This window comes from Oncorhynchus kisutch, linkage group LG29 (assembly GCF_002021735.2).
Source record: "Oncorhynchus kisutch isolate 150728-3 linkage group LG29, Okis_V2, whole genome shotgun sequence".
Classification (NCBI taxonomy): domain Eukaryota; kingdom Metazoa; phylum Chordata; class Actinopteri; order Salmoniformes; family Salmonidae; genus Oncorhynchus; species Oncorhynchus kisutch.
In genome coordinates, this window is record NC_034202.2 from 35,228,519 (window position 1) to 35,299,622 (window position 71,104).

Consider the following 71,104-nt stretch of genomic DNA (forward strand, 5'->3'; position numbering starts at 1 on the left):
AATAATCTGTCTGTAAACAATTTTTTGAAAAATTACTTGTGTCATGCACAAAGTAGATGTCCTAACCGACTTGCCAAAACTATAGTTTGTTAACAAGACATTTTTGGAGTTGTTGAAAAACAAGTTTAATTGACTCCCACCTAAATGTATGTAAACTTCCGACTTCAACTGTATATTCACAAACACAAAATGTGTAGCTATGGATCTTCTCACCCATAATGGAGTGTTTTTTTGTGATGCATGTGCTTGGCATGTTAGTCACCACACGCAGGTACGCACCAATAAACACATGCAATGATTTATATGATGTGAAGGTAAACCTTCAAGGTGCTTATTAAGTTAGCCTTAGTGAAGTCAACATAAAACACCATGGCCTTTTCTCAATTAGATTTACTCAACTCCTGCATCCTCTTCTCCTCCGCCCTCTCTAGCCTCCTTTTGAAAAAAGTCCAAGTTAATCGAGGAGAGGCAGCGAGGAGAAGGAACGTGGACGAAATTGTGCTTTTATTAAATGAGAACTCCATCTATATGTCTGGACCCTGGCGAAACAGTCCCGGGCAATCCGAGATCCTTGGGACGTCCCTATCCTAACCCCAAACTCAACCTCTACCCTTAACCCTAACCATTACGTAACCCTAACCTTAACCCAGGGTTTCCCAAACTCAATCCTCAGGACCCCAAGGGGAGCATGTTTTTCCCCCTAGCACTAACAATCAACACTAATAATCAAGGACCGAGTTTGGGAAACACTGCCTTAACCCTTATCTTTACCATTTCAAATTTAAATTTGTAGCTGGAGAATTTAAAATCTGAAAACAATGCTCCCTAAATTTGATCAGCATATCAAATGCGCGACCCGGGCTGGCAAAACCCTGGATCATTGTTATTCTAACTTCCGTGACACATACAAAGTCCTCCCCCGCCCTCCTTTCAGAAAATTTGACCACGACTCCATTTTGTAGCTCCTAGCCTATAGATAGAAACTAAAACAGGGAAGCGCCCGTGCTCAGGTCTGTTCAACGCTGGTTCGACCAATCGGATTCCATGCTTCAAGATTGCTTCGATCACTTGGACTGGGATATGTTCCACATAGCGTCGGACAATAACATTGATGAATGCGCTGATTTGGTTAGTGAGTTTATTAGCAAGTGCATCGGTGATGTTGTACCCACAGAGTCTATTAAAACCTTCCCCAACCAGAAACCATGGATTGATGGCAGCATTCGCACAAAACTGAAAGCACGAACCACTGCTTTTAATCAGGTCAAGGTGACCGGAAACATGACCGAATACCCACCATTGTTCCTGTTCCCAAGAACGCTACGGTAACTGAGCTAAATGACTATCTAAATGCCCCGTAACACTCACTTCCGTCATCATGAAGTGCTTTGAGAAACTAGTCAAGGACCATATCACCTCCACCCTACCTGACACCCTAGAACCACTCCAATTTGCTTCCCACCCCAATAGGTCCACAGACGACGCAATCGCAATCACACTGCACACTGCCCTAACCCATCTGGACAAGAGGAATACCTATGTAAGAATGCTGTTCATCGACTTCAGCTCAGCATTTAACACCATAGAACCCTCCAAACTCGTCAATTAAGCTCGAGACCCTGGGTCTCGACCCCGCCCTGTGCAACTGGGTACTGGACTTCCTGACGGGCCGCCCCCAGGTGGTGAGGGTAGGAAACAACATCTCCACCTCGCTGATCCTCACCACTGGGGCCCCACAAGGGTGCGTTCTCAGCCCTCTCCTGTACTCCCTGTTCACCCATGACTACGTGGCCATGCACGCCTCCAACTCAATCATCAAGTTTGCAGACGACACTAAAGTGGTAGGCTTGATTACCAACAACGACGAGACGGCCTACAGGGAGGAGGTGAGGGCCCTCGGAGTGTGGTGTCAGGAAAATAACCTCACACTCAATGTCAACAAAACAAAGGAGATGATCGTGGACTTCAGGAAACAGTAGAGGGAGCAGCCCCCTATCCACATCGACTGGACAGTAGTACAGACGGTGTGGTGAAGAAGGCGCAGCAGCGCCTCTTCAACCTCAGGAGGCTGAAGATATTTGGCATGTCACCAAAAACACTCACAAACTTTTACAAATGCACAATCGAGAGCATCCTGTCGGGCAGTATCACCGCCTGGTACGGCAACTGCTCCGCCCACAACCGTAAGGCTCTCCAGAGGGTAGTGAGGTCTGCACAACGCATCACCGGGGGCAAACTACCTACCCTCCAGGACACCTACACCACCCGATCTCACAGGAAGGCCAAAAAGATCATCAAGGACAACAACCACCCGAGCCACTTCCTGTTCACCCTGCTATCATCCAGAAGGCGAGGTCAGTACAGGTGCATCAAAGCGGGGACCGAGAGACTGAAAAACAGCTTCTATCTCAAGGCCATCAGACTGTTAAACAGCCATCACTAACATTGAGTGGCTGCTGCCAACACACTGACTCATCTGTAGCCCCATTAATAATGAAAAATGTCATATGTAATGTAATAAATGTATCACTAGCCACTTTATATAATGTTTACATACCCTACATTACTCATCTCATATGTATATACTGTACTCTATACCATCTACTGCATCTTGCCTATGCCGTTCGACCATCGCTCATTCATATATTTTTATGTACATATTCTTATTCATTCCTTTACACTTGTGTGTATAAGATAGTTGTTAAATTGTTAGATATTACTGCATGGTCGGAACTAGAAGCACAAGCATTTCGCTACACTCGCATTAACATCTGCTAACCATGTGTATGTGACAAATAAGATTTGATTTGATAAACATTTTAAATTTCTATTTAAATGGGGGGGTAGGGACGTCCCAAGGATCCCGTATAGCAAGGCCGTTTCGCCACGGGCCCAGACACAGGGGGACATCTGCTCGGGCTGACGCACAACGTGTCCCAACTACGTATTTTTTTGTTTTGTTGTTGTTGCCTGTTTGAGATTCCTTCTTGGATGGCCTGTAACAAAGATTGTATCTGTACTGGGTTGAGTCTATCAAATAAACAAGAACAACGTGGGGCTAAGTGAGAAAACAGCGTATAAATACGCATGTATATATTTTTTACGGCTCATACTAGTGCACCCACTTCGCAAACACACCACTGCAGCAAGCAAGCGAAACTCAGGTAACGTAACTAGCTAACGTTAGCTACACAGGGATAAAAGGTGCAGGATCGATAACTTGCTGAAAACAACCATCCTGAGACGTCCTTGTTGCACAGAGATAGTTAGTCGGTGGGCCATTCCCATATCGTACTCGAGGAACAGACGAGGTTCATCGGTGTCTACTTATTCTCAAGAGGCCATGGCGGGGAGCAAATGGAACCTAGCGTAGCTAGCTAGCTAACGTCAAAGGTTATAGTAGAGGTTTCTTATGTTTGTTTACAATATAGGCTAACTAGGTCCTTGATAAAGAGTAAATGGGGAAGTGAAGTTGTAAGACGTTACACGTGTACGTTCAAGTTTCAGTTGCTGGTAGAAAAGTGACAGGTGTTGTTGTCGGTCCCTGTTCAGAGTTGAAGCTGGACTTGCCAGCTAACAGATTGCCAACTAGCTAACGTTAGCTAGCTGCTATGATGATGATACTAAAGTTAGTGTCGTGTGAGCTGTTTACCAAAAACGTGATTAGCTGATCTAGCTAGGTCGAGATAGAAGCGGCTATCCAACATTCAGACCGTTTGTGCCTTGCCATTTCAATTTAACCCTATCTATTTAAGTGAATTTAATTTGTTATTCTTATTTTAGCTTGCTACAGTCAGATGCACCATCGTCGATCCATTACACATCGATTGTCAACAAAATAGCAGTTATTGATTAGTCATTGCGCTCCAGATATCTGTATGTGTATATATAACGTCATATATATATATATATATATAATATCACGTTTCAGCCTGTCCTGAGTAGCTAGCTAGCTCTCAAGCGAAACAGGTTTTAGTTAGCTATAGTTTTGACAGCTGATTTGCGTGTCTGCCAGGCGCCTACCTAGCTGGCCAAATCGATGTCGTTTGCGCCCCTGGACACCCGTTTCATTGCAACACTTGATCCCGCTGTGCTGGTGTGCTTGCTGGTACCCACTGGCACGTTTCTCTGATCCATTGGTGCTTTCAAGACAACTGGGAACTCGGAAAAATACGAGATCAAGTCATGAAGTCATTGATCTTCAGGTCGGAATGTCAGAGCTATAGAAAGAGGCCCTAGTTCCCGAGTTGGCATTCCGAGTTGGATCACCGTTAGAAAAATATGTTTTCCCAGTCGGGGTTCGTTTTTCCGAGTTCCCTGTTGTCGTGAATGCACTGAAGTCGGAAATTAATGAGTTCCCAGTTGTCTTGAACGCACTGAGGTCGGGGATTAACGAGTTCCCAGTTGTTTTTAAAGGAGAATGTGTTCTTGCAGCACAAGTCTTGCCCAGTGGTATAGTGCTTAGTGCTTTTTTTTAGGTGAGGGAGCGCGTTTAAAACATTTACGTCATATTGTCCTCTATCAGAGTTTGTACCGACAGATGTAAACAATTGAATAGCCTATCATTATAAACAATGCATCCTTCAATTGCAACGTCTGCCTATGCCCACATACATTGTCTCATAAACATTTTAGTTTTTTAATATCCTCAAACACCAAGTTAGGCATAGGCCTCAAATATGCCATCATCACTGTCAATCATGAATTATAATTATTCACGTTTTACCGGTGAAACGTTCAAACGTAATCTCCATGCCAATCATTTCATTGATCTCCATCAGTTTCTCGGGATATGCATTTAGATATTCTTGAATGACTGTTTCGAGTGAGAATTAGAGCAGATGGTTTTAACAAACTATTAGCCTTTCTTGTATTTTGTTTCAATCAATGCATATATCCTGCCTAGTGGTGGGTTCTGCTTTGGCCCATACTATTTTTTTTGTTAACTATTCAGCTTCAACTAACCATCCTAAAAGCTCGTTATAAATTACAGTAGGTGTTTTTGGTGTAACGGTAACTTTATAGGCCTTCTGTGCTATGGTTTTATATTTGGTTCTGTTATGTACAATGCAAATTAAAAATTGTGATCTTGCAAGACATTGCTTCAGCTTTGATCTAACTTTACTAAATGAGCAGCATTTTGAGAAGTACATTTTGTATTTGTAATAATAATAAGTGATGAGTATGACTATTAGCCATAGGCAACCGATCTTGATGAGATGAGCGCCCTGCAATGGTGCTGAAAGGACAGTGCCTGGATCGTTCAATGATGTTAAAGAAGTTGAACCAACTTGTGATGCTGAAGGACAGCTCTGCCATCCGGCCAGTTCAGGAATGATCATTTGCAGTAGGCTTATAGTCTAATAGGCCTACGACTAAGTGGTATAGCTATTTGTAGGCTATATCCTAATGTAAATACATATTGCTTGATATCATTGCATATCATTGCAAGTAGGCATTTCATTGTATTGTGTAGCTTTGTATCGGAAACACTTTGATTTGACTAGCTTAAACACATGGTTACAGTATACCCTATTACAGAATAAAAGAAAACAGAGGTGAACTATCAAAAAACGTAGGGGAGTGGATCAGAACCTGTCAGTATCTGGTGTGACCACCATTTTCCTCAGGCAGTGCAACACATCTCCTTCGCGTAGAGTTGATCAGGCTGTTGATTGTGGCCTGTGGCATGTTGTCCCACTCCTCTTCAATAACTGTGGGAAGTTATGGGATATTGGTGGGAACTGGAACACGCTTTCGTGCGTGTTGATCCAGAGCATCCTAAACATGCTCAATGGGTGACATTTCTGGTGACTATGCAGGCCATGTAAGAAATGGTAAATTTTCTGCTTCCAGGAATTGTGTACAGATCCTTGCGACATGGGGCCGTGCATTATCATGCTGAAACATGAGGTGGTGGCAGTGGATGAATAGTACAACAATGGGCCTCAGTATCCGTCACAGTATCTCTGTGCATTCAACTTGCCATCGATAAAATGCAATTGTGTTCGTTGTCCGTAGCTTATGCCTGCCCATACCATAACCCCACCGCCCCAGAGTGGGGCACTCTGTTCACAACGCTGACATCAGCTCATTCACATGATGCCATACACGCTGTCTGCCATCTGCCCGGTACAGTTGAAACCTGGATTAATCCGTGAAGAGCACAGCATGCCAGTGGCCATCGAGGGTGAGCATTTGCCCACTGAAGTTGGTTACGATGCTGAACTGCAGTCAGGTCAAGACCCGTGTGAGGACGACGAGCACGCAGATGAGCTTACCTGAGATTGTTTCTGACAGTTTGTGCAGAAATTCTTCAGTTGTGCAAACCCACAGTTTCATCTCCTGTCCGGGTGGCTCGTCTCAGAGGATCCCGCAGGTGAAGAAGCCAGATGTGGAGGTTCTGGTCTGGCGTGGTTACACGTGGTTTGCGGTTGTGAGGCCGGTTGGACATACTGCCTAATTCTCTAAAACGAAGTTGGAGGAGAATTATTGTAGAGAAATTAACATTAAATTGTCTGGCAACAGCTCTACTGGACATTACTGAATTCAGCATGCCAATTGCATGCTCCCTCGACTTGAGACATCTGTGGCATTGTGTTGTGTGAAAAAACTGCACATTTTAGTGGCCTTTTATTGTCCCCAGCACAAGGTGCACCTGTGTAATGATCATGTTGTTTAATCAGCTTCTTGATATGCCACAGCTGACAGGTGGATGGATTATCTTGGCAAAGAAGAAATGCTCACTAACATGGATGTAAACAAATTTGTGCAAAATATTTGAGATACATACGCTTTTTGTGCGTATGTTACATTACTGGGATCTTTTATTTCAGCTCATGAAACATGGGACCAACACTTTACATTCTGCGTTTCTATTCTTGTTCAGTGTAGAACGGGACCTGCGTCTCAACCAATATCCAATGTAGGCTAGATATCCCAAACAGGGCTACAGCAACTTCCAGAGAGGGCTTTGCGGTGGCCACCTGGTTGGATGTCCTCAGCAGAACGGTGTCACCATAACCAAGTGGTCACAAATCGTTCTGGGTTCCACTGCGCAAGAGGTGGTCCGTGGAGTTTTATGAGCATCAAGGCAGACCCACTGTGAATTAGGATTTATTTTTCTTAGTTTTGATTGGCCAAAGTGGTCAAGCATCCGACGGGCCTCCGCATCGCGCATATGTAGCCTATAGTTCTTCATCATTGTCGCCACCTCAGTGAGAGCACAGGGAAGATGCCAACATTATTGTTTGTCATGGAATTTTTGTGGTAGTATAATTTATCAGAATACATTTTCCGGAAATAGTTTTACCAGCTCCGTGTATTCTCCAATAGAAAACAGTGAAGGCACGCCACTCCTCCACGCCCCGGCAGAACTACACCCCTAGTTTTGCCCCATTGTCAAATACAAGCTATGTTTCATAAAAGTTTTCGTTTTTTGTCATTTAGCCAGACAGGTTAGGTGCCAGTAATATTTTTTTGCCGGGAAAATCATCTTGGATGTAAAACACTGTCAATCTCTGCTCATCTCTTCATACTCTGTGTAGGCTATGTCTTGCAAACACATCTAGGTTAGCTGTCATTTAATATTCTCTCATGTTGTTTTATTTTTTGTCTAGGTGGTGGGGCAATGTTTACACTGACATCCTCCTGACCAGTCCAACAGTTACCCAGGCCCCCCTCCCATTCCCCACCTCTACCCCCTTCCACAACCTTTCCACCCTTCACTATGAATGAGGCCAGCGTAGTCAGGGAAGGATGGCTCCACAAGAGAGGTGAGGACCCTCCGTTTCTTATTATTCACAGCAAATGTAATATAATCACTTTCAAACACAAGTTCAATAACATTGTCTGCCAAAGCCATACATGTCTCGACACATTCTAATCCGAACTATGTAGCTGCCATAAGAATGTGCATTGTGCCTAACCTCAGAGACTAGGCTGAGGGTTTTCGGGTGCTGTGGACTCAAGCCCACTTGTTTCTCTATGCAGGTGAGTACATCAAGACTTGGAGGCCGCGCTACTTCATCCTGAAGAGTGACGGCTCCTTCATCGGCTACAAAGAGAAGCCTGAGCTGTCCGACCAGAGCTTGCCCCCTCTCAACAATTTCTCAGTGGGAGGTGAGGGTCCCTCAAAGTGAAAACTATTGTTGATGATGTCACAGGGGACTCTGTGCAGTGCTGGTTCTGTAGCAGGGTTTACAGAGCAGGACCAGCAGGACCTGCTGTCCTCTCATCACCTCTCTACAGAACACTTAAATGGAGTGTTTTGGTGTTTGCAGGCCTGGATGTTGCTTTGGGGATCTTCATAGTTCACACTTTGTAAATGAAACAACAGAGTAAAAACAATGGATTGAGACATTAAAACATTTGTAACGCTTGATCCCTCTTCTCTGTCTCCTCTTTCGTCCCAGAATGCCAGCTGATGAAAACGGAGCGGCCCAAGCCGAACACCTTCGTTATCCGCTGCCTGCAGTGGACCACTGTCATCGAGAGGACCTTCCACGTAGAAAGCAATGCTGAGAGGTGAGGAGGGGATATGGGTAATTATGAGGTGTGAGAAGGGGCCAAAAGAAAGGGTAGGTAGACAGTGGGGAGGAGGAATAACAGTAGTCAACAGAGGTGGAGGGAGGGATATGTTTCTGTCTGTCACGGACAAACTCTTCGTGGTTCAAAGGAATCCTACAAGCTCACTATGGTGTAGTAATTGCACATTGTGTGTGTGTGTGTGTGTCAGAGAGGGGTGGATGCGTGCCATCCAGGCAGTGGCCAATGGGTTGAAGGTACGAGAGGAGGAGGAGCCCATGGATCTGTTTGGTTCTCCCAGCGACAGCGGCAGCATTGAGGAGATGGAGGTGGCCATGTCCAAGACCAACTCTAAAGTGGTGAGTGTGTTTGTGTGTGTGTGTGTGTGTAGCCATGTCTAAGACCAGCTCTAAAGTGAGTGTGTGTGCAGTAACATATACTGTGCATATGACCGATACAAATGCTTACAAGGTAAAGGTAAGAGTCACACAAATACATGCTAATTGTTCTTCCACAATGGTTGAATCCTGTTTTTTTCCTGCGCAGGTGTGTGATTGATCTGTTTTGTAAAGTATCACACTTCGTCATCACTACCACTGTCCATCCTTCCCATTGTGAATGTGTTTGGCTGGGCTGGGTCACCCAAGATAAGAGAGTTGATTGTCCAACTCTGTCTCTGTGTTGTCAGACGATGAGTGACTTTGACTACCTGAAGCTGCTGGGGAAGGGCACGTTTGGCAAGGTGATCCTGGTCAAGGAGAAAGCCACGGGGATGCACTACGCCATGAAGATCCTGCGCAAGGAGGTCATCATCGCTAAGGTAACAAAATAGGCCTAACCTATACCACTTTACAGTGGTAACTACTGGCCATCGGCTGGTTATTGGGGAATGACGATCCGTATCCATTAGGCCTGATCTGTAGTCTTAATAGTTCTTTATTGTGCATAGTATGTGGTATATTTTGTTTTATAAACTGGGTGGTTGGAGCACTGAATTCTGATTGGCTGACAGCCGTGGTATATTTATGTTATAAGCAAAGGATATTTAAATTGTTTCTATTATGTTGTGTTTCTTAATGTTGTCTTAACACTTGCATCGCCGGGCTTCATCTCATACAAGGAGCCGCCAATGCGCAAATTTGGAATGTCCTGTGTTCTCTCGTGTTTCCAGTAATACCTTCTGAACATACCCTGGCTTCGGTGATTTGTGAAGGAGGGAATCTATTTGACAATGACTGAGCCGTGATTCTTATGTATGTGTTGCTGTAAAAGGCTGACCCTCTGATCTGTGTGTCCAGGACGAGGTAGCGCACACGGTTACGGAGAGCAGAGTGTTACAGAACACCCGGCATCCCTTCCTCACGGTGAGTGCTCCGTGTTCCTCTCACCTCATTACATGTGCTGGTCCAGACCGGAACCCCCACACGTGTTGTATAGTCAGGGGGAGCAGTGGTTCCCAACTCCAGTCCTCCAGTAGCCCCAACGGCACACTTTGTCGTTGTAGCCCCGGACAAACTCCCCTGATTCATCTCATTGATGATTAGTTGACAAGTTAAATCAGGCGTGCTTATCTGGGTTTACTACAGAAATGTGTACTATTGGTGGGACTGGAGGACTGGAGATGGGTTGTTGGGACCAGAGGACTGGAGATGGGTTGTTGGGACTGGAGATGGGTTGTTGGGGGGACCAGAGGACTGGAGATGGGCTGTTGGGGGGACTGGAGATGGGCTGTTGGGGGGACTGGAGATGGGCTGTTGGGGGGACTGGAGATGGACTGGAGATGGGCTGTCGGGGGGACTGGAGATGGGCTGTCGGGGGGACTGGAGGACTGGAGATGGGCTGTTGGGGGGACCGGAGGACTGGAGATGGGCTGTTGGGGGGACTGGAGATGGGCTGTCGGGGGGCCTGGAGGACTGGAGATGGGCTGTTGGGGGGACCGGAGGACTGGAGATGGGCTGTTGGGGGGACTGGAGATGGGCTGTTGGGGGGACTGGAGATGGGTTGTTGGGGGGACTGGAGATGGGTTGTTGGGGGAACCGGAGGACTGGAGATGGGCTGTTGGGGGGACCGGAGGACTGGAGATGGGGTGTTGGGGGGACCGAAGGACTGGAGATGGGGTGTTGGGGGGACCGGAGGACTGGAGATGGGGTGTTGGGGGGACCGGAGGACTGGAGATGGGGTGTTGGGGGAACCGGAGGACTGGAGATGGGCTGTTGGGGGGACCGGAGGACTGGAGATGGGGTGTTGGGGGGGACTGGAGATGGGGTGTTGGGGGGGACTGGAGATGGGGTGTTGGGGGGGACTGGAGATGGGGTGTTGGGGGGACTGGAGATGGGCTGTTGGGGGGACTGGAGATGGGCTGTTGGGGGGACTGGAGATGGGCTGTTGGGGGAACTGGAGATGGGCTGTTGGGGGGACTGGAGATGGGCTGTTGGGGGAACTGGAGATGGGCTGTTGGGGGGACTGGAGATGGGCTGTCGGGGGGACTGGAGATGGGCTGTCGGGGGGACTGGAGGACTGGAGATGGGCTGTTGGGGGGACCGGAGGACTGGAGATGGGCTGTTGGGGGGACCGGAGGACTGGAGATGGGCTGTTGATAGTAAAAGCTGTCATTTTTGTCTTGCCTTTTGTCATGAATTTGTATTTGTCATGCCTAGCCTATGACATGTCTCTATATTTTTGTTGTTAATCTTTTCTTATCACAGCGCATTTTCTGGTACTTAAAGCAAATACCTGTGAACATCAGACGATAAAGAAACATCTGATCTAATTGGAGGACATTGATCAATTGTCTTCTTCCACCCTTCCAGACACTGAAATACGCTTTCCAGACTCATGACCGATTATGTTTTGTGATGGAATACGCCAACGGAGGAGAGGTGGGTGTCCTAATGTACACACAAATACACATGAGCACACACACACAATTTTTCGATTGCTTGAACACTGGGATCCACGTGGCCAAAACAATAATTAACAGATTGTAATTTCACATTGTTTTCACACTAAATGCAAATGAATAAACACTTTTTTTTGCAAAACAGGAGACACAAATTTCTATTACAGGACACTTTTTGCAAAACAGTGCTATGGCAAAACCCAAAATGTGCACCCCTTTGTGTCACCAGGATTAAGATGAGGGTGAATCTTACTCTGCACTTGTCTTTTCTTACTAGCACTGACTTTGCTGGTAGTTACTATGAATGTGATATGTGGTTGTCTCATCTAGCTATCTTAAAGGGCCAATGCAGATGTTTGTATTTCAATATCAAATCATTTCTGGGTAACAATTTTAAGAATCTTACTGTGTTTTCAATTAAAATGGTCAAAAAGAAGCCATTTCTGAACCACAAATTTAGCTAGGACTGTCTGGGAGTGGTTGGAGTGGGGAGGGGAAAACTAGTTGTTATTGGCAGAGAAGTTTGGAACTCTCTTTCTAATTGGTCTATTGACTAATTTATTGCCCGGTGACGTCACCATGGAAGGCCAAAACTCCATCCCACCAAAACAGGCTGAAATGTCAGGAGTTTTTTTCAAACCGCTCTCACGCATAAAGGGCATTATCTTCTTTTTGACAATGTTACATTATTATTTCAACCTCAGTGTGGAAATGTATATAAAACACAGTAAAATAATGTTTTTTGCTACACTTGGCCTTTTAAGATGAACGCACTAACTGTAAGTCTCTCTGGATAAGAGCGTCTGCTAAATGACTAAAATCTAAATGGTGACATGAACCTTCTCATTCAATTAAATACTATACTGTTTGAATGGATTTGGCTAATTTTGTAAAAGGTATTTTTTAAATTGTGATGGTGTAAGTGTTATATCAAAACATCTCAAATCAATCCCTTTTTTTTTTAAACTCTCTTTTGCTCTCTTCTTCCCTCTAGCTCTTCTTCCACCTGTCTCGGGATCGTGTGTTCACGGAAGACCGGGCCCGTTTCTATGGCGCTGAGATCGTATCTGCGTTGGAGTACCTCCACTCTCGTGACGTGGTATACAGGGACCTGAAGGTAGGCACTGTGAAGATTCTGTCCTGCTTTCATAGTCACCCATCCTGCTTTCATATTCATCTAAGGACTTGGGTTTTCCTGACCCGAGTGACAAACACATTCTGCCTTCATACTTCAGTCATGTGATTTTCCTAAATGGTGATAATAATGGTGCCAAACGCCCAGCTTAGACACATTCCTCTCCCCACTGGAGACTGGGGTTAAATTCCCCGCTCCAACTATTCAAACTGGCTGTCGTTCTCTTTATAATGCTAGAACTGTCTCCATAATGTTTTGAAACTCTGTTCTAATATCTCATCCATCTCGCTGCATCTTCTCAGCTGGAGAATCTAATGCTGGACAATGATGGACATGTTAAAATCACAGACTTTGGGCTGTGTAAGGAGGGCATCACGGACGGTGCCACCATGAAGACCTTCTGCGGCACCCCGGAGTACCTGGCGCCGGAGGTGAGGGCCCGCTGCTGGGCATGGCTAGTGGCACAAGCACATGCTACACAGTTGTCATACAACCTTAGCTGTGTTCATTAAGCACCAAACGTAAGAAAACACAAACTAATAGGGAATAATTTTTTCAATTTCCCGTAGCAAAATGTATTTTTGTAGCAGTACAAATGCAGGAAGTAAGACAAGGAGAGAGACCATTTTAGACTGTGGTGTTTGAGGAAGAACCACTTGTTTTTATTGGGGCCATTTATTACTTTAAGATGAGTTGGCTTGATAATCTGATAATCCATTGTTTTTATGTTTTATGTTAATGCAGTGAGTATTTAGGTAGAAAGATGCCTCATACTGTATGTTAATTTTATCAATCGATTGCCTCTGGAACATTCCTTTTGAAGACCCCATAAAGTGGCAGTTTGAAGTGACTCAAATCCAATCTGGTCTATTGCAAATTGTTGTTTAGACAGACAAAAAAACGATCTGATTTTGAGCATTAAGGCCTGCACTGTGAACAAAGCTCCTTCCCTCCCTCCCCGCCCGTCCAGGTGCTGGAGGACAATGACTACGGCCGGGCGGTGGACTGGTGGGGCCTGGGCGTAGTCATGTACGAGATGATGTGCGGTCGGCTGCCCTTCTACAACCAAGACCACGAGCGGCTTTTTGAGCTCATCCTCATGGAGGAGATCCGATTCCCCAAGAACCTGGCCCCAGAGGGCAGGGCCCTGCTCAGCGGCCTGCTCAAAAAGGATCCCAAGCAAAGGTACGTGGTGCTTGGGGGGGGGTTTGACCGGCCTGCTCAGGGAGGACCCCATTTGTGTTTGGCTGGGTATTTGCTCAAGTCCTCACAAGGAAAAAGGCTATTTCTAGGAAGTTTTTAGACTTAAGGTTAGGGGTTAAAGGTCATGGTTTGGTTTTGGGGTTAGTGAACGGGTTAGGGAATCAATTATGTGTCCCCACAAGGTTAGTTAAAGGCTAGAAACAAGCCCTAGGTTTATGCTCAGTTTGGTTTCTTTTCCTCGGCACACTGGTGCTTCCAAATAAAAATGCCAGGTCTTACAGCAAAACATTCAGTAGCATATGCAACCAAAATGATTACTATTTGGAGCTCTCTGACAAAAAAAAACGGGAGATGCTTTTCTTCAGAAAAGCAGTGCACCGAACATGAGCGCACCATTTGAAGCAACCTCTGATTTTTGTTATTGACAGGTTAGGGGGAGGACCGGATGATGCCAAAGAAGTGATGTCCCACAAGTTCTTCACCTCCATCAACTGGCAGGACGTGGTAGATAGAAAGGTGAGTTACTGGAGGCTGATAGCTTAGCGCTACTGATAGTCAGTCAATAAATGGTGGCATTCCAGGTCTTAGATTTTTTTTTTTAAGTATCACCATTATTTAACTAGGCATGTCAGTTAAGAACAAATTCTTATTTACAATGACGGCCTACCGGGAGTTAACTGCTTTGTTCAGGGGCAGAACTTTTACCTTGTCAGCTCTGGGATTCGATCCAGCAACCTTTCGGTTACTGGCCCAACGCTCTAACCACTAGGCTACCTGCCGGCCCAACGCTCTAACCACTAGGCTACCTGCCGGCCCAACGCTCTAACCACTAGGCTACCTGCCGGCCCAACGCTCTAACCACTAGGCTACCTGCCGGCCCAACGCTCTAGCCACTAGGCTACCTCCCGGCCCAACGCTCTAACCACTAGGCTACCTGCCGGCCCAACGCTCTAACCACTAGGCTACCTGCCGGCCCAACGCTCTAACCACTAGGCTACCTGCCGGCCCAACGCTCTAGCCACTAGGCTACCTGCCGGCCCAACGCTCTAACCACTAGGCTACCTGCCTGTAGCGCGAGGCTGCTTGAAATACAAGTACGCCCCCTGGACAGGACACTAGTCTATCGCAGGGCCTTACACCCTAATCCCTCTTGATGCTGAGTGCCAAGCAGACCATTTGCCAATCAATCACTGCTTGCTCTCTCCCTCCTCAGCTGACTCCGCCCTTCAAGCCTCAGGTGACATCAGAGACTGATACACGTTACTTCGACGACGAGTTCACGGCACAGACCATCACCGTCACGCCTCCAGACAAGTGTGAGTTCATGTGTGTGCCTGTTGGTTTGTGTGTGACACAATATGCCACCAAGCATGCTTTTAGAGGTGATGTTGACTGAGTGTTTTCTTCGTGTTCTAGATACCAACCTGGACTGTGGCATCCCCAACCAGCCAGCACACTTCCCCCAGTTCTCTTACTCTGCCAGCATACGAGAGTGACCCCGTCTTTACCATACACACTGAAGATATGCATAGCGCATCAGTTCACACTCTCATCCACACACACACACACTTTCTTGTAAAAAAAAAGACTGCAAGCTTGAGACTCCACACAGGCCAATGGATCTCTGGTCACAGCGGGGATTTAAGTGCCTAGTCTTGCAGCCATCTTGTCTGCTCAAACCCCGCCTACACTACAGTCACGCACAACAGCAGCCTGTGAACTGCACAGGACCTCATTCAATACCTCACGTCGTCAACATCAGCAGCAGTAGCATATCATCCAGGACACTACTGCTCCTCACTGGAAGGTCTAGTACAGGGCTGCCCATCCCTCTTCCTGGAGATCTACCGTCCTGTGGGTTTTCAGTTCAACCCTCTTCCTGGAGATCTACAGTCCTGTGGGTTTTCAGTTCAACCCTCTTCCTGGAGATCTACCGTCCTGTGGGTTTTCAGTTCAACCCTCTTCCTGGAGATCTACCGTCCTGTGGGTTTTCAGTTCAACCCTCTTCCTGGAGATCTACCGTCCTGTGGGTTTTCAGTTCAACCCTCTTCCTGGAGGTCTACCGTCCTGTGGGTTTTCAGTTCAACCCTAATTTAACACACCTGATTCTACTAATTAGCTGCTCAACAAGACCTTAACTAGCTGAATCAGAACGGCTAAATTAGGGTTGGACTGAACCTGCAGGACAGTAGATCTCCAGGAAGAGGGTTGGGCAGCCCTGGTCTAGTACCTATAGGTGATCCTATAGGACACTACTGCTCCTCACAGGGAGGACTAGGACCTATAGGTGGTCCTATAGGACACTACTGCTCCTCACAGGGAGGACTAGGACCTATAGGTGGTCCTATAGGACACTACTGCTCCTCACAGGGAGGACTAGGACCTATAGGTGGTCCTATAGGACACTACTGCTCCTCACAGGGAGGACTAGGACCTATATGTGATCCTATAGGACACTACTGCTCCTCACAGGGAGGACTAGGACCTATAGGTGGTCCTATAGGACAGTACTGCTCCTCACAGGGAGGACTAGGACCTATAGGTGGTCCTATAGGACACTACTGCTCCTCACAGGGAGAACTAGGACCTATAGGTGGTCCTATAGGACACGACTGCTCCTCACAGGGAGGACTAGGACCTATAGGTGGTCCTATAGGACACGACTGCTCCTCACAGGGAGGACTAGGACCTATAGGTGGTTCCTATAGGACACTACTGCTCCTCACAGGGAGGACTAGGACCTATAGGTGGTCCTATAGGACACTACTGCTCCTCACAGGGAGGACTAGGACCTATAGGTGGTCCTATAGGACACGACTGCTCCTCACAGGGAGGACTAGGACCTATAGGTGGTCCTATAGGACACGACTGCTCCTCACAGGGAGGACTAGGACCTATACGTGGTCCTATAGGACACTACTGCTCCTCACGGGGAGGACTAGGACCTATAGGTGGTCCTATAGGACACTACTGCTCCTCACAGGGAGGACTAGGACCTATAGGTGGTCCTATAGGACACTACTGCTCCTCTGATTTGGATGGAATTGAGACACTGATCTCTTACACTCAGTTTTCTTTCTTGTTCTCGCTCTCTCATTTTCGTTCTGTGTCTGTCGCTCCCTCTTTTCCCCTCTCTGTACCCCCTCATCCTTCTCACGCTAACCCACTCACTCACACTGCTGGGTAGAAGAAAAAAAACACTGAAGTGATTCTTGTTTTCACAAATGAGAAAGAAAAGTTTTCTCTCAATCTCTCATTGTTACAGTTTATAAGGAGTCATATTTCTGTGATTTATCCAAGTGCTCTTTTCTGTAACTAGCTGTTACCAATAGTGTTGAAGTGGTCCTACTGGAGGGGGGCAGGGCGGTCGTGGTAAACTATGAAGCTGTTTCTCTGTCAATGTGTTTGTGTGCTTGGAGAAAAGGTGGGACAACCAAAACTGAATGTCAGCATTTTGTGTGTGTATGTGTGCGTATGTCAGTGAAGTTGTGTGAGCGCTCAAATGTAAGCGAGCTTGACGTGCATTGGTATCAGTAGAATAATTGGCGACATCACACAACAGAGTTTTTCCGACTCGGAGCTCAAAAACTTACTCTGGATTTCCAAAAAGCGATGCAGGAGGGAGTACTACTTTAACTGTAATTCAGTGAAATGAACTAGTATTGCGCTTTTTTTTTTGACTGGGATCGTTGTGAACAGAACTCAAAGTTGCTACAGAGAAAATGTATGAATGAATCACTGTACAAGGTGTGTAGGTACGGATTTTTAAACCCTGTTTTTAATTCAGGACTTGTCTCAACACATCTGGTCTTTGATCGAGACGCACCAGGCATGTGATTTACAACGGTCGACTAGCACTTAGTTACTTAAGCAGACCTCTTTTTACTCCAATTATGAGATTTGTATGTTTTATTCTTGTTATTTTGTTGCTTCGTTTCCTCTTTCAAATGTCATAAACGTCTGCTGTACTATCAAAAATGGCCGCACAGGTGGTGTAGAGTGGATCAGTGACGGGGCTCCGTTCTGGCCACAACATCAGGTGGTGTAGAGTGGATCAGTGACGGGGCTCCGTTCTGGCCACAACATCAGGTGGTGTAGAGTGGATCAGTGACGGGGCTCCGTTCTGGCCACAACATCAGGTGGTGTAGAGTGGATCAGTGATGGGGCTCCGTTCTGGCCACAACATCAGGTGGTGTAGAGTGGATCAGTGATGGGGCTCCGTTCTGGCCACAACATCAGGTGGTGTAGAGTGGATCAGTGATGGGGCTCCGTTCTGGCCACAACATCAGGTGGTGTTGAGTGGATCAGTGACGGGGCTCCGTTCTGGCCACAACATCAGGTGGTGTAGAGTGGATCAGTGATGGGGCTCCGTTCTGGCCACAACATCAGGTGGTGTAGAGTGGATCAGTGACGGGGCTCCGTTCTGGCCACAACATCAGGTGGTGTAGAGTGGATCAGTGATGGGGCTCCGTTCTGGCCACAACATCAGGTGGTGTAGAGTGGATCAGTGACGGGGCTCCGTTCTGGCCACAACATCAGGTGGTGTAGAGTGGATCAGTGACGGGGCTCCGTTCTGGCCACAACATCAGGTGGTGTAGAGTGGATCAGTGACTTCGTTCTGGCCACAAAATCAGGTGGTGTAGAGTGGATCAGTGACGGGCTCCGTTCTGGCCACAACATCAGGTGGTGTTGAGTGGATCAGTGACGGGGCTCCGTTCTGGCCACAACATCAGGTGTGTGTTGAATGTAGTGATCACGCCTGCTCCTCTTCGTATTCTGTCTGACTGCTGACAGTCACTGGTCAACGAGATCCAGGTTTTTCTCTGTCCTGATAGTCATGTGAGCCTTGTGTCCATTGTGTGGCGTTTGGAAATTGTTTCTGAGACTAACTATTATTGTTTTTTTGTTTTTGTCTAGTTCTGTTGTTTTCCACCTCACTGTTTCCCTGACCCCTTTTGAAGACATTGCTACTCATTTAACATTCATAAATGTATAATTCAATGAAATATTTCAATTTAAATTGTGTGTATTTGTGTTTTGTGAGACAGCTGTGTGCTTGTATGTCTGCGCATGCTTGCATTTGTACTGTATTGCCTATATACACATTCATGCTATAATGTAATCATGAAGTGCTTTAATAGGCTAGTCAAAGATTTTATCACCTCCATCTTAACTGACACCCTAATCCCAATACAATTTGCATACCACCCCAACAGATCCACGGACGACAGAATCGCCATTGCGATGCACGTTGCCCTATCCCACCTGGACAAGAGAAATACCTACAGTACCAGTCAAATGTTTGGACACACCTACTCATTCAAGGGTTTTTATTTATTTCACTACTTTTAGAAAAATAGTGAAGTCATCAAAACCTATGAAATAACACATGGAATCATGTAGTAACCATAAAAGTGTTAAATCGAAATATATTTGAGATTCTTCAAAGTAGCCACCCTTTGCCTTGATGACAGCTTTGCACGCTTGGCATTCTCTCAACCAGCTTCACCTGGAATGCTTTTCCAACAGTCTTGAAGGAGTTCCCACATATGCTGAGCACTTGTTGGCTGCTTTTCCTACACTCTGCGGTCCAACTCATCCCAAACCATCTCAATTGGGTTGAGGTTGGGTGATTGTGGAAGCCAGGTCATCTGATGCAGCCCTCCATCACTCTTCTTCGAGGTCAAATAGCCCTTACACAACCTGGAGGTGTGTTGGGTCATTGTCCTGTTGAAAAACAAATGATAGGATGGCATATCGCTGCAGAATGCTGTGGTAGCCATGCTGGTTAAGTGTGCCTTGAATTCTAAATAAATCACTGACAGTGTCACCAGCAAAGCACCCCCACAACATCACACCTCCTCCATGCTTCACGGTGGGAAACACACATGCAGAAATCATCTGTTCACATACTCTGTGGCTCACAAAGACATGGCGTTGGAACCAAAAATCTAAAATTTGGACTCATCAGACCATCATCTTATATCATCAGATATAATCGTCTAACGTCCATTGCTCGTGTTTCTTGGCCAAAGCAAGTCTTTTCTTCTTATTGGTGGCCTTTAGTCATGTTTTCATTGTAGCAAATCGACCATGAAGGTCTGATTCACGCAGTCTCCTCTGAACAGTTGATGTTGGGATATTTCTGTTACTTGAACTCTGTGGAGCATTTATATGTGCTGCAATTTCTGAGGCTGGTAACTCTCTAATGAACTTATTCTCTGCAGCAGAGGTAGCTCTGGGTCTTCCTTTCCTGTGGTGGTCCTCATGAGAGCCAGTTTCATCATAGCGCTTGATGGTTTTTGCAACTGCACTAGAAGAAATATCAAGAACTTTGAAAGTTTTCCGGGTTGACTGACCTTCGTGTCTTACAGTAATGATCGACTGTTTGCTTATTTGAGCTGTTCTTGCCATAATATGGACATGGTCTTTTACCAAATAGGGCTATTTTCTGTATACCCCCTACCTTGTCACAACACAACTGATTGGCTCATATGTATCAAGGAAAGAAATTCCACAAATTAACTTTTAACAAGGCACACCTGTTATTTCAAATGTATTCCAGGTGACTAACTCATGAAGCTGGTTGAGAGAATGCCAAGTGTGTGCAAAGCTGTAGTCAAGGCAAAGGGTGGCTACTTTGAAGAATCTCGTATTAAATATATTTAGATTTGTTTAGCACTTTTCTGGTTACTACATGATTCCATGTGTGTTATTTCATAGTTTTTATGTCTTCACTACTATTCTACAATGTAGAACCCTGGAATGAGTAGGTGCCCAAACTTTTGACTGGTACTGTATATAAGACTGTTGTTCATCGACTACAACTTAGCCTTCAACACCATAGTGCCCTCCAAGCTCATCACTAAGCTCTGGGTCCTGTGTCTGAATCCCTCCCTGTGCAACTGGGACCAGGGGCCTCGTTTTATCAGTCATGCGTAGCCACAAATCTGTGCGTAAATCATGAGTAGTTTCATTTCCACACAAAGTGTAAGATTTATCAATATGAATGTTTTCTTGAGAGTGTGCCATGTGGTGGAATAAGGCAACTGCTTGTCAAGCGTAGTCTGAATGGGAAAAATACAGTGCATTTGGAAAGTATTCAGACCCCTTGACTTTTTTTCACATTTTGTTACATTACAGCTGTATTCTAAAATAGATTAAATATCCCCCCCCCCCTCATTAATCTACACATAATACCCCATAATCACAAAGCAAAAACAGGTTTTTAGAAATATTTGCGAATTTATTCAACATAAAATAAAATAAACGTATTTACATAAGTATTCAGACCCTTTGCTATGAGACTCGAAATTGAATTCAAGTGCATCCTATTTCCATTTATCATCCTTGAGATGTTTCTACAACTTGATTGGAGTCCACCTGTGGCAAATTCAATTGATTTGGAAAGGCACACACCTGTCTATATAAAGTCTCACAGTTGACAGTGCATGTTAGAGCAAAAACCAAGCGATGATGTCAAGGTACAGTATGTAGAGTGCCAAGACAGGATTGTGCCGAGGTACAGATCTGGGGAAGGGTACCAAAACATTTCTGCAGCATTGAAGGTCCCCAAGAACACAGTGGCCTCCATCATTGTTAAATGAAAGAAGTTTGGAACCACCAAGACTCTTCCTAGAGCTGGCCGCCTGGCCAAACTGAGCAATTGGTGGAGAAGTGCCTTGGTCAGGGAGGTGACCACCAACCCGATTGTCATTCTGACAGAGCTCCAGAGTTCCTCTGTGGAGATGGGAGAAACTTCCAGAAGGACAACTATCTCTGCAGCACTCCACCAATCAGGTTTTTATGGTAGAGTGGCCAGACAGAAGCCACTCCTCGGTAAAAGGCACATGACCACCTGCTTGGAGTTTGCCAAAAGGCAACTAAAGACACTCAGACCATGAGAAACAAGATTCTCTGGTCTGATGAAACCAAGATTGAACTCTTTGGACTGAATGCCAAGTGTCACGTCTTAAGGAAACCTGGCATCATCTCTACAGTCAAGCGTGGTGGCAGCATCATGCTGTGGGCATGTTTTTCTGTGGCAGGGACTGTGAGACTAGTCAGGATTGGGGGAAGATGAACATGGAAAAGTACAGCGAGATCCTTGATGAAAACCTGCTCCAGAGCACTCAGGACCTCAGACTGGGGCGAAGGTTCACCTTACAACACGACAATGACCCTAAGCACACAGCCAAGACAACGCAGATGTAACTCTAGGACAAGTCTCTGAATGTCCTTGAGTGGCCAAGCCAGAGCCCCGACTTGAACCCAATCGAATATCTCTAGAGAGACCTGAAAATAGCTCCAGTTGCAGAGAAGATTGAGAGAAACTCCCCACATACAGGTGTGCCAAACTTGTAGCATCATACCCAAGAAGACTCGAGGCTGTAATCACTGCCAAAGGTGCTTCAACAAAGTACTGACCTAAAGGGTCTGAATACTTATGTAAATGTGATATTTCAGTTTTTATATTTAATGCATTTGCAAAACATAATCGAAAATCCTGTTTTTGCTTTGTTATTATAGGATATTGTGTGTAGATTGATGAGGGAAAACACAATTGAATCCATTTTAGAGTAAGGATGTAACATAACAAAATGTGAAAAAAATATTTCAATCATTTTTCGATTTCATTGTATTTCCATTGTGAATTCAAGCAACCTATCTTGACAGACTGACTATATCATATCATTTGACCACATTGGTGCATTCGTTACAATAATAATCCCCATAAAGTAGAGTAATCTGTTAAATTAGAGACCTGTAGGAAAGTGAAACCATTGTAGACATACTATAAAAAACTGAGATGATGGGAAATTGAATGAGAGACGGTTGATCTTGGTCTACTGGAAGATTTGGCATGCTTCATTTAGCAGAGAGCGCGGTTTTAGAGACAGGTTTGTTTTTTATAGGTGGGACTTTTTTTTTGCAGAAAGTACAGATTGGCTCCTCAGATATTGTTTCTCAAAACCAATCTCATAATATTTGCGAGGACTTAAAACCTACTTTAAGAAGGCAAACACATGCCATTTAGGTGCACATCCATGTGCTATCCACCCTGGGGTTTTTGTATGGTATTTGGTATATTATTAGGACCCCATTAGCTGTTGCAAAAGAGGCAGCTTCTCTTCCTGGAGAAAACCTGACATAATACAGAACAGTAATAGACAAGAACAGTTCAAGGACAGAGTTACATACATTTTAAAATGACCCACACAGCCTACATATCAACACATACTGTACACCCAAAATATCTAGGTCAAATAGGGGAGAGGCGTTGTGCCATGAGCTGTTGCTTTATCTGTTTTTTAAAACCAGATTTGCTGTTCATTTGAGCAATATGAGATGAGAAAGGAATTCCATGCAATAATGGTTCTATATAGTACTGTACTCTTTCTTGAATTTGTTCTGGATTTGGGGACTGAAAAGATTCCTGGTGGCATATCTGCTGGGGTAAGTGTGTGTGTGTCAGAGCTGTGTGTAAGTTGACTATGGAAACAATTTGGAATTTTCAACACAATGTTTCTTATAAAATGAAGAAGTGATGCAGTCAGTCTCTCCTCAACTCTTAGCCAAAAGAGACTGGCATGGATAGAATTTATATTAGGCTTCTGATTACAATGAAGAGCAAGACGTGCTGCTCTGATCTGGACCAGCTGCAGCTTAACTAGGTCTTTCTTTGCTGCACTGGACCACATGACCACAGGACAATAATCAAGATAATACCAAACTAGAGTCTGCAGCTTTTTGAAGTGTTGTATATTCCCCATGGGCTGTAAAGGGATGAATTTGACCCTATATGGTTTCAAATTAAAATAGCTAAGGTCATGCACGAGCACTAAGGCTGAGGACAATTAGTATGTATCAATGATCTCCTACCAGTGTGTGTATAATGATGGTAGGATTGTTTGATAAATAACACTTTTTCTATGCATAAGAGCATTCTAAATTCCGTTCGTAAATTATAGTTTTTACACAATATTGATAAATGAGGCCCCCTAGACTTCCTGGCAGGCCGACCCCAGGTGCTGAAGGTATGCAACAACACCTCTACCACACTGATCCTCAACATGGGGGCCCAACAGGGATACGTGCTTAGCCCCCTCCTGTACTCCCTGTTCACCCATGACTGTATGGTCACACACGTCTCCAACTCAATCACCAAGTTTACTGAAGACACTACAGTGGTAGGCCTGATTACCAACAATGACGAGACAGCCTACAGGGAGGAGGTGAGTGCCTTGGGAAAGTGGTGCCAGGAAAATAACCTCTCCCTCAACATCAATAAAACAAAGGAGCTGATCATGGACTACAGGAGACAGCAGAGAGTGCACACCCCCATCCACATCGACAGGGCCTTAGTGGACAGGGTCAAAAGCTTCAAGTTCGTCATCGGGCACATCACTGAGGACCTCAAATCAAAACTTATTGGTCACATACATGTGATTAGCAGATGTTACTGTGGGTGTAGCGAAATGCTTGTGCTTCTAGCTCCGACAGTGCAGTAATATCTAACAAGTAATATCTAACAAATTACACAACATATACCCAGTACACACAAATCTAAGCAGGAATGAATTGAGACTATATACATATGGACGAGCGATGTCAGAGTAGAACAGACTAAGGTGCAGTAGAATAGTATAGAACACAGTATATACATATGAGATGAGTAATGCCAGATATGTAAACATTAAGTGAATGAGATACCATAGAATAGTATATACAGTTGAAGTCGGAAGTTTACATACACTTAGGTTGGAGTCATTAAAACTAGCTTTTCAACCACTCCACACATTTCTTGTTAACAAACTATAGTTTTGGCAAGTCTGCATGACACAAGTCATTTTTCAAACAATTGTTTACAGACAGATTATTTAACTTGTAATTTTCCAGTGGGTCAGAAGTTTACATGCACTAAGTTGACTATGCCTTTAAACAGCTTGGAAAATTCCAGAAAATGATGTCATGGCTTCAGAAGCACTGATAGGCTAATTGACATCATTTGAGTCAATTGGAGGTGTTCCTGTGGATGTATTTCAAGGCCTACTTTCAAACTCAGTGCCTCTTTGCTTGACATCATGGGAAAATTTAAAGAAATCAGCCAAGACCACAGAAAAAAATTGTAGACCTCCACAAGTCTGGTTCATCCTTGGGGGCAATTTCAAAACGCCTGAAGGTAACACGTTCATCTGTACAAACAACTCTACGCAAGTATAAACACCATGGGCCCACACAGCCGTCATACCGCTCAGGAAGGAGATGCATTCTGTCTCCTAGAGAAGAACATACTTTGGTGCGAAAAGTGCAAATCAATCCCAGAACAACAGCAAAGGACCTTGGAAGATGCTGGAGGAAACAGGTACAAAAGTATCTATATCTACAGTAAAACGAGTCCTATATCGACATAACCTGAAAGGCCGCTCAGCAAGGAAGAAGCCATTGCTCCAAAACCGCCATAAAAAAGCCAGACTACGGTTTGCAACTGTACATGGGGGCAAAGATCGTACTTTTTGGAGAAATGTCCTCTGGTCTGATGATACAAAAATAGAACTGTTTGGCCATAATGACCATCATTATGTTTGGAAGAAAAAGTGGGAGGCTTGCAAGCTGAAGAACACCATCCCAACTGTGAAGCACGGGGTTGGCAGCATCATGTTGTGGGGGTGCTTTGCTGCAGGAGGGACTGGTGCACTTCACAAAATAGATGGCATCATGAGGGAGGGAAATGATGTGGATATATTGAAGCAGCATCTCAAGACATCAGTCTTGTTAAAGCTTGGTCGCAAATGGGTCTTCCAAATGGACAATGACCCCAAGCATACTTCCAAAGTTGTGGCAAAATGGCTTAAGGACAACAAAGTCAAGGTATGGGAGTGGCCATCACAAAGCCCTGACCTCAATCCCATAGAAAATTTGTGGGCAGAACTGAAAAAGCGTGTGCCTACAAACCTGACTCGGTTACACCAGCTCTGTCAGGAGAATGGGCCAAAATTCACCCAACTTATTGTGGGGAGCTTGTGGAACGCTTCCCGAAATGTTTATCCAAGTTAAACAATTTAAAGGAAATGCTACCAAATACTAATTGAGTGTATGTAAATTTCTGACCCACTGGGAATGTGGTGAAAGAAATAAAAGCTGAAATAAATCATTCTCTCTACTTTCAATTCCAATCAAGGGGCTCTATTGGCATGGAAAAAATGTGTTAACATTGCCAAAGCAAGTCAGGTAGATAATATACAAAAGTGATATTATCATTCTGACATTTCACATTCTTAAAATAAAGTGGTGATCCTAACTCATTCCTAAAACAGGGCATTTCTGATAGGATTAAATGTCAGGTGTTGTGAAAAACTGAGTTTAAATGTATTTGGCTAAGGTGTATGTAAACTTCTGACTTCAACCGTACATGTGAGGTGAGTCCCTTCACACCGACAGTGTGGTGAAGGAGGGGCAACAGCAGCTCTTCAACCTCTGAGGCTGAAGAAATTTGGATTGGCCACCCGAGCCATGGTCTGTTCACCCCACTACCATCTAGAAGACGGAGACAGTACAGGTGCATCAAAGCTGGGACAGACAGACTGATAAACAGCTTCTATCACCAGACCATCAGACTGTTCAACAGCCACCACTAGACTGCCTCTGCCTAGTGCCCTGCCATCTGCCCAGTACCCTACTCTGCCCCTGACACTGTCACCAGCCGGCTACCACCGGGTACTCTACCCTGCAACATAGGGTCTGCAGCTCTATGTCCATAGGGTCACTTTAATAATGTTGCCATACTATTTATATATCTACTGTCCTAAATGTTTTATTTTCTTTTTTATTAGAGTGTGTTTATTGACATTTACTGCATTGGTTGATATATAACTAGGAACATAAGCATTTTGCTGCTCTGTTTTTTACTGCGAGAGGACACGTTAGAGAAAAATATCCCCTGACCTGTCCTGTTAGAGAGAAATGTCCTTAATGAGGACAAGGGGAGGATTGCTACACTGCCTCCTCCAAACAGGAAGTCACGTCCACGTGCTTTGACTACTCAGTCCCCTCAAATGTCTGGACCCTGCACTCCAATTGCCCCACTTCCGCCATCCCACTTCTGTCACAACGTAGGAAACGTCGGGGCAGGGAAGCGAACGGCACCAATGGAGCTGTTTAAACGGTTAAGTGCCTTGCTATAGGGCACAACGGTAGTAGACGGCAACAAGGATACTGATACATTCCTGACCTACCAAGAATGTGTGAACAAAATTCAACAAAAGGATTTACTGTATCACTATTGTCAACATATTATTCAATCTTCTAACACACACACACACACACACACACACACACACACACACACACACACACACACACACACACACACATATACACATATTTATTCACACAGAGCAAGAATCAGAATTTATGACAATAATTAATTAATCAGAATGAATGATATCAAATTGGCTATAATTGCTCATAATATATGTGGTCTTTATTGTGTAAACATAACTACCATGTCCTTGCATATGTTGTTCATTAACGAATAGTGTAACAGAGTAATGAAATTGTACTCAGTCTCTGGAGTGGTTTTCAGCGAATGTGTATGACCACATCCCCGAGACACACGAGCCACCCTGGTGCTTTTACGCACTCACCGCGTGGAACATGTGCGCTCGAGGAGCTTGGCCACGCCTCTGAAATGCTTTCACATGTTGCCGCACACGTTCATACCGTTCGCACCCTAGCAAAACTCAAATCTGTGGTCTCTCGTCCACGTGGGTCTCGCTGTAGCTGCTTCACAGCACACCTGAGAAAATACCCGACAGGATTATGACGATGTCTCATTCATAAACTCTTAGTTCAATTTAATCTCAAATGCAACATGGTGCCATCCCTACATGAATGGTTTTGAGCCTAGTGTGAGCTACATGAATACGTAAAAAATATATGCCTTGCTCATTGTCATTTGGTAATGTATCTATGAATAGCCTACTGCCCATGTGTGTGAGTGTGTGTGCGACTACGTGTCTTTTTTTTTACACTGTGTTATAGCGTTGTGTGTGTGTGTGTGTGTGTGTGTGTGTGTGTGTGTGTGTGCGCGCGCGCGCATCTGTGGCAGACACATGTGCTCCCCTACACTTCGCTCCGATTTGAGCCTAAATCCCGCCTACTTTCAGTATACCTCCTCACGTGGATTAAACCATGTTGCCGCCCGCACACGTGTTTACGCACGGGATTGGCCACAGCACTGCTGTCTATGATGGGTACGTCACTGCTGACCGGGGCATCACCACTAGGCTATTACTATTCAGATAAGGAGGAGGGTCTATGCGTAATGCACATCATCATGGACGCTTTTTGTACAGACAGGGCGTATAGGTGCATTGCCAGTTACAATGTATCGACTCGAGAACTCAGCGACAACATTAACGGGTGTTTGAAATACTTTTACATTATTATTCTGGATGAGGATGCCCTACCGAGCAGGAGGTAAAACATTTTTCTACAGGATGGTACCCTAGCTAGGACTTGAAACTTGAGGAAAACAGTTATCTACATGATTCAAAGATGCTTTGGTTGGTATCTGCCTATAGACTGAACGCTTGTAAGGTCCTAGGGCGGTGAGGTTGACAAGGCAGACGGTTTAAGGACAAGGACAGAATAAATGGTAAGACAAATTATAACATTGGCTTCATAATGATTATACTTCATACTTTTGCATGCATATCTCCAAATATCAACAGTTCATTTAAGGAGTTTGTTCCAATATCCCCAACTCTATAGCCTACTGTTTAAAAAGGTCACGCTACCAATTTAGTGCCTTTTGTGAAGTGTAACTTGGTCCCGAAAAATAACTTTGTTCAACTTCATAAAAAAAACACGTTTTCCAATTTTACACGTTTTTTAAAAATATTTCTACTACAGTAAGTACCTGTTAAGTACCAACTAAAATAATAGGTTTGACCTCACAGTCTTGATTTCATCTAAAAATCAAAGATAAATCCCCTTGTGACAGGGGTTTGGAAGCTTGTTGTGTGCAACAGGGAGTGGCAATTGAATGCAAGCTTTACAAAGACCATTTTATTGTTAAAACATTCTAGCATGTCTATCTATGGGTAACTGGGTTGACGTGTTATACCGGACCCCAGGGCCATGCACAGACCTTTTGGGGGGGCAGGTGCTGAAACTGTAAAAAGGGCACCAAAAAATATATATATTTGACAACTGTGGTCACAGACTTGTTGAGCAATTATGACTTTTATTATTTAGTTACATAAAAACAATAGATGGCATCTTAATGGTTAATTAAATAAAACATATTTAATGTAGATTTAATGACGACTTGGGGGCAATGGATTCAGAACAACAATGACAAAAACTGTACATTTTATTTTACCCAAAACAAAAGGGCACTTTAGAGACTGGAAGGGAAAAGGGGCATGTGCTCTGTACAGGTAGAGCTCTATCTGCGCACGTGCCTGCTTAACCCGTTCAGTTTTCCACCACAAAACACCAGAAAATGGCAAAAAAAAGAAGAGTAGAATCAGCTCACTTGCTTTCACACTATGGTTTGACTATTAGTTCAATGTTTCTTTAACACGGTTGACCTTAAAATAAGGGACAAATGTAAACTAATCACTAATTACATGAAATAAATAATAATCTTCAGAAATGACATTTCAAAGCAGGAGCATAACTTGGGTTTTTACAATGAAGGTACAAAACTTGGAGAAATGTTGGGGTTAAGTGGGTCACAGAGGGACATGTGAAAATGCTGCATTTCAGGACTTTAGCAAGTCTGATGTATTGATTTATCCATGTGGTCTATATTAATAGGGCACTTCATTTCATATAACAGGCTTTTCAAATTCAATATTGGTGCACAACTTCTACTTAAAATATCAAAGGGATGCAAAAGGAACTCTTTTGGTGGAACGACCCAAATACTACTTTATGAAAACTTAGTTAGGGCTTTTAGTCTTTTGCTTTATGGCTAGCTGACTAAACCCAACTCCACGATTTACAATGGAGTTGAGAGGCGACTATTGTTGGCGGACTTGACCTCCGACATCACACAAAGTGAAGTTTCTATCAAAAACGACTTGATTTCAGCACCCTGATTTCAGGCCCCAGATTTCTGTGTATTCTTTGGATGCTGAAATCAGTCGTTTTTTAAAATAAAAACTTCATTTTTATGTGACGTCAGAGGTCAAGTTCGCCCATAATAGCCGCTGCTCAACTCCATCGTAAATCGCGGAGTTGAGTTTTTAACAGTTATTTAACTCGGCAAGTCAGTTAAAACTTCTTAAGGATCGGACCCTTTTTTTCAATTTTCCCCTAAAATGACTCACCCTTATCTAACTGCCTGTAGCTCAGGACCTAAAAGGACACACCCTAATCTAACTGCCTGTAGTTCAGGACCCGAAGCACGGATATTCAAATTCTTGATACCATTTGAAAGGAAACACTGAAGTTTGTGGAAATGTGAAATGAATGTAGGAGAATATAACACATTAGATCTGGTAAAAATATATATTTCCATCATCTTTGAAATGCAAGAGAAAGGCCATTATCTGACTAATGACTCTAGGCACAATTAAAATGTTGGCCACTAGATGGCAGCAGTGTATGTGCAAAGTTTTGGACTGACCCAAGGAACCATTGCATTTCTCTTTAAAATGTTGTATCAAGTCTGCCCAAATGTGCCTAATTGGTCAATATTTACATTTTCAAGTACATAACTGCACTCTCAAACAATAGCATGGTATGTTTTCACTGTAATAGCTACTGTAAATTGGACAGTGCAGTCAGATTAACAATCATTTAAGCTTTCTGCCCATATAAGATATGTCTATGTCTTGGGACATTTTCTTGTTACTTACAACATTATGCTAATAACATTAGCGCAACCGTCCCAAGGGTGGGACACCGATCTGTAGAGATGTTTATTAAGTACAAATTCTTATTTACAATGACAGCCTACCCTGCCCAAACCCAGACGACGCTGGGCCAATTGTGCGCCGCCCTATGGGACTCCCAATCACGGGCGGTTGTGATACAGCCTGGAGTCGAACCAGGGTCTGTAGTGACACCTCTAGCACTGAGATGCAGTGCCTTAGACCCGCTGCGCCCACTCGGGAGTTTAATCGTCTAGATTATGATAAGGAAACAATGAGTGATCCATGGTCCTGAAAACCAAACAAAATTGTTCTGTGTACTTGGCAATGATGATGCTAAATATTCTGTGCATCGTGCACACGTGTCAATGGGGGTTGTTATTTCTATGTAGCAGCTATAGTGCCACTGCCAGCCAGCAATTACATAACACGGTTGGAGGAGGTACTTTGCACAGAGGCTGTCTAGCCACAGATGATCTTATCAAGTTACTCCTCCCTCATCCGCATGCAGGTCCTAGGGTGTTTACTCATAGGCTACGCCACATTACAGCGGCTTATAGCAAACATGTGAGTCCTTACTCAGCGCTGCTTACTCCAATTACTCGCTATTCAAGTCATGCTGGATGTGCATTGTGGTGATGTAGATTTGTATATCCTTTTTTTTTAATGTGGCAACAGCAAATAGCTTAGACCATTAGGAAGCAAGAAAATGGTGTCCCATGTTTGTCCCCACATTCGTGATCCATAAACTGATGGAACTGTAAGATGTAGGCTAATGAAAAAGTTATATTTGATGTCCTTAATCAATCAACCTCTTTGGGGACATTACTCTATCGTGTTGGTACTCCAGCATAAATATCTATTCTGATACCCTCAGGTTGAGCTTTAATAGTGATAAGCTGGGGATCATTTAGTTCACAGGTCTGTTATATAAAGTGGAGCTGGTGTCATGTATATGCTGGTGAAGGCTGTAATGTCAAAATCCATAGCTTTTTTTTTAGCAATTAAGAAGTATTATTTTGTCCTCTCTGGGAGTGTCTGAATATCTCTTGCACAGCCAGTTAGTTCCTCAGTTCATATGCCTATTTTGGACTATGAGGTAACAAGCATATACTTTTCTCCTTTGTACACACTAGCCATCCATGCCCGAATCACAGTAGGGATATATGAAAGCATCTTTACTCTACTGAGTTATAGCTGAACCAGCCACGTAGCCCAGCATTAGTCATCAAATTAATCAGGAGGACACCTGGTGCCATTGCGGTGTACATGTTTCTCACTGCTCTCCTCCCTGAAGGTCCGCGATGCCAAAGGAGCAGGCACATTTTGGGGAGCGGCCCGAGCGCGTACCCCAGGGCACCTCTAAGAATGCCAAGGATAAGAGTAACAGTGCCACTCTGCGGGCATCCCAGTGTGGCACTCACAGAGACCAGGAGGGTAGGAGAATGGGCATGAACGGGAGGATGTCACTGTCTGACTCGGAGAAGGACTCAGAGAAAGACTCCGGATACTCTGGTGAGTAACTCTCTACTTTTGGCCACAAGAGATATTCTCTTTTTGTCCCCCAGCAAACATTGGCACCATATGGCCCAGGGTTGGGGTCAATTTGAATTGGCCCATAGAGATGTATAGAGATCATTACATGGAAATAACTCATATCGCATGGACACTGCCATTGAGGGCTTCCTCCATTTTAAAGTAGTCATTTGTGTGGGGATTCCTATGAGTTGGCAGCCATTAGCCAATGATCAGAGTATTGTCTTCTTTAAATTGGGTTGCCTATGGTTTGTAAATGGCTTTAAGCTATATGACTGCCATCTAGTGGCCACAAAAAAAAGTTATGACACAAGATTTACTGCAGGTGGCGGTAAGTCGCCAATATTCGTTTTGCACCTTTTCAAACGTCAAAAGAATACAAATATTGACTGCTTTAAAATGGAGATCTTCATTTACAGACAACATAATGGCTCAGATATAACGTTGTGTTCTCTACACATCTCTATGAATTGGCCACACCCCACAGGAAGCTAAATTTGAATTGAAGGAAGTAGAATTTAATTCAAAACAAACCAATTCAACTGAGACGTAAAACATGGAAGTCTAATTAATTTGACAAATCTTTCATTAAAATGATATGCCACCAATTCATGCAAAGAATACACATACCATTTAAAATATTAGTTTGATTATAACTCAGATTTTCTTTGTAATGAGATGTTATATTGTTCCCTCCCATACTGCAGTGTTTGATTATTGCATTATGGGAATGTTTTTTTAATTTTTTTACATTAAGGGATTTATTATAGACAACACACAACGTGATCTTAACATATTTATAGACCACTGTAATTATTTAAAATAGTTTTAGGAGATTGAGTTGTAATAATGAAATATTTCAACCTCATGCTACATGGTATTGGTAACCATACATTGTAAAACATAAACATTACTATTGTGCTGTGTTGAATGAATAAGCCATTTGAATTTCATTGAATTAAATTATACTTCCTTTAATTAAATTACATTCAAATTCTGCTTTCTGTAGGGTGTGGCCAATTCAAATCCTAGAATTTAATTGGAATCAAAGAGCAGTTATCTCCAATCCCGATGTGGGTCCAATGCAGGCTCAAATATTGATCCCATCTAGCATGGCCATATTGGGCCGATGCGACTTTGTTCATCGGCGTTACATTGGCCCTAATGCCTTCACTTTGTGTGAGCAGCCCATATCTGGTGAGGGTAGCCCTCACTTTGCCTGCAATAAACGCACCCTTTCGATCAACTGCCATTATTGGGCTCATTTATGTACCAATATGAGTTCATGGTCTTAGCCCTACAAAAAAAAAACTGTTTACAACCAGGAAATGGAATCATTAAAACGTTGGGACCAGCTGGGTTTGCGTACAGCACATACTGGAGGAAAGGGAAAGAGGATACCTAGTGAGTTGCACAACTGAATGCATTAAACCGAAACGTCTTCCACATTTAACCTACCGCTCTGAATCAGAGGAGTCATACTGGTATCGTAAATTCACCCAGCTACTTTAAGATGAATTGCACCAACTAAGTTGCTCTGGATAGGAGCGTCTGTTAAATGACTCATGTATATAGTGGCTGTCTCAACAGGATGAATCTCCTCCCTCTTTCATTTCTCTCCCTTTATCTCTTACTCTTTCTCTATTTATTTCTTCTCTCTCTCTCTATTTATTTCTTCTCTCTCTCTCACCTCCTTCCAACCCTCTTCCCCAGAGACTGGTTCGGACTCGGTGCAGAATGATCTGGATGACCAGCGTATCAGCGTAAGTGAGGCCCACCGAGCCCACAGCAGTAGCAGCTCCCTGAACCACCGGGCCCACTGCAGTAGCAGCTCCCTGAACCACCGGGCCCACAGCAGTAGCAGCTCCCTGAACCACCGGGCCCACAGCAGTAGCAGCTCCCTGAACCACCGGGCCTACAGCAGTAGCTCCCTGGGCCACAACATGCCCCCGTTTGAGGAGCAAAACCCCATCTACGTCATCAAGAACCTGGTGGTTAAACCGGTGAGACACTTTGGTTAGCATTGTAGATGACCATAATGTTTGGTTAGCGTTGTAGATGACCATAATGTTTGGTTAGCGTTGTAGATGACCATAATGTTTGGTTAGCGTTGTAGATTACCATAATGTCTGGTTAGCGTTGTAGATTACCATAATGTTTGGTTAGCGTTGTAGATTACCATAATGTTTGGTTAGCGTTGTAGATTACCATAATGTTTGGTTAGCGTTGTAGATTACCATAATGTTTGGTTAGCGTTGTAGATTACCATAATGTTTGGTTAGCGTTGTAGATTACCATAATGTTTGGTTAGCGTTGTAGATTACCATAATGTTTGGTTAGCGTTGTAGATTACCATAATGTTTGGTTAGCGTTGTAGATTACCATAATGTTTGGTTAGCGTTGTAGATTACCATAATGTTTGGTTAGTGGTTGCATTGTCTTGAGGTTACCCTCGGGACAATAATTTGTTCATAGCATCCTTTCCTCATCCTCTTCCTGCTCCTGTTTGTTTAATCTGATCTGTGAAAGTAACCACCTCCCCATGTCTTCTCTGTCACAATACACCCCTGGTTATAACCTCCTGATGGTATAGTCTGGACCAGAGCAACTACTGCACAGAACCCTGGCGTGGGGGGGAGGATGGGACAATCTGTCTGGTTCCAAGGCCCCCACCCAGCTCCTACTCATCCAAAAACCAGGGGTACCCTCCCCCGTCCCTGCCCACAACAATCCACAGGGCCAGTCCAAGAAAGGGGGCAGTAGAAGCAACAAGAACCATAACAGCAAGAACTCGTACCTCCCCATCCTCAACTCCTACCCCCGCATTGCCCCCCACCCGAGGAAGGAAGGCTCAGAGCAGAGCATAGAGGGTGCAGGGGATGTGAAGGAGAGAAGCATAGAGGGCCAGAGCCGGAGCAAGAGGGTGTGTACGGAGGACAAGAGAGAAGCAGTGTCCACCACCACTCATCTTCGACCACAGCAGCACCAACACCACCAGCGAGAGAGCAGAACCCAATCCTATTACAAAGTCAGCAGCAGCCGAAGCTCCTCCTCCCACCTCCCTCACCATTCCATGGGTGGCCCTGCCTCCTCCACCCAGCAGGGATCTCACTACTGCCACCAACATGCTAAACCCAGCCCCTCCCACTCCAACGGTATTGGCTCCCCATCTGTCATCAGCTCCCAAAAATCCTCCTCCACCTCGTCCTCCTCGTCCTCTGCCGACAGCTGGGCCCCAGAGGCCACAGTAGACCTGTCCAACTGCTTGTCTGACTGCTCGTTGGTGCGTCAGCGGCGCTTCCTCAACACGGCAGAGATCCTGAGCCAGTCGGGCCTGCTGGCCATCACGCTGCGCACCAAGGAGCTGCTGCGCCAGAATGCCGCCACCGAGAAAGAGCTGGCCCAGCTCCGCCAGCACGCCCAGCTACTCTGCTTGGCGGCCCAGACCGGCCAAGAGGCCACCCAGCAAGGACCAAACGAAGGTCCCAGCCCCATGGACAAGCTGCTCCAAGCCATGTCCCAATCGGGACGCTACCCGAGCCTCGACTGGACCTACTTTAATGCCAACAGCAACAACCGTCCCGAGAAAGGAGACGAGGCTGAGAAAGACATCAGGGACAGTATTAACAACTACAAGCATAGCCCGTCTCAGAATCCGTTGGTGGCGGCGCCCCTTGGTAACCATGACGATAGCACATCACCTCCGTCGCCACTTTTCGCCCTGTCTCCTGACCCAGAGGACTGTCCCGATGTTCTCGGCAGCTTGCTCTCCATCTCTCCATCTCCCCCTCCCCAAAGGCGGGGCCGGAGACATGGGGGAGGCGCTAAGCCCCTGTGTGACCCCACCATGCCCCCGGATAGCTCCACCCACCGGGCCTATTTACTCTAGCGCTTATGGGGAGGGGCCTCCATGGGGGACATTTTGATGGAGGAGCATGTGCCACTGTAGGGGGAGAAGGTAAGGAGTGAGGGGAATGCACTGAACTGTGCAAAACTGTGAATACCCGATCTTAACTGTATTACATCTGATGGACTCTTTTTTTGTTTGTTGCTGTTGACTCTACTACCACACTTATATAATTATCACAATATTGTTTCTTTTATTGATCTAATTAGCCAGGGTATTTCAATAATGAGAACATACAAATATGCTTCTTAGGGGATGTTGTAAACAAACATGAGGGTCCATGAATGGATTATCCAATTCAGTACATTACATTCCAGCACATCTATCATTAAATGTATGGAATAGAATTATTCTGCTAGGGCCCTTTTTAAACATAGAAAGGTTCTCGGTTGTAGTTTTCTGAAAACCCTTGGTAAAACGATAACGGCACACGAGGATACTAGGGGCTTTTCAACATAATGGGAAAATGAACACAGACCAATCCATTATCCGTTTGCTCAGGCTTTCCGACGGTCCTTGACTGCTTCAGTGGCGCCGACAGTGTGAAAGGGGACTTTGACCTCAACCGACCGTTGGGGTAGTCTCCAATGAACTCCCTCATGCCATGGTCAGTGCTACTGTGCTCTCTGGTCATTGTGAGCGTTAAAGCCATTCTCAGAATAAAGAATGGTCTGCATGTAGCCTAGTATATTGCAGCTCTGAAGTGCTTAATATATTGTGGGCCATGTTCTCTCTTTGTTCACAGTCATATTACCAGCCAGATTCTCTGGTGTAACATGAGACTAGAGTCAGATATCATGGAGACAGACACTGTACTAGAGGCACATTGGTCATAATACCTGATTGAATTGTAGTTAGGCTATACAGTAGTCAGACTATTTTGATGTGCATGGCACTGGGATATCACTGGCTATTTCTGTATAATTTGGTATGCTCCTTTGATCCTATTTGTGTGTTACCTAAAGTGCAGTCTGATTGGATTATGGTATTGTGGGTATGGGCACGGACATGTAGTATATGTTTGTCTGCAGCTTTATGGTGGATTAATGGAGCAATCCGCATTTCAAACAAATGGAACCACTCTCAAAAGAAGAGTATATAGTGGCTGTCATATTACCAGCCAGATTCTCTGGTGTAACATGAGACTAGAGTCAGATATCATGGAGACAATTCATTTCAAACAAATGGAACCACTCTCAAAAGAAGAGTATATAGTGGCTGTCATATTACCAGCCAGATTCTCTGGTGTAACATGAGACTAGAGTCAGATATCATGGAGACAATTCATTTCAAACAAATGGAACCACTCTCAAAAGAAGAGTATATAGTGGCTGTCATATTACCAGCCAGATTCTCTGGTGTAACATGAGACTAGAGTCAGATATCATGGAGACAATTCATTTCAAACAAATGGAACCACTCTCAAAAGAAGAGTATATAGTGGCAGTCATATTACTCTCAAAAGAAGAGATATAACTATGGATGCAAGGACCGAACATCGTTGAGATCAACATTATAGTCATGTTTTGAGGCTATAAGTGTTTTTAAAACAATTATATTGTTTACAAACAGATTATAAAAAGGTTATATTTTCAGTTCAGATGGGAATCTACAGTTGAAGTTCATGAGGCATTTATACTGTGTACAAAACATTAAGAACGACTACCTTATATTGAGTTGCACTTTCATCTGAATTCACCTGGTCAGTCAGTCATGGACAGAGGCAGGTGTGTATAATGTTTTGTACACTCAGTGTATAAGTTAGATTTGTCAAGAATCAATAGCATCATTCATTGGAAAGTAAAATGTATGTAGCAATCTCAGCTTGTACAGTTGTGAAATTTGACTGTTTCTATGAAAACACAAAACTATAGGACTTCAGTTATTGTAGATAGAATTAGAAGTGAATTTGAAGATGATATAAAATGTAAGCAACTGTGTGAAACCAAGTGTTTGTTCCCTTCTGCTTCAGGCGCCTGAACACGTAGGCATTAACATGATGTAATAAAGAGCTCCAATTCATTCAATAAATACAAATGACTTCAAGTTCATTTATTTGGAGGTCTGTGTTGTGGTTTAATGTGGGTGATATGATGATGTTTCCACCATCGTTGCTTAACTATTTACATAATCAGAATTACGTAAGTGACATGGAAAAGCCACTGACTACCTCTGACAGCCATGAATAAAAGACAGGGACTATAACAAATGTAGTAATCACAGCCATGAATAAAAGTTAGTCACCAAAACAGTAATCAATAAGCTGAAACATGTGGATCCCTCTTTGGCCCTCTGGCCCAGGGGCTATTATCTACAGAACTTTAGCACGTCAGATGTGTCACCAACAAAGTGTTCCAGAACGGAACCCCCAGTCAGGGTGAAGGTGACAGCATCTCGTTTTGTGTCTGTAGTTTGTTTCTCAGGAGGACCACCCTGGATAAACTTCACATACTGTAGATAGTGAACCTGGGACTGCCCAGAGATAATGCAGAGATAATAAACAGTCAGACTGACACCTGATCTTTAACTGGAGGGACACATGTTGCAAGGACCAAACAGCCGTCTTGTTCTTAGATGTCTGAGGCATTGACCTGCTCACTGTCTTAGTCTACCTGGTTTCTCCACTGAGGCTTCTCAAGCCAGCATGAGTGTCTGGAGTACTTTCTGAGGTCCTGGACTCCTCTACGTCTGGAGTATGCCTGAGGTCCTGGACTCCTCTACGTCTGGAGTATGCCTGAAGTCCTGGACTCCTCTACGTCTGGAATATGCCTGAGGTCCTGGACTCCTCTACGTCTGGAGTATGCCTGAGGTCCTGGACTCCTCTACGTCTGGAGTATGCCTGAGGTCCTGGACTCCTCTACGCCTGGAGTATGCCTGAGGTCCTGGACTCCTCTACGTCTGGAGTATGTGTGTCGTCGTCCCCCCCTCCCCGAGTGTGCGGGAACTCCATAGTGGGCTGTGTGGGGAAGCTCAGTGTGTCCCCCGGCCAGACACGAAGACCAGAAGCTTCTTGACGGTCAGAGACTCACATCCCTGAAGAAGACACAAACAAAGACAATATGACCTAGGATGAATCTTGAGAGGCTGACGTTCTTCTCCTAAACATAATGCATTACTATTCATATATAAAAACATTCTCTCCTTGATCTCCTTTATTAGGCCTGTTTCCAGAACCCAGATTCAGCCGTGTCCTGGACTAAAAATCATCCCTGAAACATGATGATTAATCAGTTGCATTGAAGATTGATGACATTTTCCTTACACTCCACCCCAATAAGCCAGTCCCTCCAGTAGCCATACGTTATGTTCTCAGCTATTCTCTCATCACTACCGGGGGCTGAGAAGTTCACGTGGAAGAGCGTGAGGTCTACTGCAGAGAGGCTAGTAACATCTGCTTGAATACAGCAGGATGCCTCTAGCAAGCCCAGTGTAGCCAGTCCTCCTTTCATTTGGTTTAAACAACAAAAAGGACAACACAGAGTGAGGGACGTGCACAAGAGACTGAGCTCATAAAAGTAATTACTGTGCCAAAAGTGACTAGGCCCAACTCAGCAGTTATTGTACAAACCATACTTACTGGTCCACATGACAACCAAACATCCAAATAGCCCCTCGCAGCAAACCGCACAATGTCTTCCCATGTCTGGACAGGGCTGAGGACCCCCAGCGGACGCAGAATTAAAGACTCCTCCTCCATGACCTCACTAGCAGCCTCCAGGGTTGTGGCCGCCTTAAGCTGTGGGTTGAATGACACGATATCACAATGCAAATCACAACCCCAGGCCTGTATTCACAAAGCATCTCAGAGTAGGAGTGCTGATCTAGGATCAGTTTCCGATTAAAGATCATAATGAATAAGAGTATACAGGTCACTGCCAAAATAAAGGAAACACTTACTTCCTGCCTTTGTCAGTCGATAGGAACATTAGCCCGAGCTATTTAGGAGGGATATCACACCTGGCACAAATGGTTGTCTAGTTCTGTTTTTCCTGCTGAGGGTTGCTCTATACCTGCGCCCAGAGGGGAGTAGTTCAAAGTCCAGGTACAGGGGGTTGCTTGGGTCTAAAATGATTTTGTGAGCCTTGTGGAGGGCCTTGACCTTAAAGATCTCATCCAGACCTGTCTGTTTGACTCCAAGTACCTTGCTTGCTGTGGTAATAATCCTTCTCAGCATATTTCTCAGGCTGACAGTGGCATTGCCAAACCAACAAACAATACAAAACGTTTAAATACTCTAAATACTCTCACTTGAGTAAATGAGGGATAAAAAGTAGATTGAGAGCAGGTTCTTCCAGAGTTAATTAGGCAATTAACATCCCATTATGCTTAGGGTCATGTATAACAATGCTGGACAGGCCATTATGTTTGCTACAATGGCTTTGCCCCCATAGGATGACAATGCCCCATCCATAGGGCACGTGTGGTCACTGAATGGTTTGATGAGCATGAAAACAATGTAAGCCATATGATGTGTCCGTCTCAGTCACCAGATCTCAACCCAATTGAACACTTATGGAAGATTCTGGAGCAGAGCCTGAGACAGCATTTTCCACCACAATCAACAAAACACCAAATGATGGAATTTCTCATGGAAGAATGGTGTTGTATCCCTCCAAAAGAGTTCCAGACACTTGTAGAATCTATGCCAAGGTCCACTGAAGCTGTTCTGGCTCGTGGTGGCCTAACGCCCTAATAAGACACTAATTATTGGCATTTCCTTTATTTTTGCAGTTACCTGTATGTACAGGAAGGACCTGATCCAAGATCAGCACTCCTAGTCTGAGAAGCTATGTGAATACAAGCCCAGGGCTCAGGCTACAAACACAAACCAATATATACGGCAAAGAACACATGAACATGTCACGTGCCTTCTCCAGCCTGGCTCGTATTTCCTCGTGTGATCTCGTCCAGGGCCACAGGAGCAAACGGAAGACCACAGATCATGTCAAACGTTCTCCTGGACAGGAAGTGGGGCCATATCTCACCACTCAGACACTGGTCATGCTCTCCACCAGCCTGTACATTATCCCAGGCTGAAACTAAAACATGGTACAAGTTAATACCACCTTATTAAAATAAGGGGGGGTTTTACTATGGAAAGCACATAAGAGGCCACCAATCTATGTAGTAATATACCATATAGGACCTTATAGTTCACTCTGCTTGGAGTACACTGAAAGTGATACAACAGGACAGAGTTCTAGGATTAGATAGAAAGTGTCATATTTGAACATATAAACAGTGCGATCTTACAATACTAGTGCAATACTAGGCTTTTGCAGTGGTCTGGCCCCTGGAACAAACAACAGTCTTGGATGGCTGCCATCAACAGCTGAATGAACTCCTGTGTTTAACCATGTTGGTCGACTGACCCCTCACATTGAACCTCTGAGGTTGAATAGTTTCCAGCTGAATGCCTTGGTGGCAGAGCGGAGTAGGTCCTTTCGTAAAATAATCGGGGTGTTCTCTTCCATGTTCTCCGGATGGGACACCTGGGAGGCCAAGGCAGACAGCAGTGTACCTGTAGGTGAACCCTACGATAAATACAGAAAAAAATGATGACATGATACATAGACATCGTTTGGAGGAGAGAGGATATAGGCTGGGAAAATGTAACAGCACCCTGGGCAAAGACTAGCTTTGCCTAATACATCAGACTGATACCATCGTTACCCCATGGATATTCCACTCTCTTGCGATGATTCCATAACTTTCCATTGCATTCTTGTCTTTGGTATTATGAAATCATAGATAAGCAAAGGCCTGACATCTAATGGAAATAAATAACAAACATGTAGGCCTGATCTCTTGTATGATGATGCTGACTTCAGATATACTTACTCTTCTGTCGTCATGATGGTCTTCTCCTCTTGGCTTCGACAGTAGGAAACGGGGCATGTTGGCTGTTGTACAGTTGTTGGGGGCAGGTGAGGAGATGAGCACTTCATGGCTGACAGAGAGAAAGACTTTCCTGAAATTCATAAAGAAAAAGTTAGGCTCACAAAAGTCCAACTGTCAACCTTCAAGTATTCATTTCGATCATAAAAACGTGTAGACTTGGCTTATTGTCACTTACAGTTTAACTTGATCGTGCAGCTTCAACCTCCTCCTACAGGTGGCAGAAATGATGCCCAGACCAGAGCTTGTTTTCGTTGCACTACAATCATCTTTCGTTCATTTCATTTAAATGGAATTAAGATTATTTTAGTACTATGATGCTTTTGGGAAATCCAGCCGAGGACAGGAGGATGTTAGCCTGAGATCAGAAATTGCAACAGATTACGCCAATTCTGTTGCAAAACACAAACGGAACAAAGTCGAGAGGGATCTATCTGAATTTGTCCCAAATACACCCGTGATTCCATACCAATTCCGTTGACTAAAGTTATGGAACTTTGTTCTCCAAGCGTGACGAGAAAGGCAAGTCAGATTTACACACAATTCCTGATTAATTTAACGCTAACACGCTTGAACTATATATGGGAATGATGCTCAAGTGAGTCAACGTTTCGTTGTTTCCAAGGGGAACTGTTTTTTCAGTCGGAACACAGTTTCCGGTCCGTCAGTGAAAATAGTCCGACTGTAATTGTTTCAGGGTTCAGTGTAAAGCTGAAGAAGTATATATACAGAAAACAATGGCTACTTAGAGAGCGTGGATCTATGGTGCTCAAAGTACATGAACGTACTTACCCAGGACCTGCACATTCCACTGGTTTATGAAAACACGATCGCCTTATCAATTTATAACCATGAACCTCAGAATAGTACTTATTTTGTGCCTCTCCGCTCTGTCTTGCATCGCAGGTAAGGAACATTCACTGATGCTAATCAACTTTTTCGGCACAATTAAATAATACAACAGATACAGCTTCACAACTGTAAATCTTTGACTCTGCAGACGATGAAGGAATGGTGAAAATTCCAGGAGGAAAGATGACGATGGGGACGAACTCAGCCGACGGCAGGGATGGAGAATCACCCACGAAAGAAGTGACAGTCGATCCATTCAGGATCGATAAATATCCCGTCACTAATTCTGACTTCAGGTAACTTACTTTGATACAGCGATGATGATACTTCCCAGTAAGCAACATTACGTTGAAAGGATGTATAAAATACTTCTTTTCCAAACGTTGAAGTTGGGTTAATTTTAAGTATTGAAAAAACTGAAAATGTGTATTTTCTGGACGTTGAAAATACTTCTTTTTTTTCTCCGGAAAATGAAATCAGGTACATTTTCGGTTCTGTCTTTTTTTTGGTAATTTATACTATGGCCATACTTACACTGCACATACATTCTCAAGGAAGTAAGGATTATATCACAATGACAATGTTTTTATCCATTTAATATAGGAAGGAGGAACCAATGGAAGATTGCAACAAAGAATATATATTATTGCTCCCATCTGTCACATGGACTTATATTAGCTTTTTTTAAGCTTTAAAACGGGCAGTGATGATGTTCAAAGTAGTCCAACCTACAGAATAAACCGACAGACTACTTCAACTACAATAACATTCTCAGTAATGTTCTTTATTTTCTTGTTAGGACTGTGATACTGTACATTGCTGTTGAATGCTCTGGATAAGAGTGTGCTGGATGAACAAAATGTAAATGTAAACATTCACAAGGCCGCGGGGCCTGACGTATTACCAGGGTACTAAGAGCATGCGCAGACCAACTGGCAAGTGTCTTCACTGACATTTTCAACCTCTCCCTGACTGAGTCTGTAATACCTACTTGTTTCAAGCAGACCACCGTTGTCCCTGTGCCCAAGTAACCTGCCTAAATGATTAACGCCCCGTAGCACTCACGTCGATAGCCATGAAGTGCTTTGAAAGGCTGGTCATGGCTCACATCAAATCCATAATCCCGGAAACCCTAGACCCACTCCAATACGCATACATCCACAGATGGCGCAATCTCACTGGACTTCCGGACGGGCCGCCCCCAGGTGGTAAGGGTAGGCAACAACACATCTGCCACGCTGATCCTCAACACGTGGGCCCCTTAGGGGTGTGTGTTTAGTCCCCTCCTGTTCTCTCTGTTCACCCACTGCGTGGCCAAGCACGATTCCAACACCATCATTAAGTTTGCTGACGACACAACAGTGGTAGGCCTGATCACCGACAACAATGAGACAGCCTATAGGGAGGAGGTCAGAGACCTGTCAGTGTGGTGTCAGGACAACAACGTCTCTCTCAACGTGAGCAAGACAAAGGAGCTGATTGTGGACTACAGGAAAAGGAGGGCCGAACAGGCTCTCATTCACATCGACGGGGCTGTAGTTGAGTGGTTTGAGAGTTTCAAGTTCCTTGGTGTCCACATCACCCTCAAACTACCATGGTCAAACACAGCAAGACAGTCTTGAAGAGGGCACGACAAAACCTTTTCTCCCTCAGGACACTAAAAAGATTCGGTATGGGTCCCCAGAACCACAAAAGTTCTACAGCTGCACCATTGAGAGCATCCTGACCGGTTGCACTGTTATGGCAACTGCTCGGCCTCCAACCGTAAGGCGCTACAGAGGGTAGTGCGTACGGCCCAGTACTTCACTGGGGCCAAGCTTCCTACTATCCAACACCCTCTAGTGCTCATCCTGTGTCTCCTTGACCTGCTGCCACTCCCCCAGTGCTCTCTCCCTGTGATTGTGTGAGCAGTGACAGGTGTGCTGGAGTCAGAGCAGATCCCCACCAGCTGCAACCTGTTCCATAATCAAGACCTACAAATACTCAGTCCTGCCACTTCCACACTGCCAGATCGTAATCTCTGCTCAGTCAGTCCATGTTACTAGCCGTTTGTTCCTGTTGTGCCTGTTTTCCCTTGCCTGACGCTGTTTTCCTCTCCGCTACAGTTGAGTTTGAGTTTATTTTTATTTTTACAGGGACAGTGCACATTAATCAACATTTCAGTAAAAGTGCCGGTTTTAGCCAACCGGCTCATTTTCAACCGCAGTCCCTGGGCAGGTTATTAAAAACAATTACAATATAGACAATAGCAACATAGAACAAGCAAGACATAGCATACAGACAGAGCAACATAGGACAAGCAAGACGTAGCATACAGACAGAGCAGCATAAAACAAAAAGCAGCAAGACAAAATTCATAAAAGCAACAAAGTGTTTCCACACCTCACAAGCTACAGACAACATGGAGTGGCAACACACAGCTAGGGACCATGTTCACAAATCTGATTGACCTTTAGCCATGTCTTCAAGCATTTTGTGAAAGTGTGATATGTGGTGCAGTTATGTGTGTCTGGCAGTGTATTCCAGACATGGGAAGCTCTCACAGAGAATGCAGATTTACTAAAGGTGCTTTTCCTTAGGGGAACTATACAGTCACCTCTCATGGCAGACCTTGTGGATCTGCTGCCATATGTCTGGGTTTTCTGTTTAACAAAAATATTGAGTGGAGGGGGAGCCAGTTCTACCCGCTCTGACTATGGTCCCTGTCTCCAGTCCAACTTCTTGTCAGTACTGCTACTCTGTCCTGGATTCCCCACTCTACGCTCCCTTGGATTCCCCTTTGGACCTGATTACCCTGTTCAAACAGCTCTCGCTCCAGCCTCAGCCTCCGCACCTGGTTTCCGGAAACCTGCCCGAGCTTCCCCTGGCCTGTGCACAATCTCCCCCCCCGTGTTTCAATAAATACCTTGGTTACCTCATCCCAGTTTTCTCATCTGAGTCTGCTCTTGGGTTCACCTGTTCCGCTCCACGTACCTTTATACTAGGCTTTGTCAGAGGAAGGCCCCAAAAATTGTCAGACTCCAGTCACCCTTGACATAGACTGTTCTCTCTGCTACCACACGGCAAGTCTAGGACCAAAATGCTCCTTAACAGCTTCTACCCCAAGCCATAAGACTGCTGAACAATTAATCAATTGGCCACCGGACTATTTACATTGACCCCCCCCCCTCTTTGTTTTTACACTGCTGCTACTCGCTGTTTATTATCTATACACAGTCACTTTACACCTACCTACATGTACAAAATACATAACCTGTACCGCCCGCCGCACATTGACTTGATACATGTACCCCCTGTATATAGGCTCATTTATTTTATTGTGTTACTTTTTATTTTTTTAAATTACTTTAGTTTATTTAGAAAATATTTTCTTAACTATATGTCTTGAACTGCATTGTTGGTTAAGGGCTTGTAAGTAGTATTTCACAGTAAGGTCTACCTACACCTGGTGTATTTGGCGCATGTGACAAACTTTGATTTGATGTGTTGCACAAGTTTGAACAGCACAGTGAAGTATGGCACAGAGTACACTATGGTACAGTTTAATTTAGTAAAGTACAGCACGGTTTAGTTCAGTAGAGAACAGAGTCAACTTTACTGTGCTGTATTGTACTACACTCTTCTGTGTTCTACAGTACTATGCTGTCCAAACTTGTGAGAAATAATGTACGTCTATGTTTGGGCCAAATCGAGGCCGGTCCGGACCAGGTCTGAACCGAACACAGACGTCTATGAATGGTTCAGATCTGGTCTGGTCCGGACAAAAAAATCTATGTCCGTGGACGTTGAAATTGAGGCATGTCCGCATCAAGATGGCCAAAAGACAGTCTATGCTTGGTCGGTTTGTATGTGGGTACACTAGTTGACACTGCAAACTGAGAATATTGAAGTGGTTTATTGTCTTCATCCCAGGGAGTTTGTCAGGGCACAGAAATACAAGACTGAAGCGGAGACCTTCGGCTGGAGTTTTGTGTTCCAGGACTTTGTGTCTGAAGAGCTGAAGAGCAAAGTCACCGAGAAAATAGAGGTATGTTGAAAGTCACTGCATTTCATATCAAACATCTCTCACACTGATAGGTGAAAGGTAAGTCGTTTTTTTCAGGGGGGTTCCTTCTGTATTGTGATAATGATTAACTCTCCTTTCACCCCTGAAGTCAGCACCTTGGTGGATGCCAGTCGAGCGGGTGTTTTGGAGGCAGGTAATGAAGTAATTTTTTGTTGTTTTTCCCATCCCCCCCTGTACCTATATCTGGACTACCTGACTCCTCTCCATGTGTTTGTCCAGCCTGCAGGTCCTGGTTCTGGGATCCGGGAGCGTCTGGACTCCCCAGTGGTCCAGGTGAGCTGGAACGATGCCCAGGCCTTCTGCACCTGGAGGGGGAGGAGGCTGCCCAGCGAGGAGGAGTGGGAGTGGGCTGCGCGTGGGGGTCTGCAGGGTGAGTGGGGCTCGCTAACAAAAAATAAAAAATTGTAGTGGGATTGTCTTTTATTACAATGCCGGCTGGGGTGGATCTCCACAAAGAATAAGACATATCTCACCATATAATAAGAACCCATGGAATTAGAATTCTACATCTTGTTAAGTGTTTTTATTAAGCTTCAAATGAATAGCCATTCATGTATAACAGCCCTCCTCCATTCCATGATGATAACAGAACCCCCTTCTTCGCTCCAGGTAGAACGTATCCATGGGGAAACAAATTCCAGGCCAACCGCTCCAACCTGTGGCAGGTCAGACGAATGACATCACATTCACCATCCTGAAATGAACATTCTAATGTTCTTCTCAACCCTCTCAGTAATTCTTTAAAAATATATATTTGGTTTGTGTGTTCTACACAAGTTTCCATGTTAGGATTTGCTCAAAAATATTTTATTCATGATTTATAAAGTGTTTACAATTAGTATCCCTTGTACTGTTGACTTAAATCATCAGTAAGGTTACATCAATAAAATATCACATTAAGGTGCAGAGTGTTCAATTTGTCTGCTGGGGGACAAGGAGACTCGCAGCTCTGCAAAAACAATGGACAACTGTGCAGTTTTCGTTGTTAAATACATGTTAATTATTTGGTTGTAATATCATCACCTCTTGAAGCGCAGAGTCAGAACTTCAAATGTCAGATTATTCCATGCTAAACAATTACAGCAAGTAACTGCAGGCTTTTCATCAGTACAAATACATTCATCATGTACCTTCAGATACGGCAGGGTAGCCTCACGATATCTTTCATGGTCACCATTAATTGGATATTTGAGTGGTATAAAAAGTTAACTATACCTGAGAAGTATGAGTGGTTTAGGTTAATTTCCCATTATTTGTGGGCTCTGCCTATCAAGCAGAGCTGAATTAAAAGATCCCAGAAATGTTCCATGCACACAAAAATATGATTTCTCTCAAACTTTGTGCACGAATTTGTTTACTTCCCTGTTAGTGAGCATTTCTCCTTTGCCAAGATTTGTGTCATGCTTAGAATGTGCTCCCCCATTGTTATAAATTGAAAGTTCTGAAAAGTTCCATAGCAGTTAATAGTTGATGTGGTTACTAAAACAGCTGTAACTCTAGATTGGTAGTAGATATTTCTGTTCATATTTCAGATTTGAAGAGCAGAGAAGTAGACCAAGGTATCATACCCTCCTAAGTTTTTGTCTAAAGTGTTGGGGAAGTGGTCAAAATGGCAGTTGTTTGAGAAAATTAAGACAAAATTGTTGATGCAATTACTAAAACAGCTATATCGTTAGATTTGCACAAGATATTTCTGTTCCAGATTTGAATAACAGAAATGTAGACAAATGTCATAATCTCTAACTTTTTGTCTAACTTGTTCAGAAAGTGGCCAAAATGTCAGTTGTTTATAAAAAGTTACAGAAAATGTTGTTGATGCGGTCACTTATGCAGCTGTAACGTTTGATCTGAACCAGATAATTCAGTTATTATTTCTGATTTGAATAGTAGAGAGCTAGAGGAAGATGTCATACCCTCCAACTTGTGTTTAGCAAAGTGGTCAAAGTTGCTGATTTGTTGTATTTACAGTGAATGGAAGTTGGAAGTGATGATGTCACAATGGGGAGCTTTTTTCAAAAGTAAAATTAAAGTGAATGAGGATGGACAAAAATAATGACAAAACATTTTTGTTTAAAAAGTATAAATAATAGCAAAAAGTGGTATGCAACCACACTATTCCAGTCTGCACATTTTTTTGTTTGAATGGCATTACTATCTTAAATGGTGTAAGAGGAGTAGTGTGCAGAATAATAATAAGAGGAAGTATGATGAAGATTTAAAGTTGGGACTTTTGCTTCACAATTCCCACCTAAATAGTTAGCCTATAACATTTATTTAACAATCCCTTGAAAACGGCACGTAGTTGGTTTTAGAGGAGCTGGGGGGTCTCCTTGCTCCTCAGCAGCCAAATCGAACACTATTGTGACGTTATATTGATTACGACCTGTTATAAATGAGACATATTATTATCCTGTTGTGTTTTGTATGTGTGTTTCAGGGCCTTTTCCCTGATGGAGACACAGCAGAGGACGGTTACCATGGTATCGCCCCTGTCACTGCTTTCCCTCCTCAGAACAGTTTTGGTAAATATCGTCGTTCTGCCCCTGAACAGGCTGTTAAACCACTCCTAGGCCGTCATTGAAAATAAGAATAGGTTCTTAACTGACTTGCCTAGTTAAATAAAGGTAAAATAAATAAATAAATACATTTTCTTGATCCATATCCAATTAATTCAGATTTACATAGTAGTGGCCAGGGGTAGTGGCCAGGGGTAGTGGCCAGGAGTAGTATATAGGATTAGTGGCCAGGAGTAGTGGATAGGAGTAGTGGCCAGGAATAGTGTATAGGATTAGTGGCCAGGAGTAGTGGATAGGAGTAGTGGCCAGGAGTAGTGTATAGGATTAGTGGCCAGGAGTAGTGTATAGGATTAGTGGCCAGGAGTAGTGGCCAGGGGTAGTGGCCAGGAGTAGTATATAGGATTAGTGGCCAGGAGTAGTGGATAGGAGTAGTGGCCAGGAATAGTGTATAGGATTAGTGGCCAGGAGTAGTGGATAGGAGTAGTGGCCAGGAATAGTGTATAGGATTAGTGGCCAGGAGTAGTGTATAGGATTAGTGGCCAGGAGTAGTGTATAGGAGTAGTGTATAGGGAGTAGTGGCCAGGGGTAGTGTATAGGAGTAGTGGCCAGGAGTAGTGTATAGGGAGTAGTGTATAGGGAGTAGTGTATAGGAGTAGTGGATAGGGAGTAGTGGCCAGGGGTAGTGTATAGGGAGTAGTGCATAGGATTAGTGGCCAGGAGTAGTGTATAGGAGTAGTGTATAGGAGTAGTGTATAGGGAGTAGTGGCCAGGAGTAGTGTATAAGGAGTAGTGGCCAGGGGTAGTGTATAGGAGTAGTGGCCAGGAGTAGTGTATAAGGAGTAGTGGCCTGGAGTAGTGTATAGGGAGTAGTGTATAGGAGTAGTGTATAGGGAGTAGTGGCCAGGGGTAGTGTATAGGGAGTAGTGGCCAGGGGTAGTGTATAGGAGTAGTGGCCAGGAGTAGTGTATAGGGAGTAGTGGCCAGGAGTAGTGTATAGGGAGTAGTGGCCAGGAGTAGTGTATAGGGAGTAGTGGCCAGGGGTAGTGTATAGGGAGTAGTGGCCAGGGGTAGTGTATAGGGAGTAGTGGCCAGGGGTAGTGTTTAGGGAGTAGTGGCCAGGGGTAATGCATAGGGTAGTGTATTGGAGTAGTTGCCAGGAGTAATGCATGGGGTAGTGTATAGGAGTAGTTGCCAGGAGTAGTGTATAGGTAAGTGACAGCGCAATGATTCTGCCTGGACTGCCGGTTGAAGAACAAAAGTCACGTAGGACTGACTCCACAGACATTGGACAATGGGCCAGGGGTCCATTTATAATTGGTCATCAGCTTGTCTCTCTGTCCCCTCCCTCAGGACTATATGACATGATAGGAAATGCATGGGAGTGGACATCTACACCCTTCCCTGGAGGACGACCAATGTTCGTGCTGCGTGGTGGTTCCTGGATCGACACGGAAGATGGATCAGCCAATCACAAGGCTCGAATCACGACCAGGCAAGTGCACGTTTAGGATGCAAAGCTTACCCAGTAGGCATACGACGTGATAAAGACGTATTTTACTTGTTGAAATCTGGTCGGGACTTCTTATGCCCCCATTGCATGTAATATACTAGAAACATTCCAATTATAAAAAAATGTGAGTCATTCTCTGTTCCAGCAGGGTTTGCATGATTCAGCTTGTCAAACAACAGCTGGCAGAGCGCACCAAAGCGGGTTAGGGTCTTGTGGTATACTGTATCCACTCAACACGCTGGGCTCAGGCCTAATCCGAGACTCGGTGGACTCGGCATGGACTCGAACTCAAGGGGGTTCATGCAGGCCGAGCTCTTCCCGAGTCCGTCAGAGTCATATTACCCCGAGCTCCAGCTAATGGTACCCGGGTCGAGTCCACTTCAGTTTATCCGGCCCAATTAACTTTCAGGAGTAGGGCCATTTGATGTTTCTATTCAGCAGGTGTTAAAATAGCAGTTTTAAAAAATTAAGAAATGTTATATATTTCACCCCCAAGTCATGGAAAGGGAAAGGTTGATGCCTAGTCAGTTGTCCAACTGAATGTATTCAACTTAAATGTGTCTTCCGCATTTAACCTAACCCCTCTGAATCAGAGAGGTGCAGGGGGCTGCCTTAATCAATCTCCACATCATCGGCGCCCGGGGAGCAGTTGTTGGGGGGGGTTAACTGCCTTGCTCAGGGGCAGAACGACAGATTTTTACCTTGTCGGCTTGGGTTTCGATCCAGTAACCTTTCGGTTTTCAATGTATAGAATGAGGGTTTGAGGATCAGTTGCTGTTACTTTACTTGGAAAGTGTTTTGTTTCTGTGTTTCTACAGGATGGGGAACACTCCGGACTCGGCTTCTGATAACCTGGGCTTCAGGTGTGCTGCCAGGAAGGACAAAACGGAGCTGTAGGGACCAATAAACGAAGACGATAAAAATTATGCCACAAGGGAGAGCAAGATAGCAACCAGTTATAGGTACTATGCAGTGACCATAGCATTTAGTAAAGTCAAGACTCAGACAGTGGTGATGATGTTGATAATGTGCAGGAACATTTTTCTCCTGTGGAGACCTGGGCTCAAATCAATCTGCTTAACCTATGTGTCTTTTTCTACAAACTACTGTAATACAAGCAATAAACAAGATTTTACATCAAGATGTTGTAAAATGTACTTACTTACAACCATTTTTGACACTTTGTCATTGTGCACTAAGAATATGGGACCAAATACTAAACTTTTGACTACTTAAATACAAGTAAGTGAATTTGTCCCAATACTTTTGGTCCCCTAAAATGGGGGAACTATGAGCAAAAAGTACTGTAATTTCTAAACGGTTCAAACCGACATGGATGAAAATTCCCTCAAGTTAAAGCTGACAGTCTGCACTTTAACCTCCATAGTCAAGTGTATCATTTCAAATCTAAGGTGCTGGAGTACAGAGCCAAAACAACAACAAAAATGTGTCACTGTCCCAATACTTTTGGAGCTCACTGTAAGTGATAACACAGAATGTAGGACTGAACCGAGCTGTAGGGCAATTCCATGGTAACAGAGTGATGCCGACACTAAGATTATTCATTTTAAAATGTTTGAAACAAACCATACAACTCTATGCACAAGGACTACTTTTAACCATTTGCGATCATAGGGTTCTTAGAGCACTCATCTGTGCGTGGTCTTCTGAGTTGGGCCTCTGGGAGATTTAATGCTGACAGTAGATTTACGATGCCTTTGGTGATAACCTAAAAGACCGCATTCCATAGCATGAGTTGGTGTTTGTTTGCCGGGAGGTACCAGGGTGGAGATGGCTCGGGAATGGATAATGATGAGTGGAACCTTGTTTTGGGGGCCAGACCCTGGTTTCCACACAATGAGAACAGTCTTTACAGCAGATACTGTCTTCTGTGAATTATTAATTTCCTTCATACAAATCCTAACCTTTTGACCCAATACACACATCTGTTGTTTGTCATGTAGACTAAGGGGGTGTATCTTTGCTATAAAAGATTTTTGTATCCTTTGTGTCGGGGCTCTCAACGAATCATCTAAGGATGGTTCGTCGACCAGCCATCGTTATTGCAGAGCACTCACATCATCCACTTATGTATGTGGTGTGACATGTTTTCCTTATTAATAAGTGAATAAAGATATAGTTGAAGTATAACTGTGTGATAAGTAGGCAAGTCAGTTAACTAGGCAGGTCAATTAAGAACAAATTCTTATTTACAATGACAGCCAAGGAACAAGTGGGTTAACTGCCTTGTTCAGGGGCAGAACGACAGATTTTTACCTTGTCAGCGCGGGGATTCAATCTAGCAACCTTTACGGTTACTGGCCCAATGCTCTAACCACTAGGCTACCTGCCACCCCACTTGTCTGTTAGCATGGCTCAGTATTGTAAAGCTTGCTGTCATTTCATGCCCAACCAACCTCGCGGAGAGCTAACCTATAGGTTTTCAATTCATCCCTTACCTACCTACACTACTTACCTACAGTACGCAGTAGCTAGGTTTCCAATCCGATTGGCAACAGATTTTCATGTGAATATTCTAAAATCTGCATGAAGAAAATATGCACATTTTCCCACCAGTGGTGTGTTTCCACCAAACCGACTTAGTGCACACAAAATGTACTTCTTCACTTATGTTTTCATGTACAGAGATAAAAATGTCATTTTCAATGTGTTTCCATCGCATTTTCAACTCTACCGATAGTTTTGTCACAAACTGTTTTGTTAAGTAGAAATTGTGCCTCCTTCCAGTCTTGGCACATACATGCACACTAGCCAACAGCTCACAGACACAGTGTGGGTAGGCTGTGCGGGTAGGTTAGTCTACATCAGTGGTTCCCAAATTTTTTATTGATCCGTACCCCTTCAAACATTCAACCTCTAGCTGCGTACCCCCTCTAGCACCAGGGTCAGCACACTCTCAAATGTATTTTTTTTGCCATCATTTTTATTTTTTTTCACCTTTATTTAACCAGGTAGGCTAGTTGAGGTCAAGTTCTCATTTACAACTGCTACCTGGCCAAGATAAAGCAAAGCAGTGCGACAGAAACAACAACACAGAGTTACATGGAATAAACAAGTGTACAGTCAATAACACAATAGAAAAAAAAGTCTATACAGTGTGTTCAAATGGCATGAGGAGGTATGGCAATAAATAGGCCAAAGTAATTACAATTTAGCAGATTAACACTGGAGTGATAGATGAGCAGATGATGAGTGATGGTGTGTAAGTAGTGATACTGGTGTGCAAAAGAGCAGAAAAGTAAATAAAAACAATATGGGGATGAGGTAGGTAGATTGGGTGGGCTGTTTACAGATGGACTATGAACAGCTGCAGCGATCGGTTAGCTGCTCAGATAGCTGATGTTTAAAGTTAGTGAGGGAAATGTAAGTTTCCAGCTTCAGCGATTTTTGCAATTCGTTCCAGTCACTGGCAGCAGAGGACTGGAAGGAAGGGTGGCCAAAGGAGGTGTTGGCTTTGGGGATGACCAGTGAGATATATCTACTGGAGCGCGTGCTACGGGTGGGTGTTGTTATCGTGACCAGTGAGCTGAGATAAGGCGGAGCCTTAGCTAGCATAGACTTGTAGATGACCTGGAGCCAGTGGGTCTAGCGACGAATATGTAGCCAGGGCCAGCCGTTTGGCGGCGTGAGTGAAGGAGGCTTTGTTGCGACATGAAAGCCGATTCTAGATTTGATTTTGGATTGGAGATGTTTGATATGAGTCTGGAAGGATAGTTTACAGTCTAGCCAGACACCTAGGTATTTGTAGTTGTCCACTTATTCTAGGTCAGAACCGTCCAGAGTAATGATGCTAGTCTGGCGGGCGGGTGCGGGTAGCGAACGATTGAAAAGCATGCATTTGGTTTTGCTAGCGTTTAAGAGCAGTTGGAGGCCACGGAAGGAGTGTTGTATGGCATTGAAGCTCGTTTGGAGGTTAGTTAACACAGTGTCCAAAGAAGGGCCAGATGTATACCCAATGGTGTTGTCTGCGTAGAGGTGGATCAGGGAATCACCCGGAGCAAGAGCGACATCGTTGATATATACAGAGAAAAGAGTCAGCCTGAAAATTGAACCCTGTGGTAGCCCCATAGAGACTGCCAGAGGTCTGGACAACAGGCCCTCCGATTTTACACACTGAACTCTATCTGCAAAGTAGTTGATGGACCAGGCAAGGCAGTCATTTGAGAAACCAAGGCTATTGAGTCTGCCAATAAGAATACGGTTATGATATCGTTTAGGACCTTGAGCGTGGCTGAGGTGCACCCGTGGCCAGCTCGGAAACCGGATTGCACAGCGGAGAAGGTACGGTGGGATTCGAAATGGTCGGTGATCTGTTTATTAACTTTGCTTTCAAAGACTTTAGAAAGGCAGGGCAGGAATGATATAGGTCTGTAACAGTTTGGGTCTAGAGTGTCACCCACTTTGAAGAGGGGGATGACAGCGGCATCTTTCCAATCTTTAGGAATCTCGGACGAAATGAAAGAGAGGTTGAACAGACTGGGGTTGTAATAGGGGTTGCAACAATGGCGGCTGATCATTTTAGATAGAGACGGTCCAGATTGTCTAGCCCAGCTGATTTGTACAGGTCCAGGTTTTGCACCTCTTTCAGAACATCTGCGATCTGGATTTGGGTGAAGGAGAAGATGGGGAGGCTCGGGCAAGTAGCTGCAAGGGGTGCGGAGCTGTTGGCCGGGGTTGGGGTAGCCAGGAGGAAAGCATGGCCAGCCGTAGAGAAATGCTTGAAATGTTCGATTATCATGGATTTATCGGTGGTGGCTGTGTCGCCTAGCCTCAGTGCAGTGGGCAGCTGGTAGGAGGTCCTCTTGTTCCCCATGGACTTTACAGTGTCCCAAAACTTTTTGGAGTTAGAGCTACAGGATGCAAATTACTGTTTGAAAAAGTTAGCCTCTGCTTTCCTAACTGACTGTGTGTATTGGTTCCTGACTTCCCTGAACAGTTGCATATCGCGGGGACTATTCAATGCTATTGCAGTCCGCCACAGGATGTTTTTGTGCTGGTCAAGGGCAGTCAGGTCTGGAATGAACCAAGGGCTATATCTGTTCTTAGTTCTACATTTTTGAAAGGGGCATGCTTATTTAAGATGGTGAGGAAATTACTTTTAAAGAACGACCAGGCAACCTCGACTGACGGGGTGAGGTCAATATCCTTCCAGGATACTTGGGCCAGGTCGATTAGAAAGGCCTGCTTGCAGAAGTGTTTTAGGGATCATTTGAAGGTGATGAGGGGTGGTCGTTTGACCGCGGACCCATAGCGGATGCATGCAATGAGGCAGTGATCGCTGAGATCCTGATTGTAGGGGTGTATTTGGAGGGCAAGTTGGTCAGGATAATATCTATAAGGGTGCCCATGTTTACGGATTTAGGGTTGTACCTGGCGGGTTCCTTGATAATTTGTGTGAGATTGAGGGCATCTACCTTAGATTGTAGGACTGCTGGGGTGTTAAGCATATCCCAGTTTAGGTCACCTAACAGAACTAACTCTGAAGATAGATGGGGGTCAATCAATTCACATATGGTGTCCAGGGCACAGCTGGGAGCTGAGGGGGGTCTATAACAGGTGGCAACAGTGAGAGACTTATTTCTGGAGAGATTAGTTTTTTAAATTAGAAGCTTGAACTGCAAAAATCCCAGAACCACACGGGGGGACCTAGTGAATGACCTGCAGAGAGCTGGGACCAAAGTAACAAAGCCTACCATCAGTAACACACTATGCCACCAGGGACTCAAATCCTGCAGTGCCAGACGTCTGAAGTTTGCTAGAGAGCATTTGGATGATCCAGAAGAAGATTGGGAGAATGTCATATGGTCAGATGAAACCAAAATATAACTTTTTGGTAAATACACAACTCCTCATGTTTGGAGGACAAAGAATGCTGAGTTGCATCCATACCTACTGTGAAGCATGGGGGTGGAAACATCGTGCTTTGGGGCTGTTTTTATGCAAAGGGACCAGGACGACTGATCCGTGTAAAGGAAAGAATGAATGGGGCCATGTATCGTGAGATTGAGTGAAAACCTCCTTCCATGGGCATTGAAGATGAAACGTGGCTGGGTCTTTCAGCATGACAATGATCCCAAACACACCTCCCGGGGCAACAAAGGAGTGGCTTCGTAAGAAGCATTTCAAGGTCCTGGAGTGGCCTAGCCAGTCTCCAGATCTCAACTCCATAGAAAATCTTTGGAGGGAGTTGAAAGTCCGTGTTGCCCAGCAACAGCCCCAAAACATCATTGCTCTAGAGGAGAACTGCATGGAGGAATGGGCCAAAATATCAGCAACAGTGTGTGAAAACCTTGTGAAGACTTACAGAAAATGTTTGACCTCTGTCATTGCCAACAAAGGGTATATAACAAATTTTTGAGATAAACTTTTGTTATTGACCAAATACTTATTTTCCACCATAATTTGCAAATAAATTAATAAAAAATCCTACAATGTGATTTTCAGGATTTTTTTCTTCTCATTTTGTCTGTCATAGTTGAAGTGTACCTATGATGAAAATTACAGGCCTCTCTCATCTTTTTTAAGTGTGAGAACTTGCACAATTGGTGGCTGAATAAATACTTTTTTGCCCCCCTGTATGTAGCCAAGTGATCATAGGGTCCAGTGTACAGCAATCGATGAAACAGGGAAGCAGCTAGGTAGTCATTACTACGCTAGCACGCAGGAGACACAGCGTTTAAAGTTAGCAGTCCGGGGTAAGGAGAAGCGTCTGCTCCGTCGTCCGGCAAAGGCCGGTTGAAGGCACAGCTGATGGAATTATGTCTGCGGACCAGTCGTGGTGGTACGGCGGGGCGCGTTGTCGACGAAGGGACCGGGCCAGATGGCGAAAGAGGTATTGTACTTGTGGGAATTTTGTTTGTTAGCCGGGAGATGCGCCTGGCTCAGGGCTAGCTTCGGGGCTGGGTCACTCAGTTGAACATAGCTAGCTGTGATGATCAATGGTCGGCAGGAATCTGCTGTTATAGTGGCGAAAAACAGTCCGATGCTGGCAGGTATTATCAAATCAAATCAAATCAAATTTATTTATATAGCCCTTCGTACATCAGCCGATATCTCAAAGTGCTGTACAGAAACCCAGCCTAAAACCCCAAACAGCAAGCAATGCAGGTGTAGAAGCACGGTGGCTAGGAAAAACTCCCTAGAAAGGCCAATACCTAGGAAGAAACCTAGAGAGGAACCAGGCTATGTGGGGTGGCCAGTCCTCTTCTGGCTGTGCCGGGTGGAGATTATAACAGAACATGGCCAAGATGTTCAAATGTTCATAAATGACCAGCAGGGTCGAATAATAATAAGGCAGAACAGTTGAAACTGGAGCAGCAGCACAGTCAGGTGGAAGTTGAAACTGGAGCAGCAGCATGGCCAGGTGGACTGGGGACAGCAAGGAGTCATCATGTCAGGTAGTCCTGGGGCATGGTCCTAGGGCTCAGGTCAGTTGAAACTGGAACAGCAGCATGGCCAGGTGGACTGGGGACAGCAAGGAGTCATCATGTCAGGTAGTCCTGGGGCATGGTCCTAGGGCTCAGGTCCTCCGAGAGAGAGAAAGAAAGAGAGAAGGAGAGAATTAGAGAACGCACACTTAGATTCACACAGGACACCGAATAGGACAGGAGAAGTACTCCAGATATAACAAACTGACCCCAGCCCCCCGACACATAAACTACTGCAGCATAAATACTGGAGGCTGAGACAGGAGGGGTCAGGAGACACTGTGGCCCCATCCGAGGACACCCCCGGACAGGGCCAAACAGGAAGGATATAACCCCACCCACTTTGCCAAAGCACAGCCCCCACACCACTAGAGGGATATCTTCAACCACCAACTTACCATCCTGAGACAAGGCTGAGTATAGCCCACAAAGATCTCCGCCACGGCACAACCCAAGGGGGGGGGGGGGGCGCCAACCCAGACAGGATGACCACAACAGTGAATCAACCCACTCAGGTGACGCACCCCCTCCAGGGACGGCATGAGAGAGCCCCAGCAAGCCAGTGACTCAGCCCCTGTAATAGGGTTAGAGGCAGAGAATCCCAGTGGAAAGAGGGGAACCGGCCAGGCAGAGACAGCAAGGGCGGTTCGTTGCTCCAGAGCCTTTCCGTTCACCTTCCCACTCCTGGGCCAGACTACACTCAATCATATGACCCACTGAAGAGATGAGTCTTCAGTAAAGACTTAAAGGTTGAGACCGAGTTTGCGTCTCTGACATGGGTAGGCAGACCGTTCCATAAAAATGGAGCTCTATAGGAGAAAGCCCTGCCTCCAGCTGTTTGCTTAGAAATTCTAGGGACAATTAGGAGGCCTGCGTCTTGTGACCGTAGCGTACGTGTAGGTATGTACGGCAGGACCAAATCAGAGAGATAGGTAGGAGCAAGCCCATGTAATGCTTTGTAGGTTAGCAGTAAAACCTTGAAATCAGCCCTTGCTTTGACAGGAAGCCAGTGTAGAGAGGCTAGCACTGGAGTAATATGATCAAATTTTTTGGTTCTAGTCAGGATTCTAGCAGCCGTATTTAGCACTAACTGAAGTTTATTTAGTGCTTTATCCGGGTAGCCGGAAAATAGAGCATTGCAGTAGTCTAACCTAGAAGTGACAAAAGCATGGATTAATTTTTCTGCATCATTTTTGGACAGAAAGTTTCTGATTTTTGCAATGTTACGTAGATGGAAAAAAGCTGTCCTAGAAATGGTCTTGATATGTTCTTCAAAAGAGAGATCAGGGTCCAGAGTAACGCCGAGGTCCTTCACAGTTTTATTTGAGACGACTGTACAACCATTAAGATTAATTGTCAGATTCAACAGAAGATCTCTTTGTTTCTTGGGACCTAGAACAAGCATCTCTGTTTTGTCCGAGTTTAATAGTAGAAGGTTTGCAGCCATCCACTTCCTTATGTCTGAAACACATGCTTCTAGCGAGGGCATTTTGGGGCTTCACCATGTTTCATTGAAATGTACAGCTGTGTGTCATCCGCATAGCAGTGAAAGTTTACATTATGTTTTCGAATAACATCCCCAAGAGGTAAAATATATAGTGAAAACAATAGTGGTCCTAAAACGGAACCTTGAGGAACACCGAAATTTACAGTTGATTTGTCAGAGGACAAACCATTCACAGAGACAAACTGATATCTTTCCGACAGATAAGATCTAAACCAGGCCAGAACATGTCCGTGTAGACCAATTTGGGTTTCCAATCTCTCCAAAAGAATGTGGTGATCGATGGTATCAAAAGCAGCACTAAGGTCTAGGAGCACGAGGACAGATGCAGAGCCTCGGTCCGATGCCATTAAAATGTCATTTACCACCTTCACAAGTGCCGTCTCAGTGCTATGATGGGGTCTAAAACCAGACTGAAGCATTTCGTATACATTGTTTGTCTTCAGGAAGGCAGTGAGTTGCTGCGCAACAGCCTTCTCTAAAATTTTTGAGAGGAATGGAAGATTCGATATAGGCCGATAGTTTTTTATATTTTCTGGGTCAAGGTTTGGCTTTTTCAAGAGAGGCTTTATTACTGCCACTTTTAGTGAGTTTGGTACACATCCAGTGGATAGAGAGCTGTTTATTATGTTCAACATAGGAGGGCCAAGCACAGGAAGCAGCTCTTTCAGTAGTTTAGTTGGAATAGGGTCCAGTATGCAGCTTGAAGGTTTAGAGGCCATGATTATTTTCATCATTGTGTCAAGAGATATAGTACTAAAACACTTGAGCGTCTCTCTTGATCCTAGGTCCTGGCAGAGTTGTGCAGACTCAGGACAACTGAGGTTTGGAGGAATACGCAGGTTTAAAGAGGAGTCCGTAATTTGCTTTCTAATAATCATAATCTTTTCCTCAAAGAAGTTCATGAATTTATCACTGCTAAAGTGAAAGTCATCCTCTCTTGGGGAATGCTGCTTTTTAGTTAGCTTTGCGACAGTATTAAAAAGCAATTTCGGATTGTTCTTATTTTCCTCAATTAAGTTAGAAAAATAGGATGATCGAGCAGCAGTAAGGGCTCTACGGTACTGCACGGTACCGTCCTTCCAAGCTAGTCGGAAGACTTCCAGTTTGGTGTGGCGCCATTTCCGTTCCAATTTTCTGGAAGCTTGCTTCAGAGCTCGGGTATTTTCTGTGTACCAGGGAGCTAGTTTCTTATGAGACATTTTTTTAGTTTTTAGGGGTGCAACTGCATCTAGGGTATTGCGCAAGGTTAGATTGAGATCCTCAGTTAGGTGGTTAACTGATTTTTGTCCTCTGGCGTCCTTGGGTAGGCAGAGGGAGTCTGGAAGGGCATCAAGGAATCTTTGTGTTGTCTGTGAATTTATAGCACGACTTTTGATGTTCCTTGGTTGGGGTCTAAGCAGATTATTTGTTGCAATTGCAAACGTAATAAAATGGTGGTCCGATAGTCCAGGATTGTGAGGAAAAACATTAAGATCCACCACATTTATTCCATGGGACAAAACTAGGTCCAGCGTATGACTGTGACAGTGAGTGGGTCCAGAGACATGTTGGACAAAACCCACTGAGTCGATGATGGCTCCGAAAGCCTTTTGGAGTGGGTCTGTGGACTTTTCCATGTGAATATTAAAGTCACCAAAGATTAGAATATTATCTGCTATGACTACAAGGTCCGATAGGAATTCAGGGAACTCAGTGAGAAACGCTGTATATGGCCCAGGAGGCCTGTAAACAGTAGCTATAAAAAGTGATTGAGTAGGCTGCATAGATTTCATGACTAGAAGCTCAAAAGACGAAAATGTCTTTTTTTTTTTTGTAAATTGAAATTTGCTAAAAAAAACGGCTGGTGCTTGACCTGAGCAGAGGGTAAAGGCCGCTAGCAGTGGCTAACAATGATTAAATGGCTAGTAACTTAGCTAATTAGCTGGCTACCTTCTGATGAAAGTTTAGGCTATAGGATCTAAAAAAATTGCGGATCCGTGTCACATTGAGTGAGGCGTGTGACCGGAAGGTTTATTTAATTTAAAAATGGAAAAATAGATAATAATTTGGAATATATACAAAAAAGACGAATAATACAAAAAGTAAACGAGAGGAAAACAAACCACGTCTGCACTGCTACGCCATCTTGGATTTTTTATACAATACGATACATTTATTAAACATAAGAATGAGTGTTTTTTTTTTGTCACAACCCGGCTCGTGGGAAGTGACAAAGAGCTCTTATAGCACTTGGGCACAAATAATAATATAATAATCATCAATCATTTTGCTATTTTTTTAATAACAATGTTACATTTAAAACCTTATTTGTTGATGGAAAATTGTGAATAACTCACCACAGGTTATTGAAAAAAGTGTGCTTGAAAGGATGCACATAACTCTGCAATGTTTGTTTGTATTGGAGAGTCTCAGTCTTAAATCATTTTCCACACACTGTCTGTGCCTGTATTTGGTTTTCATGCTACTGAGGGCCGAAAATCCAATCTCACATAGGTACGTGGTTGCAAAGGGAATCAGTGTCTTAACAGTGCGACCCATATTCTGAGCGCAGCCCAATCCAGATATCTGGCAGTGGCTTCTCATGAAATTCAGTTTTCACAGAACCGCTTGTTGCAATTTCGATGAGAATCTCTTGTTCAGATATAGGTAAGAGGACTGGAGGCAGGGCATGACAGGATAACGAATCCAGTTGCTTGTGTCCACTCCGGGAAAGTATCTGTGTAATTTCCCACCCAACTCACTCAGGTGCTTTGCTAAACATTGTCCGTAAGCTTGCTAGGTTTTTCAATGTTCCATAATCAACAGGGGTTTGGGGGCCAACAGAACCTCTTGCAGGCAGAGTGTTGAAGCCAGACGATGTGGATGTCTCAGGATGTGGATTTCCCTGAAGACGCTGAAGATATTTTGATTGCGAAGCATCTGCCATCAGCATGTTGGATTCAATACCATTTCGCCAACATAAATCTGCACTCTGAAGCTAGCTGTCACAAGCTGCCATCTGCTACACTTGACTCTTGGAATTGAAAGTGCTTGATAAACTCACTGGAGTACATGGGCTGCAGCCTGGGAAGCCTTCAAGGGAGACCACATCTTACTTGCCGAGATGTAATTATCGTTCATCTAATTTTGATTAGTCAATAAAAGAATGATATATCAAGAAGCTCTTGTTTGTCTCTTTTTGATACAGCTTTTGCAGTACTCTAGTTAGGTGATGGGAGGTCAAAGTTACACATAGTGTCACCAGGAGAGGGGAGCCCAGTAGCAGAGGAAGCAGTGGATAGCAGAAGGTCAGTTAGGACACAATAGCTACAGCAGTCAGGAGTGAGAGTAAACGTGAAGCAGGACAAGGTGATCATCTCAATAGTACAGTCAGTGAGAGAGAAGTATCCTACGGCTTCTGTCAAACTTTTGATTGATGACTCTGCATTTAGTCCCACCCCCTGACATATAATGACTCATTTTGCCCTCCCCTGTACTTGGTACATCCCACTATTACATAATTTCATACCCAGAATTCTCCACATTTTCTGATTTACCTGTGTATAAATATGAGTATTAATTCAAGGGATCTCACACTTCTGCACAGATATCTTAAGACGACGTACCTTGAAACATGTCTCAGGGAAAACCTTCAACAATCATTCCATGGACTATGAAGCGCAAGAGGATCCAGTGTTTCCTCAGTGGAGTGCAGGGTCTTCAGCTGAAAGCGCGAGTGGCTTCTCTCCAGGTCAATTGGACGGCAACCATTCATTGGACAACAGCCATCCATTGGACGACAACAGCCATCCTTTGGAATGGAAAGCGTTCAACCATCATCCCATGGACTATGAAGCAAAAGAAGATCCAATGTTTCCTCAGTGGAGTGCTGGGCCTTCAGTTGAAATTGCAAGTATCCCGTTACAGGATCAATTGGATGGCAACCATTTACTGGACAACAGCCATCCATTGGAAGACAAACATCTATGTGTTTGCCAGGAGGCGCTAGGATTTCCACCGGGTTGCAGCCTGGGAAGCCTTCAAGGGATAAAAAAAACACCCTACTTGCCGAGATGTAATTGTTGTTTGTCAAATTTTCATTCATCAATAAAATAATGATTTATCAAAAGGCTCTTTTGTTTGTCTCTTTTTTATACTGCTTTTGTCATACTCTAGTTATGTGATGGGAGGTCAAAGTTACACATAGTGTCACCAGGAGAGGGGAGGCCAGTAGCAGAGGAAGCAGTGGATAGCAGTAGGTCAGTTAGGACAGAATAGCTACAGCAGTCAGGTGTGAGAGTAAACGTGAAGCAGGACAAGGTGATCATCTCAATAGTACAGTCAGTGAGAGAGAAGTATCCTACGGCTTCTGTCAAACTTTTGATTGATGACTCTGCATTTAGTCCCACCCCCTGACATATAATGACTCATTTTGCCCTCCCCTGTACTTGGTACATCCCACTATTACATAATTTCATACCCAGAATTCTCCACATTTTCTGATTTACCTGTGTATAAATATGAGTATTAATTCAAGGGATCTCACACTTCTGCTCAGATATCTTAAGACGACGTACCTTGAAACATGTCTCAGGGAAAACCTTCAACAATCATCCCATGGACTATGAAGCACAAGAGGATCCAGTGTTTCCTCAGTGGAGTGCAGGGTCTTCAGCTGAAAGCGCGAGTGGCTTCTCTCCAGGTCAATTGGACGGCAACCATTCATTGGACAACAGCCATCCATTGGACGACAACAGCCATCCTTTGGAATGGAAAGCGTTCAACCATCATCCCATGGACTATGAAGCAAAAGAAGATCCAATGTTTCCTCAGTGGAGTGCTGGGCCTTCAGTTGAAATTGCAAGTAGCTCCCTTACAGGATCAATTGGATGGCTACCATTTATTGTACAACAGCCATCCATTGGAAGACAAACATCTATGTGTTTGCCAGGAGGCGCTAGGATTTCCACCGGGTTGCAGCCTGGGAAGCCTTCAAGGGATAAAAAAAACACCCTACTTGCCGAGATGTAATTGTTGTTTGTCAAATTTTCATTCATCAATAAAATAATGATTTATCAAAAGGCTCTTTGTTTGTCTCTTTTTTATACTGCTTTTGTCATACTCTAGTTATGTGATGGGAGGTCAAAGTTACACATAGTGTCACCAGGAGAGGGGAGGCCAGTAGCAGAGGAAGCAGTGGATAGCAGTAGGTCAGTTAGGACAGAATAGCTACAGCAGTCAGGTGTGAGAGTAAACGTGAAGCAGGACAAGGTGATCATCTCAATAGTACAGTCAGTGAGAGAGAAGTATCCTACGGCTTCTGTCAAACTTTTGATTGATGACTCTGCATTTAGTCCCACCCCCTGACATATAATGACTCATTTTGCCCTCCCCTGTACTTGGTACATCCCACTATTACATAATTTCATACCCAGAATTCTCCACATTTTCTGATTTACCTGTGTATAAATATGAGTATTAATTCAAGGGATCTCACACTTCTGCTCAGATATCTTAAGACGACGTACCTTGAAACATGTCTCAGGGAAAACCTTCAACAATCATCCCATGGACTATGAAGCACAAGAGGATCCAGTGTTTCCTCAGTGGAGTGCAGGGTCTTCAGCTGAAAGCGCGAGTGGCTTCTCTCCAGGTCAATTGGACGGCAACCATTCATTGGACAACAGCCATCCATTGGACGACAACAGCCATCCTTTGGAATGGAAAGCGTTCAACCATCATCCCATGGACTATGAAGCAAAAGAAGATCCAATGTTTCCTCAGTGGAGTGCTGGGCCTTCAGTTGAAATTGCAAGTAGCTCCTTACAGGATCAATTGGATGGCTACCATTTATTGTACAACAGCCATCCATTGGAAGACAAACATCTATGTGTTTGCCAGGAGGCGCTAGGATTTCCACCGGGTTGCAGCCTGGGAAGCCTTCAAGGGATAAAAAAACACCCTACTTGCCGAGATGTAATTGTTGTTTGTCAAATTTTCATTCATCAATAAAATAATGATTTATCAAAAAGCTCTTGTTTGTCTCTCTTTTATACAGCTTTTGTCATACTCTAGTTATGTGATGGGAGGTCAAAGTTACACATAGTGTCACCACGAGAGGGGAGGCCAGTAGCAGAGGAAGCAGTGGATAGCAGTAGGTCAGTTTGGACACAATAGCTACAGCAGTCAGGAGTGAGAGTAAAGGTGAAGCAGGACATGGTGACAATGTCAATAGTGAAGTTGGTGCAGCCATAGCATGAAGTCACCGTCAAATGTATATTTCACCCTACACTGTGTATTTTTGTTTTTGTCTCAGGCCCTAAGCACACATACACGTGCTGTAATTTAGTCTGTTTTTGTCAATTCATTTGTTGATGTATACATTCACCTGGGAAAAACAATGTTTTTCTTTGGGCCTGTCGAAAACTGACTATAAGCTGGCATACTGGAAAGTGTGCACACTCATGTTTTCGTATTTTTTATACTTTTTGAAAAAGACATTTCCAAGATAAGAAGAAACCTAGATAAATAGAATGATATACATAGATGTGACTTCTCTTCTTCTTGTATATTGTCAAGAAGTTCATCAATAACAAGCCTATATCTATATCTGGCTTTCAAAATGTAGGCCTACTCACCACAAGACGAATGATTCTGTCATCCTGCCAAAACTAAAGTCATTCATCCTTTTGTTTTGGCAGAATAACAGAATGACTCATAGTGGTGCGGGACTAATGACAGGGTCATCAATCATACGGACGTTGACAGAAGCCACAGGATACTTCTCTCTCTCTCTCTCTCTCTCTCACACTGCCATTTTTACGGTCTCGAGCCCTGTTATGAAATTATATAATGCTGGGACGGAAACCAAAACTAGAACACAATGATACATTTAATGTATTGAGTTCTCTTCCGTCAATATCTCACCTTGACACTGTTAACCACTTAGATGGAAAACATGTTAAATTAACACTTTTTCATAACATGGAGAAATTAGGATTTGACCTAATTCCAAATAAACATGATATAAAATACTGTCCAACAGTTTACTGTCCATCAGTTTAAAACGGGATTAATATGTTTTCTGTTGTGCTTTATTGAATTAAATGATTGTATTGTGAAAATTACCACAACGTCCAAATACACCACTTTTTCTTAATTTGAAAATCAATTAAATTATTATTTGCATATATTTAATAAGGGGCATATTTTAGTTGTCACGCCCTGACCTTAGTATTCTTTGTTTTCTTTATTATTTTGGTTAGGTCAGGGTGTGACATGGGTGATATGTGTGTTTTTGTCTCATTCTAGGGGGTTCGCACTGTCTAGGAGTTTTTGTAGATTTATGGGGTTGTTTTCATCTAGGTGTTTATGTTGGTCTATGGTTGCCTAGATTGGTTCTCAATTAGAGGCAGGTGAACCATATTTAGGCAGCCATCTTCCTTGGGTATTTCGTGGGTTATTGTCTATGTTATGTTGCACGTTTGCACATTGTTTATACAGCGGTCTCGTTCGTCTTAATCGTTATGTTGTTTTTTGTTTAAGTGTTCTTCTTGTTCTTCATTCAATAAAGAAGAATGTATTCACATCACACTGCGCTTTGGTCCCCACCATACGATAATCGTGACAGAATAACCCACCAACTATGGACCAAGCAGCGTGGTAACGGACAGCAGCAGCAATCGGTCCTGAGGCGCTAGAGTCTCCCGTCGGTCCTGAGCCGCTAGAGTCGTCCGTCTGTCCTGAGCCGCTAGAGTCTCCCGTCTGTCCTGAGCCGCTAGAGTCTCCCGTCTGTCCTGAGCCGCTAGAATCTCCCATCGGTCCTGAGCCGCTAGAGTCTCCCGTCTGTCCTGAGCCGCTAGAGTCTCCCATCCGTCCTGAGCCGCTAGAGTCTCCCGTCGGTCCTGAGCCGCTAGAGTCTCCCGTCGGTCCTGAGCCGCTAGAGTCTCCCGTCGGTCCTGAGCCACTAGAGTCTCCCGTCCGTCCTGAGCCGCTAGAGTCTCCCGTCTGTCCTGAGCCGCTAGAGTCTCCCGTCCGTCCTGAGCCGCTAGAGTCTCCCGTCGGTCTTGAGCCGCAAGAGTCTCCCGTCTGTCCTGAGCCGCTAGAGTCTCCCGTCTGTCAAATCAAATCAAATGTATTTATATAGCCCTTCGTACATCAGCTGATATCTCAAAGTGCTGTACAGAAACCCCAGCCTAAAACCCCAAACAGCAAGCAATGCAGGTGTAGAAGCACGGTGGCTAGGAAAAACTCCCTAGTAAGGCCAAAACCTAGGAAGAAACCTAGAGAGGAGCCAGGCTATGTGGGGTGGCCAGTCCTCTTCTGGCTGTGCCGGGTGTAGATTATAACAGAACATGGCCAAGATGTTCAAATGTTCATAAATGACCAGCATGGTCCAATAATAATGAGGCAGAACAGTTGAAACTGGAGCAGCAGCACGGCCAGGTGGACTGGGGACAGCAAGGAGTCATCATGTCAGGTAGTCCTGAGGCATGGTCCTAGGGCTCAGGTCCTCCGAGAGAGAGAAAGAAAGAGAGAAAGAGAGAATTAGAGATATAACAGATATAACAAACTGACCCTAGCCCCCCGACACATAAACTACTGCAGCATAAATACTGGAGGCTGAGACAGGAGGGGTCAGGAGACACTGTGGCCCCATCCGAGGACACCCCCGGACAGGGCCAAACAGGAAGGATATAACCCCACCCACTTTGCCAAAGCACAGCCCCCACACCACTAGAGGGATATCTTCAACCACCAACTTACCATCCTGAGACAAGGCCGAATATTGCCCACAAAGATCTCCGCCACGGAGCTGCTAGAGTCTCCGGTCTGTCCTGAGCTGCTAGAGCCGCCAGACTGTCCTGAGCCGTAAGAGCCGCCAGTCTGTACTGAGCCGTCAGTCAGCCTGGAGCTGCCAGAGCCGTCAGTCAGCCAGGAGCTGCCAGAGCCGTCAGCCAGCAAGGAGCTGCCATGTAGTTATGTGATGGGAGGTCAAAGTTACACATAGTGTCACCAGGAGAGGGGAGCCCAGTAGCAGAGGAAGCAGTGGATAGCAGAAGGTCAGTTAGGACACAATAGCTACAGCAGTCAGGAGTGAGAGTAAACGTGAAGCAGGACAAGGTGATCATCTCAATAGTACAGTCAGTGAGAGAGAAGTATCCTACGGCTTCTGTCAAACTTTTGATTGATGACTCTGCATTTAGTCCCACCCCCTGACATATAATGACTCATTTTGCCCTCCCCTGTACTTGGTACATCCCACTATTACATAATTTCATACCCAGAATTCTCCACATTTTCTGATTTACCTGTGTATAAATATGAGTATTAATTCAAGGGATCTCACACTTCTGCTCAGATATCTTAAGACGACGTACCTTGAAACATGTCTCAGGGAAAACCTTCAACAATCATTCCATGGACTATGAAGCGCAAGAGGATCCAGTGTTTCCTCAGTGGAGTGCAGGGTCTTCAGCTGAAAGCGCGAGTGGCTTCTCTCCAGGTCAATTGGACGGCAACCATTCATTGGACAACAGCCATCCATTGGACGACAACAGCCATCCTTTGGAATGGAAAGCGTTCAACCATCATCCCATGGACTATGAAGCAAAAGAAGATCCAATGTTTCCTCAGTGGAGTGCTGGGCCTTCAGTTGAAATTGCAAGTATCCCGTTACAGGATCAATTGGATGGCAACCATTTATTGGACAACAGCCATCCATTGGAAGACAAACATCTATGTGTTTGCCAGGAGGCGCTAGGATTTCCACCGGGTTGCAGCCTGGGAAGCCTTCAAGGGATAAAAAAAACACCCTACTTGCCGAGATGTAATTGTTGTTTGTCAAATTTTCATTCATCAATAAAATAATGATTTATCAAAAGGCTCTTTTGTTTGTCTCTTTTTTATACTGCTTTTGTCATACTCTAGTTATGTGATGGGAGGTCAAAGTTACACATAGTGTCACCAGGAGAGGGGAGGCCAGTAGCAGAGGAAGCAGTGGATAGCAGTAGGTCAGTTAGGACAGAATAGCTACAGCAGTCAGGTGTGAGAGTAAACGTGAAGCAGGACAAGGTGATCATCTCAATAGTACAGTCAGTGAGAGAGAAGTATCCTACGGCTTCTGTCAAACTTTTGATTGATGACTCTGCATTTAGTCCCACCCCCTGACATATAATGACTCATTTTGCCCTCCCCTGTACTTGGTACATCCCACTATTACATAATTTCATACCCAGAATTCTCCACATTTTCTGATTTACCTGTGTATAAATATGAGTATTAATTCAAGGGATCTCACACTTCTGCTCAGATATCTTAAGACGACGTACCTTGAAACATGTCTCAGGGAAAACCTTCAACAATCATCCCATGGACTATGAAGCACAAGAGGATCCAGTGTTTCCTCAGTGGAGTGCAGGGTCTTCAGCTGAAAGCGCGAGTGGCTTCTCTCCAGGTCAATTGGACGGCAACCATTCATTGGACAACAGCCATCCATTGGACGACAACAGCCATCCTTTGGAATGGAAAGCGTTCAACCATCATCCCATGGACTATGAAGCAAAAGAAGATCCAATGTTTCCTCAGTGGAGTGCTGGGCCTTCAGTTGAAATTGCAAGTAGCTCCTTACAGGATCAATTGGATGGCTACCATTTATTGTACAACAGCCATCCATTGGAAGACAAACATCTATGTGTTTGCCAGGAGGCGCTAGGATTTCCACCGGGTTGCAGCCTGGGAAGCCTTCAAGGGATAAAAAAACACCCTACTTGCCGAGATGTAATTGTTGTTTGTCAAATTTTCATTCATCAATAAAATAATGATTTATCAAAAAGCTCTTGTTTGTCTCTCTTTTATACAGCTTTTGTCATACTCTAGTTATGTGATGGGAGGTCAAAGTTACACATAGTGTCACCACGAGAGGGGAGGCCAGTAGCAGAGGAAGCAGTGGATAGCAGTAGGTCAGTTTGGACACAATAGCTACAGCAGTCAGGAGTGAGAGTAAAGGTGAAGCAGGACATGGTGACAATGTCAATAGTGAAGTTGGTGCAGCCATAGCATGAAGTCACCGTCAAATGTATATTTCACCCTACACTGTGTATTTTTGTTTTTGTCTCAGGCCCTAAGCACACATACACGTGCTGTAATTTAGTCTGTTTTTGTCAATTCATTTGTTGATGTATACATTCACCTGGGAAAAACAATGTTTTTCTTTGGGCCTGTCGAAAACTGA

General features: G+C 44.3%; 3 protein-coding genes and 1 long non-coding RNA gene across 8 annotated transcripts; 3 read left to right on the forward strand and 1 right to left on the reverse strand.

Moving 5' to 3' along the window:
* Positions 1-2,891: 2,891 nt before the first annotated feature.
* Positions 2,892-18,783, forward strand: LOC109878741 (RAC-beta serine/threonine-protein kinase). 3 transcript variants are annotated; one of them, XR_004206109.1, is made up of 15 exons: positions 2,892-3,164; positions 7,620-7,775; positions 7,993-8,121; positions 8,415-8,526; positions 8,738-8,885; positions 9,215-9,346; positions 9,825-9,890; positions 11,337-11,405; positions 12,420-12,542; positions 12,863-12,991; positions 13,531-13,745; positions 14,192-14,279; positions 14,977-15,079; positions 15,180-17,752; positions 17,803-18,783. XR_004206109.1 is itself a non-coding variant. In XM_020470949.2 (14 exons), the coding sequence occupies exons 2-14, from the start codon at positions 7,730-7,732 to the stop codon at positions 15,257-15,259; spliced, it is 1,440 nt and encodes a 479-aa protein (XP_020326538.1). In that variant the 5' UTR covers positions 2,892-3,164; positions 7,620-7,729; the 3' UTR covers positions 15,260-18,783. The 3 variants fall into 3 exon arrangements, 2 of the variants coding, with proteins under 2 accessions (XP_020326538.1, XP_020326539.1); XM_020470949.2 differs by having other exon boundaries at positions 15,180-18,783; XM_020470950.2 differs by having other exon boundaries at positions 2,892-3,062; positions 15,180-18,783.
* A 9,266-nt stretch (positions 18,784-28,049) lies between these two features.
* Positions 28,050-38,148, forward strand: LOC109878737 (CLOCK-interacting pacemaker). Of its 3 annotated transcripts, XM_020470947.2 has the most exons (5): positions 28,050-28,244; positions 28,349-28,422; positions 31,950-32,167; positions 33,902-34,191; positions 34,782-38,148. In XM_020470947.2, the coding sequence occupies exons 3-5, from the start codon at positions 31,957-31,959 to the stop codon at positions 36,075-36,077; spliced, it is 1,797 nt and encodes a 598-aa protein (XP_020326536.1). In that variant the 5' UTR covers positions 28,050-28,244; positions 28,349-28,422; positions 31,950-31,956; the 3' UTR covers positions 36,078-38,148. The 3 variants fall into 3 exon arrangements, with proteins under 3 accessions (XP_020326536.1, XP_020326534.1, XP_020326533.1); XM_020470945.2 differs by having other exon boundaries at positions 28,050-28,422; XM_020470944.2 differs by lacking the exon at positions 28,349-28,422 and having other exon boundaries at positions 28,074-28,244.
* LOC109878739 (uncharacterized) lies at positions 38,133-42,630 on the reverse strand. Its single transcript, XR_002253418.2, has 4 exons — positions 42,172-42,630; positions 41,937-42,066; positions 39,673-41,629; positions 38,133-39,128 (listed from the first exon to the last, which is right to left on the reverse strand). It is a non-coding gene; the product is annotated as an uncharacterized LOC109878739 (long non-coding RNA).
* Positions 42,631-42,645: 15 nt separating this feature from the next.
* On the forward strand, positions 42,646-52,078 carry sumf2 (sulfatase modifying factor 2). Its single transcript, XM_020470948.2, has 9 exons — positions 42,646-42,899; positions 42,994-43,141; positions 46,758-46,872; positions 47,000-47,044; positions 47,131-47,281; positions 47,521-47,576; positions 49,349-49,433; positions 50,778-50,919; positions 51,756-52,078. Exons 1-9 carry the CDS (start codon positions 42,812-42,814, stop codon positions 51,832-51,834), a joined length of 909 nt encoding a protein of 302 aa, XP_020326537.1. The 5' UTR covers positions 42,646-42,811; the 3' UTR covers positions 51,835-52,078.
* Positions 52,079-71,104: the final 19,026 nt, after the last annotated feature.

What these genes read in the sequence shown, in the direction of transcription:
- LOC109878741 (XM_020470949.2), top strand. Translation starts at nt 7,730, where the DNA reads ATGAATGAGGCCAGCGTAGTCAGGGAAGGATGGCTCCACAAGAGAG. An exon ending in AGGAGGTCATCATCGCTAAG is followed by an intron (nt 9,347 to 9,824) that starts GTAACAAAATAG and finishes CTGTGTGTCCAG; the next exon opens with GACGAGGTAGCGCACACGGT. An exon ending in CCCGGCATCCCTTCCTCACG is followed by an intron (nt 9,891 to 11,336) that starts GTGAGTGCTCCG and finishes CCACCCTTCCAG; the next exon opens with ACACTGAAATACGCTTTCCA.
- sumf2 (XM_020470948.2), top strand. Translation starts at nt 42,812, where the DNA reads ATGAAAACACGATCGCCTTATCAATTTATAACCATGAACCTCAGAATA. An exon ending in AGCGGGTGTTTTGGAGGCAG is followed by an intron (nt 47,045 to 47,130) that starts GTAATGAAGTAA and finishes GTGTTTGTCCAG; the next exon opens with CCTGCAGGTCCTGGTTCTGG. An exon ending in AAGGCTCGAATCACGACCAG is followed by an intron (nt 50,920 to 51,755) that starts GCAAGTGCACGT and finishes GTGTTTCTACAG; the next exon opens with GATGGGGAACACTCCGGACT.
- LOC109878737 (XM_020470944.2), top strand. Translation starts at nt 28,090, where the DNA reads ATGCACATCATCATGGACGCTTTTTGTACAGACAGGGCGTATAGGTGC. An exon ending in GATGCCCTACCGAGCAGGAG is followed by an intron (nt 28,245 to 31,949) that starts GTAAAACATTTT and finishes TCCTCCCTGAAG; the next exon opens with GTCCGCGATGCCAAAGGAGC. An exon ending in AGAACCTGGTGGTTAAACCG is followed by an intron (nt 34,192 to 34,781) that starts GTGAGACACTTT and finishes CTGATGGTATAG; the next exon opens with TCTGGACCAGAGCAACTACT.